The following is a 72089-nucleotide window of genomic DNA, read 5'->3' on the forward strand; positions in this document are numbered from 1 at the left end:
ATGGCGTGATGGTTGGCTGGGAGTTGTTGGTTGATCCTAGGTTTGCCAGGAATTCCTCTGTGGCTGAGAGTGGTTGTTCTATTGCAGGCCCACCACCAGTGGCAGCACAATCCCTGGGAACAGCAGCTGCCCTTTAAAGTGTGGCATTGACCATATCTGTGGCCCAGTGTTGGACTGCTCGTAGGTCCTTTCCTGTTGGCCAATATGATTAACAGCCCTTACAAGGTTGGCCCACCATGCTGCCTGCAGTTCATGATTGTGGTGACACCTTGACAGCAGGATGTGATGGTTGAGTCTGAGGGGATACAGCCATTTTCTGCAGATGAAAACGGAGGATGTCTCCATTCGTACTTTGTTCCTGCAAGACAACAAGAGGGGAACACATTACAGGACCAGATACATGGTTGCCCACTATGTACAGATCCTACACAACCATAATGGCCTGCACTATCCAATGCTCCCTCACATGTCATACCCCACAGCTTGGCAACACACTACATGTGTAGTTATCACCAAGATAGTAGCAATACTGGGTAATGTCCCTGTGTGCTGTAAAAGATTCTGCTGTATGTCTCTACAGCCATCGCTGCAGTGTACTGTGAAGTGCCCCATGGACAAATCCCCATTGATATGTGATACGGCCATTGTCAGACAAATAGCAGTGTGCTATTCCAACAACTATATGGGGACAGTCCAGCAACACCAGTGTGCCACAATGACAGACAACAATGTAAACCTGCTATAGTATATGTTCCTTGTAGGCATCAAACCTCTCAACTATGCAGATGTTTGCAGAATGTCACCATGTTTGCATCATAGATACTCCTTGCACAAACTTGTGGATGTCTGACAAATGGTTGTCCACTGATTGATAGTTGCTGTCAGAAAACTGACACAGAATCTAACTGTCACCCATTAGACCCCACAGACAACACTTATGCTACAGTAATATATGTTACCCTAATCACACTCTTACTTTCTATGGCCAATATGTATACACTGTCACCGAGTTTGGGCCTTTGTGTCCACATTAAATATGACTTTGTTATGCTTTTTTATTGTAGGAGGTTGAGAAGTATATTAGGCATAGCTCTCAACCAGACAGGGATGAATGTCCATGAAACAGGAACTTAGCAAGAATACATGAGGGACACTTTTACAATGTTAGTACTATTTATATATGACATTGACAGACTGAGAGGAGGTGAATTACAGTACATTGTTTGATGTTACAGGAGTGTACACCTTTACTTAGTGTCACAATGTCTTACATGTAATCCACTATCTTTACTACAACAGTTGACTGTTGTATGTGGGATAGACAGGGACAAAGCAGAGATGTGATTCAAAGCAGGGACAATTGAGATACATGCCTGTAGGTGCTGGACAGCAGAGTATCACTGACATGTCATGATCATTGATCTAATACAAGCCTACTGTTTTAATCCCTATTCCCCATACGTCCATTTTCCCATCTGCATCCTGTTTTATGGCAAAATGTAGTACATACCTGGTAGAGTGATGTATTCCTTTTTTTGAAGCATTCCTCTGCAAATCATTTTGCACATACGCTGTCTGTATGAATAAAATCACATACAGACCTGTTCCCACAAGCAGTTGCTTGCCTTTTGTAGGTAATGCTCATTAACAGGCAATTGCCTCTGTACCAATCTGTGGCTCAAAATTCCTAATTGCATCCAAAACAGCTGCATTGCACTGTCATTAGCCAATGACATGGCATCACAGTGCAATATATAAGGCCTTCATGTCTGCCTTGGCCCCATTTTTAGCTTTTGAGATGGACATAACTGAGGTGTGGAGATTACAGCATTGGAGAGGGTAAGTGTAAATACTGTCCACTGTAGAGATGTATGACGTATGTCCACAGTTTTGCCTCATATGTTTGGTCAATGTCCCATGACAGTGTGGTCAGCTGGCAGTTCACTGGCAAACATTGTTGGTTGAGGTCAGAAAGGGGAGAGACATGTGAGTGTCACACTTCATACCCATCAGAATATACATGCTACTGCACTAGCTGCTATTCTATCAACTTACTATCTTTCTAAGGGCAAACTGTGAAATATGCACATATCTCTAGGCCTTTGCCCCTCCTTTTATGTCTGGTTGTGTCCAGATCTCCTGTTATAGGGGGTTGGGACGTATGGTTTGTCTGTAGCAGCTACCTTAACATACAATCGTGTATGTTCCAGGCTGCAGCTGCTGCTGCAGCCTAGGACACAATGGGGTGGGGGGTGAACACTTTGGAGGCCTTCAAGCTATATGTGCAACTGCAGCAACTGTGTCAGCCTTGTCATTACAGCAGAGCTAGGGTAAGGGTACCCATTACCGTACAATCAAGGCATGAGCTTAAGGTACATCTGTTTGCAACAGTGCCAATAGCAGAGAAGTAGGTGACGTATAGTTAAACTATATGAATATGTGCAGTGTGTCCCTACCTGCAAGCCTATGACTTGCAAAACTGGGTAGCTGATAATTCAGTAACAGTAACCTATGGGGATTAAAATTGCATGACTCAGTCATTACTTGCTGTGTTCACAGCAATGTAATTGAAGTGCAACACACTGGATTCAAATCCATGATTGTTTGAGGCAAAATGTTCTGTATGAATCATGTAACAGACTGAGCTACTGAGTCAGTACTACATCTGGTGTATTTACCAGATATATGTGCTGACATACAGACTGTGACACACATCTTCATCCAGCTGTATATGCATAGCTTTCAAAGGCAATTGTGCTGAGCAGGGTCCCATGGGAACATATGTACTATACCACTGAAGCCTTAACAGGTGTGTTTAAAGATGTTGCAGGTAAATGGGAACATTTACCTGCTATCACAGGCCTCACATACTGCCATTATTTATTTGGCTGTATACTGGTGTATTTTTGCATCAGAGTCCCAGGTACACTCGAATTTGTCACATTAGGTTTGATTTCAGTTTGTCAGCGGCAATCAGTAGATATTGCTGGAAACACCTGTTTTAGTGAAGATCTGTGTGGTCTAGTGGGTTATTGCAGTAGGCTGCAGTTTACAGGGGCCTGGGTTTGAAACATGACAGGCTGATTATTTTATACATGTACCTAACAGTGTGAGAAGTGCATAGGATCATTAAGTTACATTAGAGCTAATTTAAGCGGGTTTGTGCGGTGCTGGGCAACACAGCGCTCAGCTTAGCTCCATGCAAACCTGCTCTAAAAAATTAAAAAGAAAAGAAAAAAGGGGTGATAAGACAGTGGTGAAATGGGGTCAATCAGGGGGAAAAACATAGTGAAAAGCAGGTAGGGATGTGCAGGACGGGTGTATGGAAGAAGCATAGCTTTCCATTTCATGTACAGCAACAACTGTGCAGTTTGACAGATTTTGTGGATTAATTTGGACTCTCAAACCCCAGAGAGAGAGATGATAACATAAATGTCTTGTCAAGCCAGTTGGACCAAATTAGTTGTCTCCAGTGGATACATGTGCGAAATGGAGAGTTATGTATGGGACAATATTTTTTTTTTTTTTTTTGTGAGACAGGTGTCCTTTTTTTTTATTTCTTTTTTTTTTATAAGGAGTGAGTGGAATGTTAGGGAAGGGATATAGGTATGTGTGTGGAGCTAAGTTGGGCATGAGAGGATGCAATTGCAGAGAGACAAGACAGTCAAGACAGTAAACGGGTGGTGTGTGACACATGAGGGGGTAAACACCATGGATGGGAAGGGTGTTGTGGAATCTGAAGTGAATGTGTCTCCAGATGGCAGCAGCATGACTAAAGCCCCCACCCATGGGCATTCCACACTGCTCCTTCGTGCTCAATGGTGGCTGTGCTGGAGGCTGGGAGAAGGGGCCACCAGTCCCATCAGGTTGTCGAGTCTGCCCTCAACCTGGTGCAGGTGATGTTCATAGCTCCTATGAACAATCCTGTGCACCATGGCTGGTAGTCGATCCTGGGTGACTACCGCCCCTCCACCACTGCTCCCAGGGGGACAGGACCCATCTCCTGAGGTGGTTCCACCTGAATGTGGTGCACAGCAAGTCAAGGCAAGTGGAGGGTGCACCACTGGCTTGGGTCCCAGATGTGCTGGCACCTGCTGCCACAGCCGGCTGAGGTAGGGTAGGCGGATCAGCAGGACCCAGCCTACCCTGATGTACTGTAGTTATGGAGGTGAAGAAATGCAGCATGCCAGTAACAGTTACGGCATATGGCCAACAAAATAGATAATTCAATAAGATATGTTAACATGCAACCATTGTAATACATAACAATAATAAAACACAAGACCCCAAATAAAGTTTATGGAATAACATGTGTTAATAGTAAACCATAACCAATGTATAACAATAATAAATATTTGAAGTTAAGGGGTGAAGAGAGAGAGAGTGAGAAATAGAGTCCATTAATACCATTATATGCTATATAGTTGACAACAGTATGGCTATCTACTCTACAGGTCTGTCCTTTATTTATGTGTAAAAGTGCCCTATAGCTGCTATAGAACATACATACCCCTCTCAAGCCATCTGCATGTGACAGCATGGGCCATGCAGTAACAACTACACAGAACACTTATACATCAGTTGGACCTATATAACTACCAAGGTGTACTGTGGGCTGATGTAGTGTTACTTTGCTATTGACATAATCATGTCAATGATACATCTGTGACAGAGGGATTACACAACAGTAATTACATTCCATGACAGCATGACACTTGAGCAAGACATGTATGTGTACAGTACAGACAGTAAACAATTATTACTGTATTATTATTATTATTATTATTATTATTGTTATTATTATTACTATATTGGCAGGCATGGGGATAGAACCCAATAGCAGTGACTGCAGAGGAAATCTGCATCAAATATATTAATTGACTGCAGCAACCTTTAACACACACTCCAGGCATGCAGCCATACCAACAGTTACACATTTTATTTCTCTTATTTTATTTTATTATTAGTACATTTATTTCCTGGGTTCATAGGTTCATGGATTGGTACTAGGCTATTGGCCCTAGGGCCTATACAAGCCTAGCCATAACAATTCCCTGGCTATTTCTTCCCAGAATATTTACTTCATTATTTATTTCCTGTATTTTATGCTATATTTGCACATTCCTGGTAATGAATTTAATACTCTGTGACATGTAAACACACAATAATGTACTCATAATATGGGATACCTCACTCATTTACCTGTAGTTCCTGTGGAGAGAATATCTGTAAACATTACGTGACTGATACTGTAATATTTAGATTTACATAGCACTGGATTTGAACCCTGGTCTGTGAGTAGCCAAAATGTACTTCATATACAGTATTTAGTAAAGTGAGCTACTGAGTCAGTGCTAATTACTGACTGACTGATATTTGCCTAGAGCTCACCTGGCACCAAAATATGGACTGCTAATAATGGTACAGTAAAAATACTTGACTGCAGTGACAATTGAACACACATGCATGACATTCAAGCATGACAGAGATATGAGATAAAGTATATATTACTACATAGAATTCAGATGTACACAATACATTCTTAGTGAGTTGCAATATCAGTGAAGTCAACAAACAATATCTGATTATGGGTTATTATTTGCAGTCTACAACTAGTACACTGTTATACCTGGCTGCAGCACTGTATCTCACAGCCTGAATGCTTATAACTGACATGCACTAGTGAAAACAAGACAATCCTGCTGTACACGATTTACCCTGGTGTTATTGCTATTGGTCCATGTGTCATTGCAGACCAGTTGTCATATGTCATTTCTTACGAAACAACTCTGAATCTATACTTATTACACAATGGCCTTTATTAGATATAACTTCATGCAAGTACTGATATTATTTCGTGTTTTTATTGCAGAACAGTTGTAATACTTGATTTTTTACAAAACAACCCTATTGCACAACAGACTTTATTACATATACCTTCATGCAGGTACTGATATTATTTCATGATTTTATTACAGAGCAATTGTAATACTTGATTTCATGCAAAACCACCCTATTGCACAACAGACTTTATTAGGTATACCTTCATGCAGGTACTGATACTATTTTGTGTTTTTATTGCAGAACGGTTTTAATAATGTATTTCTTGCAAAACAGCCCTTCTTCCACAGTTATAGCACATCAGACTTTATTAGAGAAACCTTCAATCAATTACTGGTATAATGTCATGTTCTTAGTGCACAACAGTTGTCATTATGCAGGTGTTGCAACACAGCTGTAATTCCTCAGTTATTGCACTACAAACTTTATTGCATATACTTTATTACAGTTAATGCTTCAGTCTTCCCTGCTTATGATACTACAGTTGGTGGTATACTCTACTTGCAGTACGGGTGTAAGGACATATTCATTGCAATACAATTTTTACTGTATATACCTAATCACAGTTAATGCTTTACTTTTTTGTGCTTATTTGACTATAGATAGCAAAATACAACTATACTTACCACACTTCCGGTGCAACCTGGCCAAGCACCCGGTATGCACCTCAATATTGCAAACCCTCTCCTCTGTAGCTGTTGGGAGAGAAGCACACCATTATGCATACCAGTTTAGCAGACATTCAAGATTAGACATTGGTGGAACACAGGTAATGGCGCTTACATTCATGTGGGACATTCCCAGCCTGGAATTCTTGGACCCAGGTGTCCAATAGAGCCACCTTCCATCTTTTCAGGTCATCATTGTGGTGACAACATTGCTCACCTTTGCGGGGGATACCAGTTGCAGTGGTGAGGTACCTTGCCTGCCAATCCCAAACCTTCACCTTGCACTCTGAGCCATGGTAACCTCCGTGCATCAGTTGGCCCTCATGGTTTTTGACAAGGAGTCTGACCATGACTCTGGACTCCTGAATGCCCCACTGCTGCACCTGAAAGCACAAACCCTGTCCAACACCTGCCATTGTATCCTTCAGAGACAGAACTCCAATGGATTATGGTACATTCCCACATATCGGGCTTAATATAGCCTGTTTTCCTGCCCTTACATGCCATTGGGCAATATCTAAAAATGTGGCACATCACTTAGCACCTTGCAAACCAGCACAGCTCAGCTGAGCAGTGCTAAAACCTATATGCTTAGCAGTGCCTAGTGTGCAAACCAGCCAAGTGATGCCAAGCCATGCATAAACATTAGCTGCAGTTATTGTGTTTATGCAGTGCTTAGCAGGTCTTAGTTGGTCTTGGCAGAGCCTAGCTGAGTGCAGCAGGCCCATATTTAAAAACAATTTGTATAATTTGTATTTCAACCAAAAATGATAACTTGCTCTTCCATGTATTCAAACCCTGCACCTACTGCATATGAGGCTGTAACTCTAACCATTAAGCTACGTGGATACATGAAATGTTGCTATACCTTTGCATATACCTCTGAGCAACCTTTAAGCAGTGCTGAGCACCAAGGCCACCATGCAAACATCCTCAGCTATGCTTAAACTTGATCAGTACAGACTAATTCTGTATATCCAGTTTCTATTTTTAGATATCTGGTAGGTGTCTCAGCACAGCTTAGCACTGCTGTGCTCCACGCCCTGCTGCACAAACATGTTTTTTAAAAAATAAAATAAAAAAAATTACATTGCTCTAATACAATTGGACAGTGCAGAGAGTGTGTTACTCATATGCGGACACAGCACCACACTGCTGACACTGATTCAATAACAGTGTTCCATGGCTCTCCCTCGGCAATGTGCCATGATTAATAAGCATGGTGTGCTGCTGAGGGGGAACTGTGTACATGGACATGGTAACATTCAGTGTAGTCTCTACACTATGCCCATATGGATGTTATTAAATCTAGGGGCATATCTTTCTTCATTAGTTTACATACATATCTATATTTATATTTTAGATTATTTGTAAATGTCACCAGGGATTGGATCACCAAATTTAATGTGTGTATGTGTGCATGTAGTCAGGAGTCCATTGTACAATGCACCAAAGTGCAAAAGTACAGCGGCAAGATTTGGGAATGTTGAATTCCATTGTTGCGAATTTGGCATTCCGGGTGCAGATCACACTATAGTGGGGATTGGGACATGTACCCTTTCCTTCACTGTAGGGCAATCTCGAAGTTAGTATATTAAAGTAGCAGGAGGTGTGGTGGGTGTAGGGTGGATTGCCCTGCATAATGATATTTGGTGACATTAGGAAATGTCTTCTAACTGTCACTGTTGTGCTGCAGTTTGAAAATGGTCGAATTTGGGTTTCCAATAAATCATTTTCGACATTTAGAATTGGACACATTTTGGATTTCATCATTTACAGTCGCACAATAGAGGGATCGCACATTACATTTTCAACTAAATTAAGGTAAACCATATATATATATATATATGTATGGGTCTACCTGAGATGGTCGACAAGCCGTTTGATCGACTTTCATTTGGTCGACAATCATTTGGTCGACAGGCAGATTTGCCCCCCTCCCCAATGTTGTGCGACCCTGGAGTTGATATATATAGTTAGGGGGTGTGTGGGGGGCACAGCCCCCCACATTGGGGTGTGTGGGGGTGAAGCCCCCCATATAACATGCTTGTCGACCAAATGAATTGTCGACCAAATGAAAGTCGATCAAATGGCTTGTCGACCATCTCAGGTAGACTCATACATATTTTAGATTACATGATAAAGAAGCATTTTCATATTATATCAAATTTTATTTGTTGTTATTATCCTCTAAGAGCAGTGTAAATTTATAACTGTTAAGAAAATTAATGATGTAAACTCATTAAAAAGAAATGCAGTACAAATTAAAAAAAAAAACAGACAAAAGGCTTAAGAAAGAAAGATTCACAATTATTAAACAAGTTATGTGGAACGAAAAGTTTTTAGGAACATTTTAAAGCAGCCTATAAAGGGATTTGATTAAAGCTTGCCAGACAGTGAATTAGATTGGGCCTTTACCCTAGAATCAGAAAGGAATAATGTCCTAATGTTTTCAAATAATCACCAGGATCCATCAGCCATGCCTCATCACTTAAATGTATATGGAACAGTCTTTAAGAGCTAAAGAATGATTTAAAGTTGAAGGGAAACAAACCATGCATAGTAAAGTACAGAAGTCTCAAGATCTTATATCAGTTGCAACAGGTGATATGTGGTCCATAAGAACACCATAAAATTGGGATAACATGGCTGAAATGAAAGGCTCACCCAGACAATGCTACGGTTTGCTGTAAGGGAAAGGTTAGTTTGCTTTTTATTTGTTGTATTTTGTATTAAATTACTGCCTTTTTCTATTTTGCATACTGTGAAGAGACAACAGCTCTGTCTCTTGTGAGTCAGATAGAAATTAAAAGAGGTAAATTAAGGAGTTACACATAAGTTACAACAGGTCAGCTAAGGTTAATCATCTGTGAACTGAGGGGATGGAGCTAGGAACTAAACCTTCTATTTAAGGGGTAAAATAAAACATTTCAGAGCTTTACTGGAAAGGCTCACTGAGACTCTGCTACAGTTTGCTGTGAGGGAAAGGTTAGTTTGCTTTTTATTTGTATTTTGTATGCCTTTATTGCCTTTTTCTATTTTGTATACTGTGATTTGTTTTCTTTACACTGTGTTTTACTTGTATTCTGCTTTTAACTACATATTAAAACTTGAAGAGTCCACAGCTTGGTCTCTTGAGAGTCAGACAGAAATTAGAAGAGGTCAATTAAGGAGTTAAGCAAGTTACAACAGGTCAGCTAAGGTTAATCATCTGTGAACTGAGGGGGTAGTGCTAGGAACTAAACCTTCTAGTTAAGGGTTAAAATGAAACATTTCAGAGGTTTACTGGAAGGGCTCACCCAGACTGATTTGTTTTCTTTACACTGTGCTTTACTTGTATTTTGCTTTTAACTGCATACTAAGACTTGAAAAGAGACCACAGCTCTGTCTCTTGTTAGTCAAACAGAAATTAGAAGAGGTCAATTAAGGAGTTGCACATAAGTTACAACAGGCCAGCTAAGGTTAATCATCTATGAACTGAGTGGGTTGGGCTAGGAACTAAACCTTCGATTTCAGGGGTAAAATAAAACATTTCATAGCTTTACTGGAAGGGCTCACCCAGACTCTGCTACAGTTTGCTGTGAGGGAAAGGTTAGTTTGCTTTTTATTTGTTGTATTTTGTATTACTTTATTACCCTTTTCTATTTTTTATAATGTGATTTGTTTTCTTTACACTTTGTTTTACTTGTATTCTGCTTTTAACTGCATACTAAAACTTGAAAAGAGACCACAGCTCTGTCTCTTGTGAGTCAAACAGAAATTAGAAGAGGTCAGTTAAGGAGATACACATAAGTTACAACAGGTCAGCTAAGGTTAATCATCTGTGAACGGAGGGGATAGAGCTAGGAACTAAACCTTCTATTTAAGGGGTAAAATAAAACATTTCAGAGCTTTACTGGATAAGGTTTCCCAGACTCTGCTGAAGTTTGCTGTGAGGGAAATGTTAGTTTGATTTTTATTTGTTGCATTTTGTATTACTTTATTGCCTTTTTCTATTTTGTATACTGCGATTTGTTTTATTTACACTGTGTTTTACTTGTATTCTGCTTTTAACTACATACTAAAACTTGAAAAGAGACCACAGCTCTGCCTCTTATGAGTCTTTCTAGTTCCCTGCCCCTTATGTTAATTTGACCATATATCTAATTTCTTGTCTGCTTTTACTGGCTGGTGTGAGTAATCACCAAATCAATATTTTGTGAAATCACTCCCCTTGTGTGGAAACATGCTTGAATGGGCGTACCTTCATTGAAAGTTGTGTGTCAGAGCTGGCAACTCAGCATGTAAAAATATACTGCCAATCATTAGCGGACCAGAGTTCCACTGTGGTGACCCCTAACCGGGAAAAGCCAAAAGACACAACAACAACCCCCCTTCAACTATGCAAATTTATTGGCCATCTTACTATATTCTATAGTACCAGAATACAAAAGTCACCACCCCCTTTCACTCTATCTTGCTGTTTTAAAAATAGTGACTCTCCACTAAAACTTAACTTTTTAGACAGGTAAAACTGAAGTTAACTACTTTCACATCTAATTCCTCTAGTGCATACTGCAATGTTTAGGATAAACCATTTTTTTTCATCTTACTTTTAAGCATCTATTCCAAGATCACCAGTTATTGGAGAGCCCACATTCTGTCTCTCAGTAGTCATCTTGAGATTAGTGCTTCTGTTTTCTCCTGGTGAGAGAAGGAGTGCAGTTACATTATTTCCTGGAGACTGCTGATCACCAGAAAGCTTAATAACTTCTATATAGACAGCTTGGAATATGTGCTTATATTCTGATCCTGGTGAGAGTAGGAGCAGAGTGCATTGATTCCTAACTCTTTCTGGTTGGAGAGTGAGTGTCTGTGCTTAATGTACCTGATTGGTCTAGTTGCTATTCAAGGCATCTACCCAAAAAAAGGCTACAAGCCTGCAGACCCTTGCATCATCTGGGACTAGACTGTGGATCACTAAACAGGCGGTGGCCTGCTTCTCTACTTGGGATTGGTGCTAACATTTTGCTTCTGGTGTGAGAAGAAACAAAGGAGTATTGTATCCCAACAGAGTGAAGCTGTGCTGAGACCAGCATTAGTAGTAGCCAGGCAGTAGCCATTCATGTGACTACCCTCTTGTCATCATTCATGACAAGCTAATTCTTCATTTTTCAGTAAGTACTGCTTGATTTTTTTCTACCTTCAGAATATCTGCTTAAATACTTCATCCTTAAATTTTCAGGGTCTATGTATTAGTTTCACCTCAAGTGCTTGACAGTTCTCTGTACAGACTCAGACACCTTGAGTGACATTTTTCCTGTAAAAGAACTAAATAAGGAAACAGCTTCAGTACTTAGTAATAATGACCATCCCTCCTTGCATGTCTAAAAGTCCGTTCCCTGTGCTTTCTCCTATTAACCTGGTGAGCTTGGGCATTCTTAAGCAATATAGCAGCTGCCTCATGTACACAGACAACCCTCTCCTCTTACCTCCCAACACTCAGACTTGTGAGAGATGCACTTATATATCCAAATTGGAAGCCATGCACTCTCAAGCCAAGACTGGAATAGCTGGTCAGAAGGAGGAGGTCAACACCTGCACCACATGACATGCAACACATAGCCCTCCAGAACACCCATCATCACAGCTCTCACATAAAAACACAAACCACACACCCACATTCCCGGAGGTTCTCAATAGAAATCTACCCAAACAGCAGAGGCCTCCAAGGCAGAAATGCACTCATCCACCACAACACAGCACAGATTACAAGACACATAGCTCACCTACACAGTGTGCCCCTCAACCTAAGCCCCTAAGGCAAAACAGCTTGTCCAATACACTAATCATAGGTGACTCGATAGTGAGGTACACTGATGTCCCACACACTAGGTTGAATAAGGAGAAGGTAAGAGTCAGCTGTCTATCAGGTAACAGAATTCGACACATAACACATGCACTCAGGTCACTCCACAGCAAGGACAAGTATGACTCTGTCACTGTCCATGTGGGTGTGAATGACCTGAGATGCACCTCCCTGGACTACATGAAAAGAGACATGGAGGAGCACTTGGATTATGTGGCCCAGGCAGGTATGACTTTAGCCCTGAGCAGCATCCTACCATCACCCAGAATGATACCGCAGTACAAGCAGAAAATAACTGACTTCAACAATTGACTGTTTCTGGTGTCATTCCAAGGGGATCCAGTATCTGTCTGCTTGGGATGACATGATTGACAGACCTCGATGCTTTGCCAGAGATGGCCTGCATCTGTCACTCCCAGATTTCCAGGTACTGGCTAAGGCTCTTGCCACTCCTATAGTGCCTTTTTAGGTGATGTTCCAAAGACCAAATTACCACTGTAACAGCTATAAATAAATGCAATCTGAGGGTCATACTGCTCAACACTAGAAGTTTAAATCTCAAGATCCACTTGCTCGAAGCACTCCTCAAAATGGAGAACATCAACATTTGTGCTGTAACAGAGATCTGGTTTAAAGCAGCAGAAAGCACCCCTGTGCTTCCAGGCTATAACTCATTCCACACCTTTCAGACCCAGAACATGGACCGAAGCTCCAAAGGTGGTGGTGTCACCATATTCATAAAGGATATGAACACCTCCATACTAGTAGCCCAGAATAATGCATCTGAGATACTTCAGGTACAACTAACATTGAATAAGATGGTGATTAAGGTCATAGCCTGCTTTAGGTCCCCAAACATGTCCCAAGACTTTCACTTCACATTCCTAAGCACCCTGGAAACTATTAGGGCCCAACCCAAGACGCTCATATTAGGTGACTTCAACTACCCCTCCATCAACTGGGGAAAACTACTCATGCACCAATACACTGGCCCAATGCTTCCTAGAATTCATCAGTTCCAATACCTTGGACATGCTCATTCTTACCCCCACTACAGGAAGCAATATCCTTGACCTGATTATTACTAACATAGGCAACCGTTGTTGTACACCAATAGTCAATTCCTCCCTGGTTAGATCTGACCACAAACTAATCAGCATGGAAATCCACATCTCACCCACACCCCCTGCAAAGGTAACCACCATGAAAAACATCACCAAAGCTGACTTTGGTCTCTTAAAAACAGAGGTGGCTAACTTCACGGCGGCCATGTCAATAGAAAATAGATGCATGACTGCTGAATCATACACCAATGCACTGTACGAACACGTACATAAATGCATGGAACTATCCATACCCAACAGAACCAAGATGCTCTTCTCCAAAAAAAGGAAGCCAATCTGGTGGTCCTCTGCCATTAATAAACTCTACAAGAGAAGGAAGAAACTGTTGCAGAAAAAGGTGACGTCCAAGACTGGAAAAACTCCCTTATGAGCCTTAACACAAAGTTGAGATTCCTCACCAAAACCTCTAAACCCAGCTATGAAGGCAAATTGCAGCAGACACTAAAAACAACCCCAAAGCCTTCTATAGTTATATCAAGAATCTACATGGCAATACCCAGGTTTGCTCTGAGTTACTGCACAATGGTACCTCCTATACTGAGCCAACAGATATTGCCAACTTACTGGCTGACAGATTCAGTGCAAACTTTACCCCTCTCCCTCCACCAAAGGACCAATCACAATACCGGAGCAATGCCAGGCACCCAGCGTTACTGCAGCATAGGTTAAAGCTGCATTGTCCAAGGCCTGTAATACAGATTCCATGGGACCTGACCATATCCCTGGATGTGTTCTACATGAACTACAAAGTGAACTGGCACCATATCTTTGTGCCCTGTTCAATCACATCCTCACCTCAGGCTTTATCCCTACTGAATGGCACACTGCTACAGTCATCCCTCTCCATAAAGGGGAGTGACTACAGACCATGGGAATTATTGGGCCATTAGCCTGACGAGTCTGATATTTAAGGCTATAGAGCACATCATCATGGACCTAATTAACAAGGATATAGGGAATCTCCAAACTTTAGATCCCAATCAATTTGGTTTTGTGAAAGGTAGATCACGCCTGCTCAACCTGGTTGACTTCTGTGAGTCAGTCACCAGATCTGTGGATGAGGGCAAGGCAGTTCATACAGCCTACCTCGAGCTGGCAAAGGCCTTTAATACCATTCCCCACTAAGGAGTTATTGATAAACTTACCAAACTCGGCATCAGCTCCTATATCACTAGGTGGGTTGCAAAATGGCTCACAGATCCCACAGTGTGAAAGTAGCAGACTCCAAGTTAGAATGCTGACCAGTCATGAGTGGAGTCCCACAGGGGTTGGTCCTGGGTCCTCTACTGTTTGTCATCAACTTCTCAGAAGTCCAGGCCAACACAAAGGGACTCTGGCTGACCAAGTTTGCAGATGACTCCAAGCTTGAGCCATTATTAACTTCCCAAGTGATGTAGACATCCTATAGAAAGGCCTCACTGAGACCAATGACTGGTGTCAAAGCCATGGCCATAAGCTTAATGCCAAAAAGTGCGTCATAATTCCCTTTGGGAAAAACTCAGTTCCCACTAATTAGCACATCGATGGGAGCCCACTGAACACTGAAGGGTTTATAAGAGATCTAGGGACACAGGCTGACAACAAGCTCTCCTTTGACCACCACATTGTCACTGTGGTCAGAAAGTCTTTCTATATGGCACATCTCATTACCAAGGGTTTTGCATCCAGGAAGAAAGACGTCATCGTCTTCCTCTACTCTTCCCTCATTAGACCAATCATCGAGTATAAGGCCCCATTTGGCATGTATCTCACTAAACACATGCAACAGCTGGAAAGGTCACAAAAGTACCTCATGAAGAGGATCCTAGGCCTTAAACACCTGTCCTACATGGACAAACTCAAAAAAACTCCAGCTGTTTTCTGCCTCATATCATCTACTAAGAGGAGATCTCTGCTTGACTTACAAAGGCATGTCTGACCGAGCTCTGTTAGAAATGCTACATCTAAAGAAATTCCAATCCCTCCACACCACACTCTCCAGAGACCTCAACCTCATTAGCAAAATCAACAGAACATGCTGGAAGGGCAAGTTCATAACCGAGAGACTGCCCATGCTCTGGAATAGACTTCCCATACAGGTCAAGCAGAGCACCTTACTGGTCCTCTTCAGGAGAAATCTTGATGAGTGGATGGGAAATAGAAGGTTCACCCCAGGGATCACTCCAGTGGTTTTACTTTATAGAGGCACTGGGAACTAATGTCGGGCCAGGGCACTTTTATAGACTAGGCTTGTAAAGGCTCCAGGGCCATTAGCCTAGTAAACACCTAATTACCTATGAACTTATAAACTTATTTTCAGTTAAAAACTAGGTAGTTGTGGAGTTCTGCATCAAAAAGTGTTACTCAAGATCTGTATCTAGTAACTATAATTAATGTCCTTTGCAACAGTCATGTAAGTTGATATTACTCCACAAAGTCATACCTCTCAGCTCTCCAGATTTTCACAAAATGTCCAGATTTTTGCCTGCTATTTATGGTCTGTTTCTCTAAAAATTATGGTTTTCTGACAAATCATCAAAGACTGAAGTCAGAAAATATTGACAAACATTTGAGTTTTAGACTTCATATCCCTCATAAAATTCATGCTAATGCAAAACTTGTCATTCTATCAACTTGCTAAGCTGTAAGAGTAATATTTAAAAACTATCCATATTTTTGGACCTTTGTCCCACTTTTATTTATGGTTTTGTCTAGATTTCTTTCTGTATGAGGTTGGGAAGTATGCATGAAGTGCATTTACAAAATATATTTTTGCACAAGGTATTTATTATGGTTAATAGGTCCCATGAAAATATATTTTAAAGATTACTGGTACTTGGTTCTTAGATATCAGATGATTATTGAGAACAACACCAACATTTTTGCCAGCATGTTTATCAACAACAACTTGTTACCCCTTAGTACTGAAAAGAAGCACAGGATAAGAAAGGTTTAGTAGTGGAGCTCCATGCAACAGAATCTCTTTTGCTTACAAGAGTTCAAATCTTACCTAGCTTTTCCCATATGAAAATGGACTCTGATTGTCATAGCAATTGTAGTGCAATCACTTGCTCCAGACAGAAAGAGAGACAAAACACAAAATAATCAGAGCATGATCCCATGGATCAGATGGATAAAGCCATGACTGTGATCCAGAAGACCCATGTTTGATTAGATTTGTTAGAGATGTTGGAGGGAGCAGGGCATGGAAGATGTAGGTGAGTGGCCTTTGTCTGTTCACTCATCCTGGGCAGGTGTTGTGGCTCTGGTTCACAAACCCTGTGACAGTAGGTTTTGTGAATGTACAAACAGCCCATTAGAGTGGGATTCAAGGCTGCATTATATGCCAGATCGGCGATCGCCTCTCAAAAGTCTGTAGGAAACTGAGTATAGAGATAGGGCTTTGAAGAAATCTGCATGGGACAAGGTGTTCTTTCTAAGAGGACCCTCTGTGGACATTCCAGTGGCTGCATGTGCCTGGTCACCAAAGGGGATATTGGACTCAATGACGTCATGCCCAAAGGTTCCTAGAATTTATAAACTCAAATGCTATGGAACAACTTGTTACCACTCCCACAAGATGGGAAAACATACTGGACCTGATCATCACCAACATGGGGGCTCTATGCTCCAGACCAGAAGTGTATCCCTCACACTGGTAAGATCAGACCATAAACTAATCTCACTGGATATTCACATCCCAACCCCACCCCCTGCCCAGAAAACCACAGTGAAAAACTTCTCTAAAGCAAATTTCACACTCCTCAAAACCGAGGTGGAATCCTTCAATGCCCCCGGGCCTGTGGAAAATACGGCCCAGACTGCAGAATCCTTTATAAATGCATTCTATGAACACCTTCAGGAATGCATGGATCATGCAATCCCAAATAAAACCAAGACCCAATCCTCCAAAGGCAGGCGTCCTGTCTGGTGGACCCCAGCCATAAACAAACTATACAATAGAAGGAGGAAGCTACTACATGATAGAGCAAAATCCCAAAAAGGGAAGGCATCTCTGATCAGTATTAGCAAAAAACTACGGGCACTCATAAAATCGACTAAGGCCAGCTTCGAAAGAAAAATTGCACAGGAAACTAAGGATAATCACAAGGCTTTCTTTAGTTATGTTAGGAACCTGGGTGGGAATTCCCATATATGCTCAGAATTAGTCCAAAATGACAAAAAATACACCGAACCCACAGACATTGGCAACACCCTAGCTGACAGGTTCAGCGCAAATCCCCCCCACCACCAAAAGGGCAAATATCTATCCCAGCAGAGTGCTGCCCCCCTGACATCTCAGATGCTCAGGTAAGAGCCGCCCTCTCAAAAGCAAAAAACACAGCATCAATGGGACTAGAAGGTGTCCCGGGCTGCGTCCTACATGAACTCCAAGAAGAGCTAAACCCAAACATAAAACTACCATTCAATCTCAGCCTTACTACAGGATATGTACCCAAAGAGTGGCATACAGCAACAGTGGTCCCTCTTCACAAAGGTGGTGCCTCAACGGATCCTGGAAACTATCACCCCATAAGCCAGACTAGCTTGGTCTGCAAAGCTATGGAAAGGATCATCATGGACCTCATAAATAAAGATATTGGGGACCTACAGACACTGGATCCGACCCAGTTCAGCTTTGTTAAGGGCAGATCCTGCCTCTTAAACCTGGTTGATTTCTTTGAAACAGTCACCAAGGCCATTGACGAGGGGAAGGTGGTCCACACAGCCTACCTGGACCTCGCAAAAGCCTTCAATACAATACCCCACTCGGGCATTATAGATAAGCTCACCAGCTTAAATATAAACCCCTATGTCACTAGATGGGTTGCAAACTGGCTCAAGGACAGAACCCACATGGTTAGAATTGCTGGAGCCATGCCAGACTCCAAACCAGTTACAAGTGGTGTCCCACAAGGCTCAGTCCTGGGACCTCTCTTGTTCAGTATATATTTCTCGGAGGTACAGGTCAACATGGAAGGACTGTGGCTGACCAAGTTCGCAGATGACTGCAAACGAGGTGTCATAATCGACTCTCCAGCCGACACAAGCATCCTACAAATGGGCCTCATAGAAACAGACAACTGGTGCCAGAGCCATGGCCTCAAGCTAAATGCCAAAAAGTGTATAGTCATCCACTTTGGCAAAAACAAAGTGCCCACAAATTACCACATAGGTGGTAATCCATTAAGTACGGAATAAGTAATTAGGGACCTGGGGACCCAAGCTGATAGCAATCTCTCATTTGAAAACCACGTGGCCAAAGTGGTTAGAAAAACATTTTATATAGCCCACCTAATCATGAAGGGATTCACATCTAGATCAGGGGAGGTCATCGTGCCTCTTTACTCATCCCTCATCAGGCCCATAATTGAGTACAATGCCCCTTTTGGGATGTACCTTACCAGACACCTGCAGCAACTGGAAAGACCCCAAAAGTACCTCACCAAGATGATCAAAGGGCTCAAACAGATGCCATATGCTGCCCGGTTAAAGAAACTCCAGCTCTACTCAGTGGCATACCACCTGCTCAGAGGCGATCTGTGCCTGATGTATAAAGCCATGTCCAACCCGGAATTAATGGACATGCTGCACCTCAGAAAATCCAAATCCCATCGAGCTACGCGCTCGAGAGACTTGAACCTCAGCAATGAAATAAATAGGACATGCTGGAGGGACAGATTCATAACCCAGAGGCTCCCTTCACTCTGGAATAAAATCCCAGTCCAGGTTAGGCAGAGTCCCTCATTGACTCTATTCAAGAAGAATCTTGATGAGTGGATGGGAAATCTTAGGTTTACCCCGGGTATCACTTCTGTGTCACTGTTAGACAGAGGCACAGTATACTAACCTCGAAAAAATTCATTTAAAATGGGTGGTGAAAGCCAAACACACTCTGGCTAGGTTTATAAATGCCCTAGGGCAGATAGCCTAGTATGAACCTATGAACCTATGAACCTATGAACGTGTCAGATGAGCACTGAATACAAAGGAACAATGACCTCCTTGGACATAGATGCGATGCCTTTGCTTATAAGCTGAGCAACAGAATAATGTCCTTACTTCCTTAGGCACCTATTACATGTTTGAAGCCAGATTACTATCTACATACATCCCCAACAGTCATTTGTCTGTATTAGTCCTTCCTGAAGGAGGATGTAAGTGTGCTGGGGAAAGTCTATGACTGCACCTAGTCTGCAATCATCTGCAAACTTGGTCAGGCAAAGGCCTTTGACATTGGCTTTAACTTCTGAGAAGTAAATGCCAAAAAGGAGCAGGCACAGCACATATCACTGAGGAACTCAGCTAATGACTGGCCTCTTTGTGGAGGTGGTGGTCTCCCCTATCCCAGCTTCCTGGGTCCTCTCTGAAAGCATGCTGGCTTTAAAGTGCATAACATTGGGGTTAATGCCTAATCCCATGACTTTATATGCGATGCTCGAGTGGGACATTGTATCAACTACATTAGCCAGGTCAAGGTCTGCTCTACCTGGCAGACTTCTTTGAATGTTAGGGTTGGGGTTACCACCCATTATTAAAGAGGGCAGGGGGTTCTGCCCCTCTATACTGCCTTAGCAATGGGTGCTAACCCTAACCCTAATGCTGCCCCTTCTCCCAACCCTAACCCTACACTGCAATGTCATTAAAACCTTTCCTAATACTGCCACTACACAAGGCAGAGTCAGACACACTAGAATTCACAAACACACACAAACAGCACTAGATCTATCCCTTAACCTAACTCTTACCCTTACCCTAAAATACACAAACTCACACACAAACACACAACAGTCATCCTTCAATCCCTGACCCTAACCCTAACTCACATCACACATGCACTCACCCCCACCTCATTTACCTGAATTGACATTCCATACCATCAACATATCCACCATTTTGTCATCTGTATTGCAGACATTAAATCATAACGCCTGCATTTGTTGAACAAATGCACATTCAGTCAAACACAGGGAAACTGTTTGATGGTACGTCTTGGGTGGGGCAGCTGGGGAGGTTAAATTGGTCCTGAAATGGTTAGCCAGCAGATTTACTATATCTTTTGGTTCTTTGTAAGTGACTATATTAACAATCAGCTCTGTGCATGGTTGTGTACTGCCTTTGAGGTTTCAGACATAGCTAATGAAAGCCTTGTGGTTGTCATTGGCCTGGGAGACTATCTTCACCTCAAATGTGGCTTTGGTAGACTTAATTTTCCATCTTAGTTTTCAGTTTTTATTCTGATGAGACCATTTTTATCCTGCTGTCCAGTTCTGATTTTAGCTATGACTTTTTTTCCTTGTGTTGTGCATTCTATCTGTGGATTTCACCAGGGTGGCTTGTTTTTTTGAGTAGCTCTGAGCTTTTTTCTGGTAGGCACAGCTTTCTCTATGCATTTATTTAGATGATTGTGCAGAGCTTCCATGTAATTCTGCACAGGCAGATGTGTTCTCTGGGTTTGGAGGAGCTTGAAATTATGTCAGGTAATCACTTAATAATAGGTAGTTTGCCTTAGAGCAGCTCCTAACTGTTACAGGGTATGATGGGGTCACAACAATGACTTTTATTTCAAAGGAGACAACTTTATGGTCTGGTCTTACCAGAGACAACACTGTACTGGGATGGGGTGGGGGTGAGGGGGTGGGGGTGGCAGCATTCTGACATATATCTGCGAGTACCAGAGCAAGTATGTTTGCACCCCTAGTGGTTGTATGGAATAACTTTGTGCTTGCAAAGTCCAGAAATCTCTGGTCATGCAAGTTTGGGGTAGAGTAGGATTCTCGGTTTATAGAGGGTAGTTAAAGACCTCCATTAATATGGTATTTGCTGAAATGGTAAATGTCTCCAGTTGGTCTAAGTATGAGTTATGGGTTTCATGAGCCATTAAGGGTCATCTAGCTTGCAATGATATGATATGGGACTTCACCTATAGTGATTTAGACATGGAGAAACTCAAGTGTATCATCCTATTTGACCAGCCTGTGCAGTAGCTAGTCTAAATTTGTGTAAGGGATTGTATCTCTGTACTGCCAGGGTTATCTCCATGGCTTTAAGCCATGCCTCAGTAACTGCACAGATGTCTACATTCTCCAAGGTGAGGGGAGCTTTGAAGGAGTGCAGTCTCTTGTTTAGTCTCATAGCACTGAGCAGTAACACATTTAGATGCCCTTGGGTTGATTTTACTAAGATGGAAGGTTTGTCAGTTTGGCATTGCCTAATAAGGCAGTATGGGGAGGCCAATATTTTAGCCAATATTCAAAAGTCAAGAAGCCACAGGTGCAGGCCATCCTTGGTAAAGCAATATGATCTGTTGACCATATCCTTTCAAGCTGATAAATACTGTTCCCACTTAGACTGACACCAGAAGCTAAGCCAATTGTTAAAGTTAATCATCTTCTGTTCACATTGTGGCATCATCCTTGGTGAAGGCAGAATGCTGCTCAGGACTATGCTCATATCAGCCTGGGACACATGGTCAGAGAGAGTTCCATAATGTGTCTCTTCATATAATCTAGGGAGGTACATCTCAGGTCATTTGCACCCACATGGACTATGGCTGAGTCATGCTGGTATTTGTGGTTCAGTGACCTGAGTGCATGTATCTTGCCAGATCCTGGCACCTGACTTGCAACTGACCATGATTTTCTCCTTGTTTAGCCTGGGTGAACGAGGTACCTGTATGTCTCACAATGGAGTTTCTTGTGGTTAAAGTACTGAGTGGTGTGCTGGCTTACCTTATGGGCTTTCTAGTTGAGGCTCCATGGGCTGTGGTTGAATGCATTTATGGTATTGGGTGTTGTTTTGGTAGAGTGCTTTTGGGTTTCCTGAGGAAAAATGATTCATGTCAATTGTCTTGGAGATCAGAAAGATTGTTTTTTGATCTCTCATCATATGATGGTCTATGACTCAGGTGCATACTACATGTGGTGGGTGTAGTGTGTGTGTGTGTGTGTGTGTGTGTGTGTGTGTGTGTGTGTGTGTGTGTGTGTTACTGACAACCTGATTGTTATTTTGAATATTTGTGTGCAAGACTTTTGCCTCCAGTGACACTGTGTAATTACATCTCTGGTATGCTGTATTGATAGGATTAGTTAGTTGTCAGTGAACATAAGGCAATTGTTACATTGTCTCAGGATGCCCATATCCACCAAACTGTTGACAGAGAAATTGGAAAAGTGGATTTCCATGATATCATGTCCTTCTAGGAGAATTATAAGGCTGTGGTACAAGATGGGTTAACAGTATACCTGTTTGGGTGCTTTTAGACTAGAAGCAAAAACTAGGTTATGGAGGAGTAGATTTATAGGACAGTACTCCTCCGTGCATACATTAGCTGCTTTTTGCACAACCAAGTTACTACAGTTTCAGAGGTAGTCTTATATGGAAAATTTGTTTCTAAACACCTACATCTATAAAAGGTTGTGGTACATACCAACAGCCCTCTGGCCAATCAGACAGCCTCACTTTAAGCATTCCTGTGTGTGTCCCAATTTGAACAGGCCAGGTGGTCCACTATGCCACTAGATAAGTAATCCTAACTCATGTTAATGTAAAAATACACAAAATTAGCTACAAGTGAAAAGTTATCAGAAACAAATTCAACAACTAGCAAATATAACACTTGTACATTCATATTCAAGCAATTAATCCAGCAACAAGGACACTTGAAAACAACTGTACTACAGTCTTGAAACACTGAAAAATGCAAAAAACAATTATATAAAACAGCAATTTAACACAGTTGATGTGACATGACACTAATGGAGACAGAACCCTTTCAGGATGACCACAATACTGCTAGTGCCTTACTAAACCTCAAGACTTCAGGTTCCTTGCCAGTTAGATACTGTTAAAAAGCAAATATTTCCTCTAAAAGCTAGTCCACAGTATAAAAATGGATATAATGTGTTATAAGTCCATCACTCCCACAGCTGAGTCTCTAGGCACTATATTTTTGCATCGAGTACACTAAAAATGCAGAGCAACAACTTTTTTTTATGAAAAATGATAATGAATGAAGAGAGAAAATGCATAGAATTTGCTATAAGCTCAACATGTTTACTGCTGGGACTGTAGGTACAAGACTGTACCTACAATTAAGTTAAAGAGAAAGAGGAAAACACTTTTTTACGAAAATAGACAAATCAGAAAGCAAAAAACCCATATAAATGTACAGGTTACAACTATTGCTGACAGACAACGCAATAAAGTAAAAAAAAAAGCTTGTTTCCTTCAGTTTGAAGAAAGGTTGACTTGAAGTTTGGCAGTCTAATGGGAGGAACCTTCCAGTTAAATCTACTAGTTCCCAACAGCCAAGGAGATGAGAAACAACTTACAATGAGGGAGGTTACTTAAGAACAATAGTTGTTGGCTTGGTGGTCACTCAGTATTATAGACCTATGGAAAGCAGTTGAAGGGAAGATGTACTTAAATATCTGCTGCAACTGACAATAGCAATGAAAGAGGAGAGAAAGGGACTTAGGTAGTCTGATTACGGTAAGTGGTGGGAAACGGTGACGCTGGCTGTTTAAAATCACAACAACCACAGGGAGGACAGGATACAAACTAGGCATGCAGGCTTGTAAATCACAAGCCACAATCTTGCTGAAGTTGTTTTTGATCCTGATGACCATTCATTAGTTTTAAGAAATTTATCTAACGAAACAACATATTTATCTGCAAAACACCAGATAATTTTCTTAAAATAATTTACTTACAAGCCAGAAATTAATCAGGGGCAATACAGTTCTTACTTTTCTGGTAAAGCGATATTCAGGAGCTAGATTTCTTAGTTTACATATGTGAGCATTAAGTGTTCCCACTCCAAGTCTTAAAGGTCACAATAAATCCAAGGCACAGTGATATACAGAATTACGGTAGCAACTGTAATACACTCAGTAACAAAATCAGTAAAGACAGGTCTTACTTGGCACCAAGGCCTGTAAAGTGCTAGCCGCACTCTCACTGAAACTGTTTTTCATCCTGAGGCCTATTATCTAGTTTTAACAAAGCTGATTTATATAAAGAAACAATCTATTTACTTACAAAATGCCAAATAATTTACATAAAATAATTTATTTACAAGCCAGAGGTCTAATCAAGTGCAACATAGTCATAGCCAGCCTTAGGCATAGGCCAACTAGGCAGCTGCCTAGGACACCACCCTAGCCGTGGCACTTTTCAAGTATTTATTTGATGTAGGTAGACCAGGATGGGGGCACCGGATGATGTGGTGGTAGGTGCCATGGAGCCCTTTTGCCTAGGGCACCAGTTGACCTAAGGCTGCTCCTGAACATTGTTCTTACTTTTCTCATGTAGAGATGTTCAGAAACTAGATTTCTTTGCCGACATATATAAGTAGGAAGTTCTCCCATTCCTATCAAGGCCTGCAGGTGGCTTTTTAGAATGTGGCTCAATGTCACACCATAATCCAATAGCATCAGCTGCATCTCAGAAATGATCCCATAAATTGGAAAAAAAATATGTAATCCAGAATTTTTACATAAGATCTTTATAATCTTAAAAGGCTGTGTCCAGAGCATAGGCTGAGGGTTTTCAAACATCTATTTAAGTCTATGAACTTAAAAAACTCAGCTAGTAGAAACACATCTCAAAGACAGTCTTGCTAAATAAATATAATGCATAGTGAGAAAATTATCGGCAAAACATACGAAAAAAAGGCATCATAAGGCAAAAATTGCATTTCAGCACTTTGGCTATCAGGCAAAGTTTCATGGTGTGTCCCCAACACTGAAAAGTATACCAAGTCACATATGTTAACCTCTTCTAGGACCTTCCACCTGTTAAATCAAACACACCTCCAATCTAAATCTATGTTCAAACAAATGAGTTAATCTCTAACATTTCTCATCCTCTCTTCCTCTACTCTGAGATCAGAGGACTCTTTGCCATACTATAGATCATGTTTTCTAGTACAATGCAGCATGTTGAATTTATATTTGTTTGAGAATAGTCAGAAACAAATGTCACAACATCATGCTGGAAATTAGTAACTATACCTTTATTTTAAAAAACTGACTTGCAAGAATAAATCATTACATAAACCACTTCAAGTTCTTTGGACTCAAACTTAAGAATGCTCATGAAAGTACTCAATGCAATTAGCAGTGTAATGTAATCTTGTGAATGTTTACTTAATGATAGTCTAGTCTGCATCATATCAGGACACCCTAGTCTGCACCATATCAGTGATACCTTTATTACTTTCCCAAAATACAGTTCCGTAGTTTAAGTAATTTCTACTTGTCAGAACTTTACTTACTACTACTGCTAGCCTTCATATAGCTGATGGACACCCCTTGTCCCTCAGTGAAATCAGGAAATATAACACAATGTGCCAGTCAAGATACTCACCCAGGCTGATATCCATACCTATCACTTCAAATATTTTATACTGTATTGTAAATCATGGTAAAATTACAGTTTCTGAGAACTTGGAAACTAAAATGCTTACACACTTTGCAGCTAGAGTACTCAAACTCAGTTTGCAAGGAACAATGTTATGATTTTACATTCTAATAACAATCTCTAGGTTGCGTAAATTACTACAGCTGCATAGAAATTATATTGTTTGTACTAAATTATCTTGCCTCATGTCCAGTTATTAGCTATACCACCACCTTAGCTGCTCTGTCAAAAATATTGTTTCTAATTAACCAGCTTGTATCAGCAAGCTACATTATCATCATGTTAAATCCTTACATTAATGGATCTTACTAAGGTAACCTCCTTATATTAATCAGTGTTTTTTTTTTCATTAATAACTATATAGAGATAGTATAGATGATACATGTGAAACGGACAGTTGCTTCATCAGTCTCCCTAATATAATTGATTAGGAGAAAATCAGGATCTTCAGTACTTGAATCTTTTAGGTGCTGATTAAGCTCAGATGTGAATTCAACAAGATCTGCTGTATATTATTCAAATTTCTGCACAAGATCTTCTTAGAAATGTGGGATCTATAAGCTTTGTAGGCAACCGAAGATCCTCAAAGTCATCTCAGTTAAGTCACCTGTAAGAAGAAGGCTCATAGAGACCAGTTCTACACTGAAAGGATAGTAGTGAAAGTGGGAAAACAGGAATAAAGGTCATCACATGAAACATAACAAAGGATTGAAAACACTGGTACTGGGATCACAAAGCTGGTGTATGAGGATGGAAGTCCTATTTATGAAAGGCCAGCAAGTAATCATAGAGGAGGTGAGGAGTGCAAAAAGTAGGCAAATCATTTAGCAAGGACTGATAGAAATATGAATATACATATAGGAATATATACGAAATGAACATGGATGATAATGAATAGTTTGTGCAGTTCTTGGAGAAAAGTAAACAGATTATCAGGGTAGAGATGGAAATTGTAGGAGGGAATTTTAATGTCATAGTAGATCCGAAGATGTGACAAGCTGCATGGAGAGAACCTGAATAAAACATGTTAGAGGAAGGACCTGAAGGCCCTATAGAGCATGAGACACAGACAAAAGTGAATGCATGTTTGTGTTGAATAGTCTTTCCCAGATGTACAGGTTAGACAAATTGATGGAGAGATGTTTGAAAGGATGAAGGAGGCAGACATATTGGACAGACATCTGTCAGATCATACAGCATTTTGACCACACAGCAAGAAACATTCTGGGGGTGGGGTCAGGTGGCACTCAGTCAGCTATAACTGGAAGGATCTAGATGAAAAGACTGCAAAAGAATGGACTGGATGGCGAGCAGCTAGAAGAGAGGTAGGGGATGGAATGAAAGCAGCAGTGAGAGGGGTTATAATGAGGTAGAAAGGGATTCAAAGTTAAATACCACTAAAGAAAGATTAGAATGACTCCTAAGTGAGTTTTAGAGAGAAGTATGATTGAAACAAGATGAAAGGACAACAGACTACTTCAGAGGGAGCTGGCATTGCAAAAAAATTCAGAAATTAAATTTTATGAAAATTATAATTAAGACAGACGTTTGCACTGAAAGATAAAACGGATGTACTTTTTAATGAGTGCCCGTAGGACTATTTGGTACTTCAAGCAAAGTTAAAAAAAGTCAGGCATATTTTATTCCCCCATTTATGGATAATCAGCATTGTTTTATTATAATGTGGTAAAAGACGAGTTTGTTAAATATTATAATAAACATTCAAGATATGTAGTTAGTTACAACTTAAATTAGCAGGGACAGCAAATCTTGAAGCAGTTACAGGGGGCTTGAAAATGTAATTATTAAATCTGCAGACAAAAGGGGTACTATTGTTTTAATGACTAAGCAATGTTATTTAACAATGAGTTATGAACTATTAAATAATGAACAGGAGTATGTTAAGTAGAATTCAATCCACAGAGTGTAATGCAAGAGGGGGTTATGAGCACTAATAGAAGGCATTGTGAAATTAAATGTTACTATTGAATAAATGTGGAAGCATTTGATTCTACCTCAACCAAAGTTACCCTATTTTATGCCTTGCCAAAAGTGTATAAAGGTCTTATTTTTCACTTAGTAGGCCTACTGTCCCCAGGTGGGTGGTCCAATGGAGAGGGTAGGAATTGTTTTAGATTTGTAGTTACAACTTTAATTGAAGGCATTGAATTCATGTGTGAAGGACTCTGTTCATTTTTTTACAAGGGCTATGTTTTTGTAACTACTGATGTCTGTAGTTTATACTTTCCAATTCAACATAACTATACAGATATTTTCTATAGAATGAAGTGATGAAGAGAGTAGTGTTTTTGATAGAATTTTGTTGATATAATAATTGTTTCCATTTTGGCAAGGAATATGTTAAACACATACTTAACATAGCCATGGAGGAATATGTTCTCCCATGCATTTGCTAATTTATTCATGGGATAATATGAGGAGGAAATGCTATCTAGGGATCCATACTTCTTGAATTTAATAGTATTTTACAACAGATACACAGATGCTGCAAAATGGATCCTAGCACCAAGAGTGGGAATAGAACCTAGTGCTCTATCAGTACCCAAGGTGAGAGTCCTACTTATCAAATCACTGACAATGCAGGAGCAGTATACACTATGGAAAGACTACCCAAAGAGAGCTGTGTGGGCAAAGGGATTATGGTAACATATTGTGAGGAATTATGAGGAGATATAGTGGAAACTTTGAATGAGGCTGACAAAGGAAGCATTTTGGAATACACAAGAAGGACAGACTACAATAAAGGTACTGATAGAGGTGGAACTGCAGTACAATGTACCTAAAGAGGACCAGTGAAGATACCCAATAATAAAAGTCAACTGGAAAAGAGGGTTAGTAAAGAAGGAAAGGTTGTAAAAGAAGACACAAAGAAAGAGAGGCAGCAAGATGGTATGTGAATGTAAGGAGAAAAATAGAGAAGCAGAAGTGTAGAAAAGTATACACAGATCTGAAGGAGCCGGAAGGCAGGTGGACAGTGTTGGTGATGATACTGACAAGGAAAAGGGAGGAAGAATGCAAAAACAAAAACATACATGACGGAGGAGGATTAAAACACATGGATGGTGATACTTGAGATTGAGGGGCTTAAGAATTACTGGCATCAACAGCTACATATATTCCACAGGTGTTTACTTGTAAAGACTGGTAAAAAAGGGCTGGTGGGTGAGGTAAATTTGAAAGAAGACACAGACTTGGAAGAGAATACAAAGGAGGTGAAAGAGCAGTGACTGGAGGTTTTGCATGTAGGGTCAGCCTGTTGGAATACAAATTGGGAAGAGATGGAGCAGAAGACCCTATTTGCCCTGAAGACCAAAGCAAAAGCTAAAATGTGGAAATGCAAATGGAACTTTGTAGGTGGATTTATATATAGCAGAATCTTAATGGCAGCCAAAAGAGTCTTCAGGGCTGTAACATTGTGGTGGCCAACCAGATGGGAAGAAGTGCTGAAGATCTATATAAGTGGGGTGACCAGAAGGAACATCATTTGAGCCCTTATAGGGGTGAGCAGAGGATGGAGTGAAATGTAGCTGATGGCAAAAGGTTTTGGGAAAAGTAAGGAGGCAAACAGAAGGAGGTTGATAGGCTGGTTGATAAGACTAGCCACTGGTGTATAGTTGGTGCACTTATCAAAAAATCAACATGAGTATATGATATGGTGATTCTAAATATAGACTTAAAAATATTTTGGAGGTGTACTTGTATTCTACCTGGTGAAACTCAGACACAGGCTCCATGGTTAGGTTTTACAGCTAGGACAGATTACATAAAACGTCAAAATAGCAGCAACTGGATGCTATGCCAGTCATTCAATTAAAAGAGAATCAGAACACGATCCACTCAGACAATATTCAAGGTAATTGAAAAGCATTCACAGTAGCAGAATTCTTTCCTTTAAAAAGCATACATAAATGAGAAAACACTCATCAGGTGCTGTTCATTATGGTAGAAATAAAGGCTTATACATAATAACATTAACAAAATACTGTGTAACACTGATAGCCACCAAAGAAAGCAATCCGCTGATAAAACATAAAACAAACAAAAACATGACTCAAGCAGTCAAATATGCCAATATCTTGCCTGTGTGCGTGAATGTGTGTGTGCACACATGCACATGTGTGTATCGGAGTTTACTTAGTGTAATCTGCCTTCATGTTATTTACAGACAAAGCAATTATAAGAAAATGCCTGCATATTCATTATACTTTTTCCAAGTGGCCACTGATTTAAAAAACAAATATGACTTGCTTAGATTCACAAGTTTAGATAAATGTAGGTTGAAGGAATCAAACCCTGCACTACAAAGGCAGCCGATTAACAGCTCAGTGCTCCACCTGCTGCACATATTGTGTGGTATATGAACTCTGTGCATGGTATTATGGACACTCCATCAACTATCATGTGGTTAGCAGTGCACATAGTATCATATACAATGTGTTTGTGCGACACATAGACAGTTTCCATGATTCCCACATCAGGCACAAGTGTAACCTATATCAGTGCTTCATGTGGGGTGACTTCAAAGAGGCATCTAGTTGTTAAGTGCACACATTGCCATCTGTAGAGGACAGGAAGTCCTACGAATGTAGGTAGCAGATCACTCAAAATGTTGTATACTGCAGATTATGCTAATTATGTTTTGGAGCTGTGTATAAGGACCTTAAAGCCTTCTCCTCCAGACCATGGCAGATATTTTGTACAACACTTTACTGTTTACAAACATGTAACATCATCATATGTCTGCTTAGATTGCCAAAGGCCCACTTCTATTGATTGGATTCATCAAGTGGCACACTGCAGTATGGTCTGGAGAATTGCTACAATATCTTGGTGGTCTGTAGCATGAATATAACATAATGCTATGAAAACCGCTACAGGAAAGGGAGCCTATAGTACTGGCTAGCCTACCTGTGGCAGCAGAAGTAGATGAGCTGGGTAAGGAGTCATCAGAGGAAATGGCTGTAGAAGGCCCTCATATGAGTTAGAAGAAGGTGCCATGTGTCATGGCAGGGGCAAAGTAGTAGCACCTGGTACAAAACTTTGGGCTGTGACTTGACAAGCACAGAACAAAATCGATACATACATTAATACACCCAGGCTTTGCATTAGAATGAAATGACTGGTCAGATTGTGCATCAGATATTACCATATCTACCTATAACTAGAGTAGTGGGCATTGTGCAGTCATTGTCATTTGCATAATGTGGGGCAAAGCTAAAGGGGATAACGGTGCTAGAATATGTGGAAAGGTCATGGGTAATGTCTGTGGTAACCATGCACATGACTAGGGAGATGTAGAGTGGCAAGGTTCACTTCCTCCAGTGATATGGTGGAGCTTCCAGAGATGAAATGCTAGCTGAGTGTACCATGTGGCCCTGCAATGTTTCATTTAGGGGAAATTGGGGCAGGGGATGGCACTGTATGTCGAACATGTGTGCAGGTATGTTCTTGTGGCTCCCACTTTGGTACTGTATGAAAATGATTGATGGCATCCATTTTGCTTTGTTTGTGCATAGGCAGGTGTTATTCATAGTATGGTTAATGAGAATTGGGCTGGTGGTAGGCTGCTGAACTCTGTGTGAGTTTCCAGTGGGATTTGCCTATGGAACAAGCTTCAGCCATGTCCATAAGACTTATACAATGCACTGCATGCTTTCTTAATACTAGAGGTCCAAGGTTCCTTATCATTTGACATGCATGATATCATCTGTCAGATTTAAATCCTGTAGTGCAAAACTATAACCATGACAGACTATCAGCTGTAGCATTATTATTTTTGGCAATATATGCAAGAAAATGACATGTTAATATTCAAACTCTTCAACAGTGCTTGCACATTTGGATTTTGATGATCTGTTCCTCAGTACAAACACCAGTTCTAGGTTGTCAGTGCAAACACTATTCACTTTTTGGCTAGCTTCTGTGCCCAAACCTCCAAAGCCATATCTATGAACAAAGCACTACAAATAATATAATTAATTATGCTTGACTGCACCCACACTCTAGGCCAGGATTCCAGAAACAATTGCCCCAAAAGATATCCCCCATGTCTATTACCTCTGATTCATCAGTGTACGGCTTGGGGTCTTGGATGCTTAACACCTCATCCTTCCAAAGGGATATCCCATTGTTGTGCAGGAAAGACTAGCCATCATCTCTTCCCTTGCTCCCCTATCCTGCTAGTGATTCATCAACAGAATGGGCAATGGTATGGCAATCACCCCTCATGCAAAGTTCAGGAGAACCAACAGTGACATCTCACCAACTCTGGCCTTCTTCTAACCTGTACATCGATAGATGTTTGGTACTCAAACCTTACAACTTCATCATGAACAGTTTGAATATCTAAGCCTGTGAATGATTCTCAAGAGCCATAAAAGAAAAGGTTTCTACTGGGCCCTCCAATTTATTTACTGACAGTGGAATGCCCAGCTCCTGGCTCAACTGTTAGAGCACTCCTACAGTCTTTCTAATTTTATCATTCCTTTCCTGAATGACCAGAAAGATATCCAATCAGTGCAATGCCCACAGCTCTATTCTCTCATACCCTCTATATGGCCATACAGAGTTTGCCAGAACAGTACTGTATATTCAGTTACACAAAAAATAGATGTGTGTTTCTCAAAGAATAAAGTGTCTCAGACTCACACACCTAAAAGCCACCATCCCTGTGGTCACATAGGATGATGAGAAAAGTAGCCTCAAAGTCCAGTTTCCTAACTATGGGCCTCTCTTTCTTTCCCATAATGATTTTGATTGCACCATTTAAAGATGCATACTGCACATTGTTTGCCTTCTTGTCAATCCCAACATTCTCTGATTCACCTTTAAGTCATGACAAATTATGGATCAACAAAAACTCCCCAGACATTTCTTAAGTGCCAGCCTCAGTGGGGATACCTTGAAATGCCAAAAGGTGGTAACACAAATGGTCTGCTATTCTACCTGACTAACTGTGTTTGTTCAATAAATTATAAGTTACAGCGACTCTACCCTGACTAAATTCAGATTTTTTTCCTGGTGCCTTTTGCATTGGAGAGAAAGCACTCCCCCCAAAGGGAACACATTCTAAAACCTTTCCACTAGAAAGTGCACTGACTGTGGGTTACAACGCTGGATTACAAAATTAATTATTTGTTGCAGTCTCATTAAATTCAATAATTATAATAAAAAGAGTATTTCAGTCTCAGTGAGCCCTTTTTCTTAAGGATAGGGGACCTGTATTTATGGCTATATAAGCTAAGGGGTGTAGAAGACACAACCTCCCCAACATCCAAGGTTAACTTTATATATTAAAAAAAAGTATTTTCATATGTCTTTGGAATGATGAGTTTTCACTCAGTAATTGGTTAGAAAGGTATGATATCATTTTAATTGCTTACGAAGACCTGCCTTTTCAGTACCATGGGTATTCTTTGTGGAATATCACCATCACATGCCACATGCATATTCTCTCATCCTACAAAGTACACCTACCTCTGCCATGAGTCTTGACCAGTGACCCTGAGAAACTCCATTCATTCTGACCCTGTATCCATCTCTTCTGGGGGGGGGGGGGTCAAAGTCCCTTTTTTGAAGCACCTGGTGACTGAGTCTGATCCACTAGAATGAGAGCATATGTGTCCGAAATGAAAAAAAAAAGTGTGTGTGTGTGTCTGTGTGTGTGTGTGTGTGTGTGTGTGTGTGTGTGTGTGTATGTGTGTGTGTGTGTGTGTGTGTGTGCGAGTGTGTGTGTGCGAGTGTGTGTGTGCGAGTGTGTGTGTGTGTGTGTGAGTGTGTGTGTGTGAGTGTGTGTGTGTGTGTGTGTGTGTGTGTGTGTGTGTGTGTGTGTGTGTGTGTGTGTGTGTGTGTGTGTGTGTGTGTGTGTGTGTGCACCTGTAAGTGTTAAATGCCTATCATGGCTTGGACATCATCCTCAGTGCCTATGCAGATGAAGATTCATATGCCTCATGTCCCATTTTAAAGTATTTATCTGCTGCTTTAGGCTATTTAAATATCTGATCATATGGCACTCATGTCTGCACTCCATGTTGTTAGTACACTTCTCTAGTAAAGCAATAATAGGATATTAGATGTCATACTTACTATGGGTGTTTTTTCTCGTATATGGCCATGTAACACATAAATCCAAAGAACAATTTTTCCTGGTCTTTAATTTAAAGCTGCAGGTATAATACTTTCCCAAGGTTGTCAGATTAGCGACCGGATGTTGTGGTCTCTCTGGTTCTTTTCTGTGATCCTCTGAACACTATCCTAGTCAAAAAGATCAGAGATCCATATAATGCCCTCATCAGACTTCCTCTCTGTCTCTCTTACAGTTTGTCGGATATGGATAGAAGTGCTACAGCTGCCAGGACTGTATGCCCCAACAACCCATTTCCTTCTTGCATGCCATCTGAATATCCTGTACAAGTCTTGGGAGTTCCCCTGGGTCACGTCCTCTACCCACAGTGGCTGTGTCCCAGTAAAGAAGAGGGAAAGACATCCTTGTTCTAATTTTTTGCCTGTTTCTAACAGTCCCTCTTCCGTGTCTCTTGATCCTGCTTGGGGCTAATACCCCTTTGCTACTTTTAACCTTCTTATAGTCTCAATGTCCAACAAATCAATGAATGAGTTGACATATTCATCTATACCTAAAAAGCGAATTGTGTCTGAGTAGCAAATACTATGTTTGTACAATTTAAGTGTGTGATTGAGTGTGTGTGTGCAATTTTTTCCTCATCAAGTGAGGCGCTAGCATCTTTTGTTCTTTTATTTGTCCTTTCTGCCTGACATTCCTTTCAGTACCTAGCAGTACAACTTCAAGGAACCTCACTTTACTGTTTAGGTGACCACTAGAGTAAGTAGAGACCTTACTAGTAGGAGAATTGTGTCTGAGCAGCAAATACTGTATTTCTACATTTTAAGTGCTTGATTGTGTGTGTGTCAGTTTCATTCTCAACAAGTGAGGTACTACCATCTCTGTTTCTTTTATTTTTCTTTTCTGTGTGACATCTCATTCAGGCTCTAAGAAGACAAATTCAGGGGAGGAAGGCTTGTTTTGATATTTATACAACTACTTGTGCAAGGAAAAGTCTTAAAAGAGTGAATTGTGTTTGAGTAGTAACTTCTGTTTCTACGTTGACAATGTGCTTGTGTTTTCCCTTAGAAGCGAGGCATTAGCTTTTTGTGTTCTTTTATTTTTTTTTAATGCTTGACATTTCTTTCAGTCCCTAGTAGAACAACTATGGGGGTGGCTTTTTTCTATTTAGGTTAAAACAAAATGAAGAGGACAAACCTTCCCGTGCACCCCCACACATCCTTCTAATAATATATATAATTTCCAAGATCACACAAGTGTAGAAAAGGCAAATTCCCAAATTGTGCTGTTCTACAATCTTGTACACAAAAGAGCATACGCTCTTCAGATGGCTGGCTCATACAGTCATCAACCTATATGGTATATAATAATATAATGGAATATTAGCATATTATTCCATTTCCCAATGCTCCAACTTTCTTTTTAATTATGTATTTCTTACTTTTCCCTTCACATTGCCCAGCATGTTTATTTGTCCAGCTTGTTATCCTGACTATTCTTGCTATTTCATGCAATTTGCCAAAATGTTTTGTCTACCTGTGCATAGGTACAGCAGTGGCCTTAGGTCAGCTGGTGCCCTAGGCAAAAGTGCTCCACAGCGCCCCCCCCCCCCCACACCATGCAGGTGCCCCCAACCTGGTCTACCTACACCAAATAAATACTGGAAAAGCACCCCTGCTACAGCGGTGCCCTAGGCGGCCACCTAGTTGGCCTATGCCTATGGCCGGCCATATGTACTATAAAGGACCACCAGTACACTTTATTTCTTATTCTTCTCCATAGCTTTTAGACATAACAGTTAAAACAATCTGACATCGTTCATTTGGAAAAGAAGAGCAGCAAAGAAAATGTGGATTAAATGCTCAAGCATTCCGTTTTGTAAGCAAACTCACATCTGTAAGCATTCCCATACCCAAACGTGCACATTTAATACCGCAAACATCACAAAATACACCGAAAAGTCATTCTAGAATAACGAATATCAGTATTTGATCAAACAAGAGTATTATAAGTGATAAAGCACAACCATACATAAGTGTTCCACTCCCATATAAATTATTACCACAACCAACAACAGTGAACTTCTTGACTGTTAATAATTTGCCTATACATAGCATAACTACAGTTTCGATTGCTAGAAATTGTAGTGCCTCTACCAAGCCCTATAAATAGTCCAGACAATGCAGGATTATGCAGGACTGGCATCTGAATAAAACCACAAGCCTGCTTTGTGCTGCTACATTCAGAACCCAGTACTCCACCAAGCCTGGTAAGGTACTCTCTCTTTATTTTCATCTCTTCTTTCTTTTCATATCATTAACTTCAGACATCATCAAACAGCATCAGATATCCACTTATGCGCCAGAGTAGGTTTGATTTTCCCTGCCTTACCACTGAGCAATAAAAATATACACAATATTCTGTGATCAGTATATTAAGCTGTACAGTGTGAGGAAAAGAATTCCAGTAATAAAGAAATGTTTGGATAAAGACATGCAATACAGAGCGGATAATTATTTTGAAAATAAATAATCCCTGTGAGCAACAAATAAGATAATAAATATTCACATCTTGTAGTTTTCGAACACATGCCAGGGCAGTCCTCAGAGAGATGCATATCAGTCATGCACACCCAGAAATACTGGTCTATATCACATCTTCGAACTCACAGGAGGTCAAACGATGTAATATCGAATCATTAAGCTTGAAACCCAAGAATTACGAAAGCACAGAACAGTGATTTGTTTCCCAGGGAAAAAAATCACTGTTCCGGTACAAAAAAAAAAAAAACGCACACTTTAAACTTAAACTAATGTGGGGGCTTCACCCCCCCACACCCCCTAACATGGGAGGGTTGTGCCCTCCACACACACCCTACTTAAATATACCAACTCAGAGATTGCACAACAGTGGAAGAAACAGCAAAGTCGCGAAAATGGCCAACCAATTTTTTTCTCTGGGAAAAAAAAATCGGTGTTCCGTGGCTTCACTATTTTCGTATTTCGAACATTTGGGTTCGATATTACAACATTCGGACTCTTGTGAGTTTGACATTGTAATATCGACCCCAGAAATACACATATCAATTGTGTCATGAAGAACACCCTTAAAGGGTGATGGATACCCTACCTTGTAAGACAAGGCCTAAAAAAGGTGGCAATCTGACTGTGCCATAATTATTTTGTGTGTGTAAGCCACTGTTGTCTCATAGACAGATATTAACCCCTTTTAAATACATGCCTATGAGAGAAATGAAAATGTACTACATAAGAGGCTACAGAATATAGATCATAGGAGGTTATTAGCTCCAGGGCTCTTACAAGTCTAGCCAAAAAAAAAAAAAGAAAAGACAATAAACAGCACAAAAGGAACTCCAAAAGAACTGAAAAAAGCACCAAACCAGTAGCAAAGTGAAAAAAACTCCTTTATTCATAGTGAAGTTCAATAAAATTGAATGCTTTCATGAGAGCATAACAAACACTTCTTCAGAATGTTAAAATGCTCCACACATTCAGTTTAAATAACCCTCCCTTGAAAATCACGACTCAAAGTTAAATCCCCCTAAACATTGCCCCCTAATGTTGTCAGTGTACAGTTAACAATACAACACATATATTTTTTGCGCAGATATATTTGTAAACATTTTAAAACTAAAATCTAAAAAATACTTAAACATAGTATGACATAAGCCTAAGCACACTAGCTATAGTAATAGAGTCATTTAAACCTGAGGGTGAAGTGGTGTTCAGTTTTAATTGCCAATGCAGTTCCTTACATTCTATCAAATCAAGCCACGGACCCTCCCAGTGAACTTTAATGAATGGTGTCAATGGCAAAGAATAAAAACCCATGATCAGGATTCGTCTCTAAATAACAATCTAAAGCATTGGTACTTTTTTAGATTTTAGTTTTAACATTTTAACAAATATATCTGTGCAATACGCATATGTGTTGTATTGCTAATTGTATTTTTACACTGACAACATTAGGAGGCAACATTTAGGAGGATTTAACTTTGAGTCATGTGATTTTCAAGGGAGGGTTATTTAAACTGAATGTGTGGAGCATTTCAGCATTCTGAGGAAGTGTTTGTTATACTCTCACGAAAGCGCTCAATTTTATTGAACTTCACTGTGAATAAAGGAGTTTTTGACTTGCTACTGGTTTGGTGCTTTTTGCAGTTCTTTTGCAGTTTATTGTGCCCTTACAAGCCTACCCATGTTCAGCCTGTATTCCCAAGGGTGTCGGGTTTAAACAGACACTAAAATCAGTACCTATTGACCCTGTCCAAGAGGGACATAGGTGGAATACCAAGGCAAATTTCCTGTTAACCATCCAATCGTCCAAATTGTGTTTAAATATGGCCAACAAGGAGCTTTGTTTAACATGAATAAAAAGCTTGTTCCAAAGTTGTGGCAACCTCTGTGAGACAAATCTGTCTCTCCAGCAAGTTCTGTTAATGTCACATACCAGGTTAAGGTCATTTGAGCTAGTGACCTATGTGCCATTTGACTTGCATATGTGCAGCATTTCCATCAAAGCTGGGTCAGACATTGCTCTATATACAAGATACATGTCACCTCTGAGCAGTCTGTATGACACAAAGTAAAGTGACAATGATTTCAGTCTGCCTGCATAAGACAGAACTTGAAGACCCTGAATTTTCTTTGTAAGGAACCTTTGTGGTCTCACCAATTGCTGCAGGTGTTTGCAAAGGGAGCACTATACTCTCTTATTAGCCTGATGAGGGAAGAGTGCAGGGGGGACTATAATTTCTTTTTTTTTGGGAGGCAATGCCCTTACTTATGAGACGAGCAATACTGAGACATGGTGATTGAACTTAAGGTTGCTGTCAACCTGTGTGCCTAATTCTCTCACCACTGAGTGTGTGCTTAGGGTATTGCTATTGATATGGTAATTTGCAGGAACAGAACCCTTGCCAAAGGGGATGATGTATTTTTTGCATTAAGTTTAAGACCATGACTTTGACACCAGACATTAGTCTGTGTAAGATCTTCTTGCATGATGTTGACATCACTAGGGGTTTTAATGATCATTCCCAGTTTGTAGTCATTAGCAAACTTTGTCAGCCACAGTCATTTAGTTTTAGCCTGTACTTTAGAGAAATAAATTCTGAACAGTAGTGGTCCAAGAACTGATCCTTGTGGAACAAAACTGGTTATGGGTCTGCTGGAGGAGGTGCAGTCCCCTATTTTGACCATATGAGTTCCATCAGTGATCCAGTTTGCAACCCACCTGACAATATATATATATATATATATATATATATATATATATATATATATATAAATAATTCCCAGGTGGGTGAGTTTATCAATGATGCCTGAGTGGGGAATTGTGTCAAAGTCCTTGGCTAAGTCTAGGCAGGTCATGTGCACAGATTTGCTCTTGTCTAGGGCTTTGGTGACTGTCTCAAAGAAGTCCACCAAGTTTAACAGGCATGATCTCCCCTTGACAAAGCCAAACTGGGTGCAGTCAAGTATTTGGAGATTTCCTATACTGTATCTTTGTTAATAAGGTCCATGATGACTCATTCCATGGCCTTGCAGATAAGGCTGGTCAGGCTAGTCAGTCTATAGTTCTCAGCATCCTTGGATGCACCCCCTTTATGCAAAGGGATGACGGTAGCTGTTTTCCATTCCGGTGGGATGAAACCAGTGCTTAGGCTGTGATTGAAATGCGTGCTCAATAATGATGCTAATTCCTGTCATAACCCATGTAGAACACAGCCTGGGATGTTGTCTGGTCATCCATAGAGGCTGTGTTTTTGGCCTTGGAGAGGGTATTTAAGACCTGCTCCTCAGAGATACTAGGCAGGGACAGGTGTTTAGGATGCTTTGCGATATATGTGGTGGGGACAGGAGACTGAAGTTTTCACCAAACTTGTCAGCCAGCAGGTTTGCTATATCCACAGGTTTTGTAGATGTAGTGCCATTAACTACAAGTTCAGCTCAAATCTGGGCCTTAACTTTGAGGTTATGGATGTAACTAAAGAATGTTTTGGGGTTATCCTTAGTTACGGAAGCTAATTTGGATTCATAGTTAGCATTGGAGGACTTCACTAGGAATCTTATTTGCTTGTTTAAGTTGAGGAGGGAGTGTTTCCAGTTTTGAGACTGTTCATTCCAGCTCTTAGACAGCAATTTCTTTCTCCTATTGTATAGCCTATTAATGGCAGTTTTCCACCAGGCAGGTTTGTTTTTCCTTGAAGATCTTGCGTTGGTTCCAACAGGTACAGTAGAGTCATTACAATTTCACAGGTGCTAGTATAAAGCTTTGGTGTATAACTCAGTATTTCCATCAGTGGAAGGAGGGGATATGAAGCTATTTATGTCATCATGTACGAGGTTGTAACTGGCCTTGGAGATTTTTTTTGTGTAGTTGTTGCTTGTGTTATAGTTACTTCTAGCAAGATTGATTTGTGGTAAGATCTCACCAGGGATGGCCACACATTGGAGGTCATGCAGCAGTCTCCCATATTAGTGAGCACCAGGTCCAGAATGTTTGAGCTCCTTGTAGGTGTGTCAACCAGTCACTTGTATTAATTGTGTATAGTGCTGTTCTTTGAGCAAAGGTCGTGACTGAAAAGAGTCAACAAACCTGCTCACTCACCTGGTTAACATACAGAAAATAAATTAATAAATAATGCTTGGTTATTGCATTTGGTATTAAGAGAATGATTCAGCAAGGATTCAGCACAGGATAAAACATTTGCACGGGCTTAGAAAACATTTCATACTACTTTAATGAATGTGTTGCTTTTACATTACACTGTTGTTCTTAGCCAGATCTGATGAAGTTCAAATATTACTTGGACGAAAAGCACTTAATAAAGACATTTTAGTACAGCAGACTATTGTTTGGGGTTTGTGCCTTCAATAGCTGTTATTGTTTTATTAGTTTGCCGTATTTTTACTGTTAGCATGACATAAACAGCTATGCTGCTCAAACAACACAAAGTAGATGAACTGTCACACCTACAGATGACTCTGTATAGAAATAATTACTGAGAAAATTCCTAGAGTGAGTCAACTTGAGTAGAAAGCAGCTTTCCGAAAGCAAAGGTCAGACAACTCATACAAATTATTTGCATCTTTCCAGTGATTAGTGTACTAAGGATGTTTCCTACAACTAAAATTTAAGCAAAGGTAGGACTACCATTCTCTAGCTAATTAAATGTTTTATTGATATTCCTTTACAAACAGCTGTCAATCATGGTGGTTGACCAGCTAGGATTAGGAGATATTTTCTGCATGCTTTTAACTTCGTCCTGTTGTCCAGAAAGAATGGTGACACTACTCTGAACCCTAGTTAAAGTGTATTGGTCATGTTCTGAGGCAACTTTGTTTTACAATTAATTTAATTTTCAGTTATACTCCTCAAGTTAATGTTGCAAGTGATTACAGAAAAAACTGAAGATTACAATTCGTAAATAGCTTTTTTTTCAGATTCACTGTTTAATTAGCCTTTCTTTACAACCACATCCACACAATGATGACACAAAAGGTATTGGATAACAATGACATACATAAACTGCAAAGCATTATCAGTAAAAAAAAATCTTACTTCTTTAGAAGACTATTTTCTTACTTACATTGTTGTGTCAATGCAACATCATCATCATCATGTATTATTTCTCAGGGGAAGGTTTTCCACCTCCAGGTATTAATTGGTAACTTCTCTTTCTGGGAAGCAAGAAACTCCTATTGATGCATTTAACATGGAAATATAGTAGTCCATATGTTAATTTAGATAGTGAGGCATTGTGGGTTCTGGCTTACTGACAACTACCTACTACTTAAACAAAATGACACAGTGTGTGAGAGATGTAGTTATAAAATGCTACTGGAGGCAAAGCTCTAAAATAAAGCCACTACAAATAACAAACAGGCTGTCACTAACACACAATACCATGCTATAGCTATCAATATATAGACCTACATATGCTGAGGCTCTTAAAAGCAACTCACATAAATTACAAAGGCCTATTAAATGTAACCTAAGAAACAATTACCCTTAGCAACATCACAAACATTCATCTCATGCAGCACCAAATGTCCTTAAGGAAAACCTCCACACAATCCAACATCCTAGTAATAAATGACTCCATAGTGTAGTGAGATATACTGATGCACCACTCACCAGGATGTGTAAGGAAAGGGTCACAGTTAGCTGCTGATTGGATGCCAGGATTCCCATCATATTTGCTCTCAAGTCCTTGCACGACAAGTATACATATGAGACAGTCTTAGTATACATGACAGTAAACAACTTGAGACATATCTCCCAGAACTATTTGAAGATAGATATGATGGAGCTAACTGTACACTGGAATTGATGCCGACAGAGTTTATAGTCACTTAGAAGAGAGAGAAAAAGATAAAGTACTTTTGTCCCTCCTAATGTACTGAATGAAGATCTGAAACGTTAGACAGGTATGAACCTAGCTTTGAGCAATTTACCATCACTGAGAATGATGCCACAATAAAAATAAAACATTATTGCCTTCAATAATTGGTTTATCTTCTGGTGTCATTAAATGGGGGTCCAATATATATCAGCCAGGGAGAAGATGGTAGACAGTCCTAATAGTTTAGCCAGGGATGGATTGTACCTATCTCCACAAGACTTTTTATACTGGTTATAACCTTGTCCACCCCATAGTGACTTTTTAGCCACTGTCTGTCAGTCTTCAAAAGATTTCAACTTAACAAAACAAAATCAAAATAACATGAAAGTCTCACTGCTGAAAGCTAGGAGCCTCAACAAAAAACTTCACTCCCTACAAGCATTGCTTCCCCTGAATTGCATCAGTATATGCTTTATCATGGAGAACAGGTTCAAGATGCTCGGCAGCACCCCATCAGTGCAAGTTTTAAATACCTACAACACTTTCAGGCTCACAGCACTAGAAAAAGGCACTAAAGGTAGCATGGTCTGTATATTCATAAAACAAAATATCACCTCCAGGCTATTAAGAGAGGTTTATGACTTGGAACTTCTCCATATACAACTCAACATTAACAAAACTCCTTTTCACATCATAGCTAACTATATCCTCACCCCTTCCTATAGCCCCTACCTGACTTGAATAGAGTATCTATGCACTGGGCCACACACCCTTCTCCTAGGAGACTTCAAGTACCACTCCATCAACTGAGAGACTTATGTCTCCTCTAACATGCATGCCCAGAGATTTCACAACTTCATAAATATAGACTCTCTGGCCCAGTTAGTCCATTCCCAACTAAAGGAGATAAAATCCTGGACTTAGTCCTCATAGGTTCATAGGTTCATAGGTAGGTACTAGGCTATTGGCCCTAGGGCTTATATAAGCCTAGCCAAAAGGTACCCTGGCTTTCGCAACCCATGAAAATTATTTTCCTGTGCCACTGTCAAGCAGAGCCACAGAAGTGATCCCTGGGGTGAATTTCCCATCTCCCATCCAATCATCAAGATTTTTCTTGAAGAGTGCTAATGAGGAGCTTTGTTTGATATAAATAAGTAGTTTGTTCCAGAGTTTGGGATGTCTCTGGGACAGGAATCTATCCCTCCAGCATATTCTGTTTATTGTGGTGACAAGGTTTAGGTCCCTAGAGCGTGTAGCTGGGAGGGATTGCGATTTCTTTAAGTGGAGCATGCCCAAAAGCTCTAGGTTAGACATAGCTTTATGTGTTAGGCAGAGATCGCCTCTGAGTAGGCGATATGCAATGGAGTAAAGTTGCAGGTTTTTTGAGACGGTCTGTGTAGGGCATCTGTTTGAGGCTGGTAATCCTCTTTGCGAGGTATTTCTGCAGCCTTTCCATTTGTTGTAGATGTCTTGTGAGATACATACCAAAAGGGGCATTGTACTCTATAATGGGTCTAATGAGTGACGAGTAGAGGGGAACAATGACCTCTTTTTTTCCTGGATGATACACCTTTTGTGATGAGGTGTGCCATGTAGAAGGATTTTCTGACTACTGTGCGATGTGATTATCAAAGGAGAGACTACTGTCCACCTGTGTCCCAAGGTCTCTTATCACACTTTTGGTGTTAAGTAGACTACCGCCTATGTGGTAGTTCATGGGTACAGAGTTTTTACCAAAAGGGATGACAATGCATTTTTGCCTAGGGCATGAGGCCATGGCTTTGACACCAGGCGTCTGTCTCAGCGAGGCCCTTTTGTAGGATGTCCACATCTTGTGGAGTTTTGATTATGGCTCCTAGTCTGCAGTCATCTGCAAACTTTGTTAGCCAAATACCTTCTCTGTTAGCCTGCTCTTCAGAGAAGTAGATACCAAACAGGAGAGGACCCAGGACTGAACCCTGTGGTACTACACTTATCATTGGTCTGAAGTTGGATTTGGAGTCTGCTACTTTCACAGTGTGGGTTCTGTCAGTGAGCCAGTTGGCAACCCATCTTGTGACATAGGGATTTATACCTAGTTTAGTGAGTTTATCTATAATTCCAGAGTGGGGGATGGTCTCGAAAGCCTTGGTAACATCCAGATAGGCTGTGTGAACCACCTTACCCTCATCTACGGCTTTGGTGACCGCTTCAAAGAAGTCTATCCAGTTTAGGAGACATGATCTGCCTTTTACAAACCCGAACTGGGTGGGGTCCAGAGTTTGGAGATTACCAATGTCATTGTTTATAAGTTCCGTGATGATACGTTCCATAGCCTTGCAGACCAGGCTCGTCAGGCTAATGGGGCGGTAGTTTCCGGGGTCTGTGGTGGCTCCCCCTTTGTGGAGTAGGATAACCGTCACTGTGCACCATTCAGTGGACACATAGCCTGAGGTGAGGCTATGATTGAACATGGTACTTAGGTGAGGTGCCAGTTCGTTCTGTAGTTCATGTAGAACGCAGCCTGGGATGTTATCAGGTCCCATGGATGCTGTGTTCTTGGCTTTGGAGAGTGTGTTCTTTACCTGTACAGCCATAATTACAGGAACTTTGCATTCTTCCGATATAGAGATGGGCCCTTTAGGGGATGAGGGGGGGTAAAGTTAGCACTGAACCTATCTGCCAGGATGTTGGCAATATCAGTTGGTTCTGTATATTTAGTGCCATTGTGTTGTAACTCAGAGCAGATCTGAGTGTTGCCATTGAGATTCTTGACATAGCTATAGAATGCTTTGTGGTTGTCTTTAGAGTCAGTGGCGATTTTGTTTTCGTAATTAGCTTTGGAGGATTTTATGAGGGATCTCAGCTTCTTACTGAGGCTGACCAGGGAGTTCCTCCAATCATGGGATTTTACTATTTTTTGCAACAGTTTCTTTCTTCTGTTGTAGAGTGTGTTTATGGCAGGGGACCAGCAGATTGGCTTGCTTTTTTTAGAGGATAGCATCTTGGTTCTATTAGGGATTGCATGATCCATGCACTCGTGTAAGTGCTTATAAAGTGCATTTGTGTAGGATTCAGCAGTCATACCTCTATTGTCCATCAGCACGGGTGTCGTGAAGTTTGCCACTTCTGTCTTAAGAAGAGTGAAGTTGGCTGTGGAGAAATTGTTTACGGTGGTTTCCCTAATGGGGGGTGGGGGAGGGATGTGGATGTCTAGGGTGATTAGCTTGTGGTTGGATCTGACCAACAAGGAATTGGCCTCTGGTGTGGAGCACCGGCTGCCCACGTTGGTAATAACCAGGTCTAGGATATTGCTGCCCCTGGTGGGGGTGTGGATAAGTTGATCCAAGGCATTGGAATTTATGAATTCCAGAAAACGTTAAGCACAAGAGTTGATACATGAGTAGTTTTCCCAGTTAATGGTGGGGTAGTTGAAATTGCCCATTATTAGGGTGTTAGGTTGTACCCTAATAGTTTCCAGTATACCAAGAAATGAGGAGTGGGAATCCTGGGGCATGGTGGGGGATCTGTAGCAAGCTACAATTTGGATTGCGTTCTTGCCCAGAGTTAGTTGCACTTGGATAATCTCGGATGCATTATGCTGAGCAACTAGCCTGGAGGTGTGGATATCCTTAATGAATATGTACAAGCCTCCGCCTTTAGTGTTTCGGTCCAGGTTAGATGGCCGAAAGGTGTGGTATGAATTATAGCCTGGTAATGCAGGGGTACTCTCTGGAGCCTTGAACCAGGTCTCTGTCACTGCACAGATGTTGATGTTCTCCATTTTAAGGAGTGTCTCGAGTGAGTGCATTTTGAGGTTTAGACTTCTAGCATTGAGTAGCAATACCCTCAGATTCTGCTTGCTTGTACCTGTTACAGTGGTGAATTTGTCATTTGAACCTTGCCTAAAAAAGGCATTATAGGGGTGGCTGGAGCCTTAGCCAGTATCCGGAATCCCAGGGGTGACAGGTGCAGGCCATCTCTGGCAAAACATTGTGGTTTGTCGATCACGTCATCCCTGGCAGACAGATACTGGATCCCCTTAGAATGACACCAGAAGCTTAGCCAATTGTAAAAGTCAATCATTTTGTCCTTATACTGTGCTATCATTCTGGGTGATGGCAGGATGCTACTCAGGGCTAGGGTCATACCTGCCTGGGCTACAAGATCGGACAGCTCCTCCATGTCCATTTTCATGTAGTCCAGGGAGGTACATCTCAGGTCATTCACACCAACATGGACAATGGCAGAGTCATATTTGTACTTGTTATGGAGTGACCTGAGTGCATGCGTTATGTGGCAGACCCTGGCACCCAACAGGCAGCTGACAGTAACTTTCTTCTTGTTTAGCCTGTTGAGTGGAACATCAGTGTGCCTGACTATAGAGTCACTTATGACTAGAGTGTTGGGTACGTTGTTATGCCTTATGGGCTGTGCTTGACTGGCACACTGAGTTTGTGGGCTATGTGTCATTTGGGTTGTGTTGGGGGGTGGAGGTTGCTTGTGTTTCTGCTTTGGAGTTCCCTGTTGCTTGGGCAGGCTTTTATTGAGAGCCTCCGCAAATGTAGGTGTGTGTTTTGTGTTTCTATGTGTGTGTTTTGGTGGTGTAGGTTTTGAGGCACTATGTGATGAGTGTGGTGTGGTGCAAGTGCTTACCTTCTCCTCTTGACTGTCTAGACCAGTCTTGGGTGAAGAGAGCTTTTCTTCCAGTTTGGCTATATAAGTGCATCTCTCACAGGTTGTAGTATTGGGTGGTAGGAAGAGAGGGTTGTCTGTGTACATGAGGCAATTGCTGCATTGTCTCAAGATGCCCAGATTCATCAGGTAGACAGGAGAAAACACCAGGAGCTGATCCATAGACATACCTGGATGGGTGCTTATTTGTTAAGTACTAGAAATTGTTTTCCTCTAGACAAGTGAGGAAAATTGAGTGCTGTGGTAATTTGTAGCTTATTTAGTGCTTATGAGTTCTGAACAAGTTCTGAGCTCAAAGAAGCAGACTTGAGTGCTGAAACTAAAAAAAAACTGTCTAGTTCTAAGAAACAAAATTAACCTAGAAGGCTTCCCTCCAACACAGAAAGTATTGGGGGCTCAGAAGCCCACAAACAGTCCTAGACACAGCAAATCTGTATCCAGACTAGACTACCCACAGGAAAGGCAGGAAGCAAGCTTAGACATTTTTTTAAGTGGAAAGAGAGAAAGGAGGAGAAGAAACTAAGGTGATTGGCCTTCTCAAATGTTCTCCCTGTATTAGGTAGAATGAGGTAATAACACTAGACTGGGAGGAGTGTCCCAGATCAAAGTTACAGTAGGGGCGGGCAACTGCAAAGCCACCAACTATAAAAACAGCATACAAATAGGGAGTGAGGGTGGGAAACAAACTGCAGAAATGTTTTTCACAGCAGAAAAGCAGCAGTGAGCCTTTAAATTAAAGTTTTAAACATATAAAGGAGCCTCTAGAGAAAGTTTTTAACTGCCAACAAGTTATATGACACTCTCCTTAGCAGGAGATCAGAATCAAAGAACCCAAACAGATGCTTGATAAAAGTGGACAATTTCTAGTTAATACCTCACACACAGTAAAACTAGATAGAAAAGTATGCAGTAGACAAAGTGTTATAAATAACTCGAAAAAATAAGCAAAAAACAGGATACTTAATGTTATATATTATAGATCCGAGTTTGCTCAGTGTCCTTCCTTTGATTAGCTTAGTGTGAAAAAACATGGAACAGCCCTGTTCCCTACCAGTTGTAACTCCTTCCTCATCAAACTAGACCACAAATCATTCACATTCACCATAATACTAAAACTGGTAGCATCCTCCAATACCACTGTATTCAGAGATCATGTGAAGTTTACTCTATGAATAATGAGTGATGACACGTCTAAATTCAACATCCCTTTACTGTCAGATTCTAAGCACGTGAATAGCTGCACAGATGCATATAACACCTCCAAAGCAAACACAATGTCAAATTATTAAAAAAATAAACCCATATGCTGAAGAGCAATTATAAACAGACTATAATAAAAGAAAAAAATGCAATGCATGCAATCAAAAATATCTAACTATCAGTATGTCAAAGATGCTCTTGCTAAACTTAACATGGAACTCTATATCTTGACAAAACTAACCAAAGCTAGATGTGATGTGAAAGAAGTAACCACACAGGCAAATGGCAACCAGAAACCCTCCTTTAGCTACAGTAGAAACCTCAGAAGCAATGCCCAGTATTGAAGAGAGCTAATAATATGTCATATCTTATACACAGACTCTGAAGACATAGCAAGTCTAATAGTAGATACATTTGGTTCTAAATTCACCTGGTTCTCCCCTACATTCCCAGAATACATACCTAACTACTCCCCACAAATCTCCTAAGAACAAGTCCTCAAATCACATTTCAAGGCCAAGAACATTGCTTCTATGGGTTGGATAACATAACCAGTTGCCTACAAATCAGCTTTTAAAAGGACATGCCAAGCCCTCTACAGAGACTATGAAATATCAGTCTCCAAACAGACTTTGCGCCACATAAATGGAGAACAGCAACAGTCATCCCTCTGCACAAAGGTGGGGTATCAACAGACCCAGGTAATTATAGACCCATACGTCTGACCAGCCTCATCTGTATAGCTATGGAGAGGATCATTATGCATTCAGTAAATAAGGACATAGGTGACCTACAAACTCTTGACCCAAATCAGTTTGGTCTTGGCAAGGGTAGATATTGTCTACTTAATCTGGTTAAATTCTTTGAAAGGTTTACTGAAGTAATGGATGAGGGGAAAAGGCAGTACACACAACATATCTATACTTTGTGGAAGCATTCAGCAGAATCCCATATTCAGGTATTGTTAATAAAGTGTTCTAAATGAATAATAATCCATATGTTACTCATTGGATAGCAATCTGGCTCACAAATGAGACCCAGGAAATTAAATTGAGCAGCTGGACCTCTTCCAAAAGAACTGTTACTAGTGGTGGACCCAAGGGTTCAGTCCTTCAGCCACTCACCTTTAACATTTACTTCTCCCAGGTCAAAGATAATGCAAAGAGTATTTGCAGCTGACCAAGTTAGCAGATGACTGTAAACTTGGTGCCATTATAAACTTTCCAGAGGACACCATGCCCCTCAACCTCTTAGAGCATGAAATCTGGACAAAGCCATAAATAAAAGTGGGATGAAGGCCCAAAAATAAGGACAATTTTTAAATATTGATCTTACAAACTTAGAATGTTGATAGAGTAAGAGGTTTTGCATTAGCATGGCTTTTCCTAAGGATATGAAATCTGAAACTTAAATATCTGTAATTATTTTCTAGATATGTATTACAGAGAATACTTCTTATTTGGAAGTTACTTCATCTTCACATAAAGCAAGGTATTCCATTACCCTATTCAAATGTAGTCTGGATAAAGGGATGGGAAAATGTAAATTCACCCTTGTTTAGTCCCCTTGTCCCTTATGGGTAGGGGTAAAATTCAGATGTTCTCCCTGGTTCTGGGTTATTTGTTCTTAATTTACAAGAGCTAAAAGCATCATGGAAATGCAGGGCTAGGCTTCTAAAGAGTCTAATGGATCAACAGTCTAGTAAGTATGTATTAAGCTATGAGCTTATGATGTCATAGAAGGTATTTTCAGGTCCAGTAAATTGTCAGGATGCCATCCTTACTAACAAAATAAAATATTGTTTTGCATCAAAAACTGCTTGATTTGGCTTTGAGTATGGTAAGGACATTATACCCAACTAAAAGTGTTTGTTACTTTCACTTCTTAGCAGCCATGCACTGTCTGAAGTGACTAGATGCAGGTGTTACAGCTTTAGGCCATTTTCCAGCCAAAGCCCTTGTAACTGGACTCTAGCAACATCTCCCCAAACAAATTGAGAATAGTTGACACTGCCTCTTCACTGCTATCCCTTCCCAGTCAATTCTATTATCACCTGGAATTCTAGTTAAACCCATGTCATTCCAGTATAGGCAAGACCTTCGCTCATATGGTTTGCAGCTGGCTTTATCTTCATGGCTTTTTCATTGCTGTTTTTTTTTTCTTGATATTGTAGAAAAACAGATAATGAAGTAGGCAGCCAACAATATCACAGATCTGGATAAAAGGAAAACTCTTCTTCATTCAATTAAGTGCTTTTGTCAGACTCCACTGACTTCATCAGAATACAAATTACATTTAATGCCAGTAAAAAACCTGGGCTTAATGACAGGGTCAGTATCCTGGCTCTACTGAAACTGAAGTCTTAGTATTTTTTATGAGTGACTACCAACTAACAATGAGTGGTTTTGTGTTGTGGTTCCTTTAAAATGTGTTTTATCTTGTCATGTCATTCATTGTTAATTTCTTGGGGGGAAATGATGTAACTAATTTGTAGGGTGGGATGGGTTACTTAAGCAGTGTTTTGCACTTTGTATTCTGATGAAGTCAGTGGAGTCTGACGAAAGCGCTTAATTGAATAAAGAAGAGTTTTTCTTTTATCCGGATCTGTGGTATTGTTGGCTGCTTACTTCATTATCTGTTTTTCTTGATATTGTGTTGTATGTCACACCAGGTGGACACTATGGAAAATGTATTTATTTTTATTGTGATAACCTGCCATAACTAATGATAATGATGCTGGTTTCAGACAGTTTATCTTTTCTCCATTGCTGAGCATCCAAATAGAGGCATCTCCACAAAATTGTTTTGAATTTGACTTATTCAGTGCTAACTTTACATTCTTATTTTCTTTTGGAGATCTAAAAAAGAAAATCACTATACTTGGGAATATAATTGTTGTATAAATGAGTTGTTTTGAGTGTGCAATGTGTATTATTTGGTAGTTGTGTTCCAATGTGCAGGTATACTTTATGAGACAGCTTTACAAACAATATGCAAACAATTGTTCACATTACTAGAAGTATTGGAAAATCTGAATGTGTATTGTCATTTTAAAGATGTGCATGGTATATCACACAACATTTCTTATTAATGTATTTAGTGTAGTTGATATATTTGTGAACAATTACTGAGAGACCAGGGATGCAGTGCATGGGGGAGGTAACACATGGTTGCATTGTAAATATGTGACATATTTTTTGATAGGACTTAAATTTTTTATGTTTCAACATGTAGTTTCATGGCATGAAGACTAAATGTACAGTAAACAAAACTAATACATGTTATTGTTTACTTTGCATAGTGCAACAGCCAGCAGTAGGTTTGTGTAATGGTCAGCAGAGAATGTGTGTATGCGGGATACACATTTCTTCTGCTTTCCCTGTTTGCATGTAGTTAAGCAGTGCATAAACAAGGATAATTGCTAAAATTATGAGAATTAGTACTGAGTGTATGAAACACACCTACTGCAACGCTGACTCTGTGGCAGCAGGTGTAAATGCATTGATGCGTTCCTTTTTAACCCAAATGATAGAGGGTTTAAATCCATGTGTATGTAATGGTTTTAAATAAGTATTTATAATGCAATGACATTTAGCATTACTCTACACTCACCATGTGTTATTGTATTATGACATAAAATAGCATGTTTAAACAGCCTTGCATGAAAGTAACACACCACAAAAGAGCCACTCTCCACTTTTTGGCATTGGTGCACAATGCCAAACTCAGTGCAAACATAGAAGCCAAAAAGTGAAGGGTTCCATTTTTTTTTTTTTTTTTTTTTTGGTACTTATCTGTGTTGCGTGTGTTGGTAGCCATGGTGGTGCAGTGGTTAGCATTGTCACCTCACAGCAAGAGGTTCTCCGGTTCAATCCTTGGCTGGGGTGCTTTCTGTGCGGAGTCTGCATGTCCTCCCTGTGGTCGTGTGGGTTTCCTCCTGGTGCTCCGGTTTCCTCCCACATCCCAAAGACATGCAGTAGGTGGATTGGACACTCTAAATTGGCCCTAGGTATGAGTGCTCGTGTGTGTGTGCCTTCTGTGAAAGGTTGGGCAACGGGCTGGCAACTCGACACTGTAAAACTCCACTGCCAATCATGAGTGGACAGGTGATCTGCTGTGGCGACCCCTAACCAGGAAAAGCTGAAAGAAGAAGAAGATGTGTGTTGTGTGTGTTATGTTTTGACCAGATTATAGATGTTACAATGGGGTAGATAGGAAAGTAGCACATCGAGTGATGTGAATATATGCTGTAATATAATAAAGAAGAATTAGAATATTCTGTACACCAGCCATGACTTAAGAGGTATTGTTGGTGATAAACCCAATTTTTCTTTTAAGAATAATAGGACAGTCAAACAGCAACTGTGCTACAGGAAAGGGAGTAGCTTGACATTGGAGTCCCAGAGGTTTGGCAGTTATCCATGTAGACACTGTGAGGCATGCAAACATATTTTTAGTGCGTCTAGCTTTGTGCACCCAACACTTTGTTGCTCTATTGAGTTTCCCTTTTATGCGGACTGTAGTAGCAAGAATATTGTGTATTACTCTAAGTGTGTAGCATGTGATGCCTACTATATGGGAAAATGAACCGTCCCTTCAGGGACAGGATTTTAGAACATCTACGTGACATCAGGAATTGTAAGAGTACCAGTGCTTTGGCTAGACATGTAATTGAAGTATGGGGAGATCATTATTTTAAGTTTTTTGTTTTAACAGTAGTACCAGAGAGGAATAGGGGTGATGATTTGAAATGTAAGACAGAAGCATGCGAATAGAAATGGATTTTATTTTTTAAGGCTGACACCCACCCCGGGATTAATGATATGGTTTCACTAAAACCATTTTTAAAACAGAGACCACTTAAACATTAATACCATATGAGCATTTTTAATGTTATGATTGTATATGTTCATTATGCTTCCTACTTGGATCAGTTTGCATTAGGGACTCTTTAGAGTATTTATTAGATACTAGCACTTTAAATGTAAATGTTTTTACTCATTAATTAAGCAGCATTTTTCATTGGCTAATACTGCTTTTTAAACTGTTTTGTGTTAACGTGCTGTTGTCTGATGAAGCAGTTATCAACCATGAAAGCGCTTAACTTGTTTGATTAAACTTTATTTTTTCATTTGGAGTTTTTATTTTCTGCTGCCTTGCTGGGACTGAACTTGTGTTTTCTATATCTTTAAATAATGACATTGTATTATCTTGTTTATCATAGTGTATAACTTGCCCCAGATTATTACTGCCTAAGATTATCCTTCCAGACTCTTTTCCTTGCTATTTATACATTACAGACAGTAAGACAATAGCTTCACCTCTTCTGTCATATTAAGAATTGCTTATTAACAATGGCACTCATAAATTCAGTTACTTTTGTCATGTTTTATAGCATAATCAAATCAACCTTATACCAACTATAATGGAGTAACAGACAATTTAAAATCTTATAATTTGCAGTATGTAAGAGTAGTACAGGATATGTATGAGGGTAGTGTGACAGCAGTGAGGTCTGCAGTGGGAGTGATGGATGCGTTTAAGGTGACAGTGGGATTACATCAAGGATCAGTTCTGTGCTCTTTCTTATTTGCAATGGTGATGGACAGGTTGACAGATGAGATCAGACAGGAGTCCCCGTGGACTATGATGTTTGCAGATGACATTGTGATCTGCAGCGAGAGTAGGGTACAGGTGGAGGAGACCCTGGAGAGGTGGAGATATGCTCTAGAGAGAAGAGGAATGAAGGTCAGCAGGACTAAGACAGAATATATGTGTGTGAATGAGAGGGAGGATAGAGGAATGGTGAGGATGCATGGAGTAGAGGTGGTGAAGGTGGATGAGTTTAAATACTTGGGATCAGTATTTCAGAGTAATGGTGAGTGTGGAAGAGAGGTGAAGAAGAGAGTACAGGCAGGATGGAGTGAGTGGAGAAGAGTGTCAGGAGGGATTTGTGACAGACGAGTACCAGTAAGAGTGAAAGGGAAGGTCTACAAGAGGATAGTGAGACCAGCTATGTTATATGGGTTGGAGACAGTGACACTGACAAAAAGGCAGGAGTTTGAGCTGGATGTGGCAGAGTTAAAGATATTAAGATTTGCATTGGGTGTGATGAGGGTGGACAGGATTAGGAATAATTATATTAGAGGGTCAACCCAGGTTGGGACGTTTGGAGACAAAGCCAGAGAGGCAAGATTACATTGGTTTGGGCATGTGCTGAGAAGCAATGCTGAGTATATTGGGAAAAAGATGCTAAGGATGAAGCCACCAGGTAACAGGAAAAGAGGAAGACCAAAGATAAGGTTTATGGATGTGGTGAGAGAGGACATGCAGGTGGTTGGTGTGACAGAGCAAGATGCAGAGGACAGGAAGAAATGGAAACAGATGATCCGCTGTGCCGACCCCTAACAGGAACAACCAAAAGAAGATGATGATAATGTGCAGTTCAAACAAATTCAGTATTCATTCAGTACACACCAGGGTTGCTGCAGCCATTATAATACACCAATGTAAGAGTTCATAATTGTCTTTTGATGTTGTCTCCTTACATTGGATGATGTTTCACCTCCTTGCAATTGGTAGTCTGTGCATTTGCTTGTTAAACATTAGGGAAACTGCCCAGCCAATAGCACAGTTCCTCCTAGTTTATGTGATTAATGTCACAGACAAGTCACATTCAGCTATGAAATGTGGTGGCCATTACCAATATCAGGCTAAGATACAGTCTTTATAGTATCACACATAATGTCCCTTTCCTTCGCCATATACATTTTAATGAATGTTACTTAACACTCAGTGCAGAGATGGATGCTGACCAGCTCATTGCCTCCCCACCAATAGCCAGAGATGTACCTACCAACACATTCCCTTTTCACATCACACTCCATGCAAAATATAGCATATCCTCTGTAAACATCTGCTTACAATATAAATATAGGATAACCCCTTGTTTGCAAGGAATTCATGGCTGTACAAACTACCTTCCATTTATAACACTAACATGAAAAAAGAAGGTATAAACCAGACAAATGATGATCACACTATTAGCTATTTTAATGCTATTATGCAACTCGGTATGTAAAAATCTACTGCCAATCATTAGCGGACCGGAGTTCCACTGTGGCGACCCCTAACCGGGAAAAGCCGAAAGACACAACAACAACATACCAGTTTCTGCTGTACACCTCCAACCTGTACATCAGAGTGTGTATATTCCTTTAAGAACTATTCCAGTCAGTGAACACGTGCATATAAGTACTGAGCACATGCAAGCAAGAGTGCCATTTTGTAGTGAGCGGCCAAGGTGTAAGTATGCATGTGTATAGTAGTCAGCAAGTTAGTCGATTTGTTTAAGTTTAATTTTACCGTTTTCCATCCTGATGTGTTTTTGTGTAATAAACTAATTAAATGAACACCCAGCCTTGTTGTCTTATTCAATATATACAAGATGAGCAACATGGTGTCAGAATGGGATGCAGTTTAAAACTTCTTCTTCAAGACTTCATGAGTCAGGCAGTTACACTTAGAGGAATATGCAGGAGTAGATCATCCCTACCCAAACGACTCGCAATCAGGTCAGAAAGATAAATCCAGGTACTAAAACTCATTTAAATGATGTTTTACTCAATTAATATAAAACAAAGCATTAAAACCATTCAAAATGACTTTCTAGTTAAAAGAAACGCTCAAAATGATGATGATAAAAATACTTGAAATGCTTACAAAAGTGCTTGAAATAACTTCCCAATCACATAAAATGTATGAAAAACAGAAAACAACTGTATTTTTTGCTATGTGCTTCTTTTTCATATTAACTAAAGCTATCTGAGATATCCAAAGTGTTTGCAAGTTTGTGCAGTATTACCGTACAGCTATTTCGCAGAATACAGTCATTTCAAAGAGTTTATGGTACAGCTGAATATTTTTTCGAGCACCTGGTATATCTATATATCTGTGTGTGTGTGCATTTGAATATAATTACAACGGCATTTGTTGGCATGGCAGAAAGACTTCACAGACCCACTCTATTTGTATTTGATAATAATGTTGCTGGAAACTGGAAAGTGCTTGAGCAAGACTATGATATTTTCATACATGCCGCTTTTTCTGACAAAGACACACATGCAAAGGTATTTATTCTGCTTAATTTAACTGGTTCAGAAGCCATTGAAAGGGAACATTCATTTCTGTATGCCCCAGCTCTGTATGCAGGGGAGGGGGAAAACTGCTATATAGTGGTACCGGCTGAAATCCAGGAAGACCCTGAGTGCTTAAAATGCAAATTTAGAGAAATGTGTAACCCCCAAATGAATATTACAATAGAAAGGCACATATTTTACACAAGAGATCTAAAGCTTGGTGAAAGTTTTGCAGCATGCAACCTTGTTGGCTAGGCTTACGTAGGCCCTCGGGCCGATAGCCTAGTACCTACCTATGAACCTATGTATAACTGACTTGAGAAACATGACAAAAACTTGCAGATTTGGTGATTAAAGAGAGAGTTAATAAAAATACAGGCTTGTGTGTGGTATTAAAGATAATGCAGTGAGAAAGATTTTGCTTCAAGACAGTCATTTAACTTTGAATAAGGCCATAGGTATTTGTCAGATATATAAGCTCACAGAAAAGCACATGGATATGCTTACAAATGAGAAATGCATCCTTCCATTGCCTTCTAATGCTAATGTTGATGGTATGCAGCACATGGTTAAAGGATACAGACCCAAGGGTGGGGCAGCTTCAGTGAAACCCAGAGCCTTTCTAGCAAGTTCTTGGGCAGCTCCAGTAAGGCTCAGAGCATGCTCAGTGAAGCACAGGGGTGATTCAGCAAAATTAAACAGTGTTGCCCACCTAGCTTTATAGATTAGGTTCATAGATTATTACTAGGCTAACTGTCCTTGTGGGTCATTTTAAGCCTAGCCAGCTATTCCACGTGAGAATCAAACCCTGCACCCTGTGTTTGTAATGTAAACACCTTAACCATTATGCCAACCTCCTAACCCATGGTCAACTGTTGTAATTATGGTGGAAATCATGAATCTAAAAGAGAAAAAATGCGTAGCTTTTGGTCAGCAATGCCACATATGTAAAAAGTGGAATCATTTCAAAAGGTTCTGCAAATCAAAAGAGCCCTATTCTTTAAAAAAAAAAAAACATGCAAAAAAGCAAGTTGATCAACTAGAAAACTGTGACCCTACTTTATCTGTTGATGGTGTGTCTGCACTTGTTAAAACAATCAATGTAGTAGAGTTGTGGGCAAACAATGAAATATTTTGTGCTGTTCTGATTAATGGGAGACCTGTAGAGCTTAAAGTTGATACTGCTTCAAAGTGGAATGATATGTCAGCAGAAATGTTTGCCAAAGTAAGAGCTGGTGAGAAGCTTCATCTGGCAAAGTACACAAAGCTTGTTGCTTATGGTGGTGAAGAAATTCAAACCAAAGACTCTGTAATGCTTTCATGTTACTCTGCTGGGAACAGCTATAACTTGCAATTTTATGTAGTCAAAAGTCACGTGCAGTTATTGTTAGGCCTCAAAGACAGCTTGAAAATGGGACTGCTTTCATTTAATGCAGAAATCCACCATGTAAGAATGTGTGACAACAACGATTTATCACAAACTATTTTTTTTTTACTATCCTGATCTTTTCAAAGACAAGTTAGCAGTTGTGTACTCCATGAAGTTAGACCCTGAAGTAAGCCCAGTTATCTGACCAGCATAGAAAGTTCCAGTAGCCCAGCAAGGTAGAGTCAAAGCTGAGCTAGACAGAATGGTAGGTCTAGGCTAATTTGTCCAGTGGAAGAACCAACTGAATGGGTATCCTCCATGGTGGCAGCTCATAAGAAAAGCTCAGATTATTATTTTAGTAATCCATAATTAAAAGCACAAATACAGCAGCACAGATTTAGCACTTTTGTTTCTTCAAACCAGAAACTTCATCAGAATAATGTATAATTACTACCATTTCCATTAAATAAATGCAACACCTTTCTAATTGTCATCCTAAATTGCATCACTAACATGACACATATCTAATTTTAAAGCTAAAAGACCTAATTAGCCTCTGTCTTTAAAAAAAACAGCTAAAATAGTTTAACATGTTTTTGGAAAAACAAAAAACAAAAAAAAACCCAGAAAATATTACTATAATACACACAGTTGCATTATTAGTTCATACTGAAATATTAATTTGCACTAAAATACTGTTTATACACATTTTGTCCTAATACAGTACAAAAAAGCATTCAAAAAACAATGGTAAAAATAAAAATATTCATTTTTATATCTACTTGCTCATTACCATTTTAATATCTGATTGCTCTTAATTTTAGAGCTGGTACTAAGGAAATATGGTCATACTTGCTCATTACCATTTTAATATCTGCTTGCTCTTAATTTTGGAGCTGGTATTAAGGAAATATGGTCATTTAATCCAGGTGGAACACAAACATCTAACTGCAATTGCCAAATAAGTTCTCTTTGTTCTAGCCTTTATTCCCAATCACCCCCCCTTTCTTGTTGCATCACCTTATTTGGCAATTGCAGTTAGATGCTTGTGTTCCACCTTGATTAAATGACCATATTTCCTTAGTACCAGCTCTACAATTAACAGCAAGCAGATATTAAAATGGTAATGAGCAAGTAGATATAAAAATGAATATTTTTATTTTTACCATTGTTTTTTCAATGCTTTTTTGTACTGTATTAAGACAAAAGATGTGTATAAACAATATTTTAGTATGAAATAATAATGTAACTGTGTGTATTATAGTAACATTTTCTGTTTTTGTTTTTTAAAAAAAACATGTTAAACTATTTTTAACTGTTTTTAATGACAGAGGCTAATTAGGTTTTCTAACTTTAAAATTATATATGTGTGTGCTAGTGATACAATTTAGGACAACCAATTAGAAAGGTGTTGGGTTTATTTAATAGAAATGGTAGTAATTATACATGGGTCTGATGAAGTTTCTGGTTTGAAGAAATGAAAGTGCTAAATCTGTGCTGCTATGCTGCTGTATTTGTGCTTTTAACTATGGATTATTAAAATAATTGTCAATTATTGGCTAGGAATCCTTTATTGGCACTGGGACTAGCAACTGGAGTGTTTTTTTGGTTTACAAGTTACGTTGTTTCACTTCAGTGTTTCACGTGGTTATTATTTTTTAAAACTCAGGTTATATTAGAATATGTATTAATCCAAGAGATTTGAACAAAGCACTAAAATTACCCCATCACCCAATGTGTACAGTCGATGAAGTTGATGCTCTTATGCCTAATGCTACTTTTTTTTCTGTCTTAGATGCCAAAAGTTAATTTTGGCAAATTTTGCTTGACTGCATATCTTCATTACTAACCACTTTCAGTACACCATTTGGAAAGTAGAGATATTTGAGAATGTCATTTGGGATAAATTTTGCCAGTGAAGTCTTTCAACTTGCAATGGAACAAAAGTTTTTCTGGCTATCCGTGTACTATTATAGTAGATGATATTCTTGCAGAAGGCAATGGTGAAGATGAACCTGATAGAAACCACAAGAAAGTTCTGGAACATGCTCTTGAAATGAAACTTAAGCTGAATCCTCAGAAATGCAAGTTCAGGCTACAAGAAGTTACTTATATGGGTCAATTTGTTTACTAATTCAGCTTTACGACCAGATCCTTCCAAGTAAGTTGCAATTCTTGAAATGCCAGCTCCAGACAATGTCACTTCCTTACAACGTTTTCTTGGTATGGTCACCTATTTGGGCAAGTTCTTTCCAGATTTGAGTGAGCTTTCAGCACTGCTCAGAGAGCTGATATGCAAAGATGGAAGTTGTTCCTGGTTAGAACAACACCAAAGAGAATTTGATGTTCTGAAACAGAGAATTTCCAGCCCATCCACTTTAATATATTATGATGTTCACAAACCAGTAACTCTTTGCTGTGATGCTTTGAAGGTTGGTCTTGGCACAGTCATTCTTCAAGAGGGTAGACCAGTAGCCTATGCATCCAGAACTTTAACCCAAACCAAGATGCAGTATGCTCAGATATAGAAAGAGCTCTTGGCAATTGCATTTGCATGTTCAAAGTTCCATGTTTATATTAATGGCCAACCTATTCAAATTGAGACAGACCACCATCTTTTGGTCACTATTTTGAAAAAACCTATGCACACAGCTCCTGTGAGATTGCAACACATGATGCTGAAGTTGCAAAAGTACAATTTTCACTTGGTCTACATAAAAGGCAATCTTCTTTATCTTGCTTATACTTTATCCAGATTGCCCAGAAAAATTAAATACAAAACAAAAAAAATCAGAATTCTCTGAAGATGTGATACTCAACTATACCTGACTATTTTCACCTACCATTCCTCATTCAGTCCTTTTGTTTTTTTGAATATCTTATTTCTTATTCAGGATAAACTTTGATCTGAAATAAAACTAGAAAATGATGAGTGCTAAAAGAATCATGGTTTATGCCCTATCTAAGTAAGCAAAAAAATAAGAGATGATGCATAGAGAGAGTGGAAAAAGAATCCTATTGATATGGAAAACATAATACATATACATCCCTATGAAGTACCATAAGCATCAGTACAAACATTGCTGAGTTGGACTACTATAGACAAATACATCAGTTCAATGTAGTCCATCCAAATTAATTCTGGAACACTGTTAAAGAATTCTCCAGTTAGAAGGCATTTCATATCAAGAATCTGAAAACATTAACACCAGAAATGTTTAATGCTATTCAGCATAACAATTGCAACCGACCTAAACTTTACTATAATACATATAGTACAGTAAACCTTAACATGCCATTCTAAACTACCTTCAATACTATTTCAAAACTGTTATCAAGAAAGAAATTAATGATCAACTCAGTAAACTATTAAATCACTACAACATCAATATTTAGATAATTAGGAAGATAAATAGATATTTATGAAAGGATAGAGAGTGATTCTGATTTTACGCTGAGGAAATATTTTAGTAGAGAGTAAGCATACAGGAAGTGAGTGACTATATGACTGAGGAAGCTCTGGAAGAGTATGCTAGATAATTTAAATAGTGTATTGTGCAGATTGGAACACACAGAAGTAAGGAATCTTTGAGATCTTAGGAGAGAGAAGAAGTCAGGGGGTGTGGTTATCCCTTGTGCAACTATAATAGCAATACATTGTTAATAAAGGAGACTGTTTTACAGTGGATTGATTAAGAAGGCTAAGAGGGTGAAAAAGGACAGGGAAGGTAATGAACCTATGAATTGGATGAGCTCAGAAGAATATTAAGGATGACTGAATGATAATGAAGAAAGGTAGATCCAGAAGGGCTCAGTTTAACAAATGAAGCCATGGGAAGATTGAAGAGTATTACAGTACTGAAGATGTTCTATGATGAAAAAGGCCTTATAAGAGGTTGTGCTGAAGATGGCTAGATAATGATCCAGGCTGGATAAATGGAAGATGAATAGTTGGCATGAGGTACCAATAAAGATGTCTAAGGAAAGCTGGAGAGTTTTGTCAGATTATTAGAGATATGTAGGCTATTCAGGCAGACCAGTTACAGACAGAGCTGTATCCCATAAGGAGCCAGCTGAGATGAATTTAGAGTACTTTTGTAACAAATCTTATCCTGAATGGTGAGTGTTTTGCTTGTATTATTTAGAAAAAGCAGGGAGAGAATGTGAATGGAACAGAAACTGGAATTACAATTGGAGGCAAGGGAGGTAAAAGTTAATTGCTGAATCTTGGAAAGGACTGGATGGGCAGTATATGAAGGACACACAGCTGGCAGTTGTTTTTTTTTTTTTTTTTTTTTTTTTTAACATTTGTTGTCCGGGAAAGCCTGACTAGGTTCGGTTCCATAGAGCCTATTTTCAGTGTAGGCCCAGGAAGAGATGCTCCAGACACATGTCTTTAGATGTTTGAGGGGAATATGGTAAGGGAACATGGACAGAATTCCAAGGAAAGTAAGGGTAATGGAGAAAATGTGGGAAACATTGAAAGTGAAAGGGGTGTTCAAGAGTACAGTTAAGCCTAGTAAAAATACTATACTTTTAAAATAGAAAATAGAGGGGAGAGTGAGATAGACTAGAAAAGTTGAAGAAATAAGATATAATGGAGTAGGATTATTCATAGATATTGGCACTGGTAGACCAAGGAAGTGGTTGGGATTCACATAAGTGAGTGATGGAATTCAGAGGAATAAAAGGAAGAAAGAAGATAAATACCATTCCACAGTAGGAAGTTGCAGCATTGGGCATTAATAAAGCTCAGGTAGTTTGCACTTCCAATGGGTGGAGCTTAAGCTTTTTTATTGAGTCAAATTATGTCTTCACATTTCAATCAAATGGTCATAACTCTGAACCATGGGGGCTACTAAAGAATCATAAATGATAAACTATTCAACACAAACTATTTTTATAATAGTAGTATTCTATATTTTCCAGGTCTTAAATTGAGTTTTATAAATCACAGTAAACATGTTGCTATTATCTTTGTAATATTTTGTAAACAACTTATAATATCTCAGCAACCACCGAAGTTGCACACATTCTATCAGCAGCATTTTGTTCATCCTGCTGGGTACTTTCATATTAGGCTAATCAATTCTGTCTGTGCTACATGGTTGTTGAGATATTTAGAAAAAACATGAAATGTATGATAATATAAATAACTGTTATATAAACAATACATATCTCTACCTGCACTAGACAGAGGTCAACTATCAATACAGTTGAGTTTGCCATTGTATAAACTTTAAGATGAAATATTTTAATGCTTTGTAAGTAGCATGGTTTTGGAATAATTTATGCAAATATGAACATCCAATATTTGATGTCTAGAGGTAAAAGATGGATATAACTGCAGGAGCAACTGGAGGCATCCCTCAGTTATAATGAGTAAACAAGTCATTCTAAGCTTCTCAGTAACTCAAGTTTCTAATATTTTTTTTTTCTTGAGTAGAAAACATATCACAGATCTTTCTTCCGTCTTCATCCAGCTCTAGCTTCACTCTGCAGTGATTCAACCAGACCCACTGCTCTAGGCACAAAGTTCCCTCGATGAAGGGTCAATGACTATGATCTGGCTGGTTTTAACCCCCCATTTTTATACACAACTGATTGGCTTTATTAACCATGGGACCTTTAAGAACTGACTGTATTTAATATAGCAAGGTTCTTGCCTTTCTTAAAGAAGTAGCTCTGCCACAATGTTTTTATGTAAAATATTTACAACAGCTGTATTTTTGGTTCATTTTATTTTGAAATATCAATACTATGCTATATTAACCACTCCACCAGGAAACCCTCAACTTCTGGCTCACAGGATGGACTCTGTGCCTTACCTACACCATCTGCACTGTGATGGCCTAAAGCCTGTTCTGTGTTATACTGTGAATTTAGCAGGTTGTAAGGGCAGAGCCTGCCTACATATTTTTGTGATTCTTTTGTGTTCCTGATTTAACCACCTCACTTGGGATGGTCTGTGACCAATACATACATCCAGCTAAGAAAATTATATTTTAGTGAAGGTAGTGCCCATTTTATCACCAACATTGTAATCACAAAAGTAGGATACTGAGTTTATATCCATCTTAATTTATGACTCAAAAACCTAAAGGATGTTCTTCTCCATTAAAGGCCTGTGATAACACTGACCATAGGCCTGCCTCTGATGCATCAGTACAAACTATAAACAATAAAAGGCTTATTAAAATCTAGTGATGCTATGACATACTCTGAGCACAATAATTCTTCAGCTTTAAAGTATGGTCCACCTATAGTGCCCACTTAACCTTAACAGAATACCTTTCCTTTTGTCACAGCTGTAAGAAAACACTCTATTGATGTATAATGGGGTACAAACTTTTGATTTCAACCAACTTACCCTAAGAATGCCCTTATTTTCTTTTTAATGCTTGGAGTAGGCCACTCTGCTATTCCTTGTAGTTTTTTTTTTCTTGGGGATAACAATACCACTACCTGTTGCATATCCTGAATATTTTGCCTCTGCCATGCCTAACTTGATCTTTGAGGCATTAAGAGATAACCTTGTTTGTCTCAGAAAGTCTTTTACAATCTGTACCTTAGTTAAACTGAAATCATAGTTTGCAGAATGTGTTGCAGCAATGTCTAGGTAAGTGGTAATATATTTGACATGAAACTTCATGGCTCTATCCGTTAATTATTGAAAGGTTACAGGGGCATCAAGTAGTCCAAAATGAAAGGCAGTTAACTGGAATTAAGTCCTCTGGTATTGAAAGGGGTGCTTTTGTCTGACTTCATCCATTAGATTGAGATCTGTCAGCATTTTATCAGATCTAAAATTGTCAAAAATCTTTCCTTCTCCAACTTTTTTAAATGTTCATCAAGCCTAAGTATTAGGCAGCTGTCAAATTTCAAAATGCTGTTTAGCTTCCTAAAATAACAGAACCCAATTGTTCATTCAGGATTTGGAACTAAAACTAAGGGTTTCTTTCACTTTGTTCCTCCTCTTTCACTCCCAGTTTATGCATTTTCTACTTCTTGCATAGCCTTTTTCTTTGATTCTGGTACTCAGTAGGGTTTAAGCTAACATTTTCTTATGGTATTTTCTCAGTATGATGTTGAATGATGCTTGTTCTACCAGGTGGTTCTGAAAACACTTCCTTGTTTCTTAACAGAAAATGCCTTCTCCCTTGTTTCTGTGATTTAGTGTTTCATCTATCAGTACTAGGCACATTGAGGACATATTACTTTCTTCAGTGAACTATCAGTTTCTACTATTATGCTAACTGCAGAGGTCTGCCTTTCCTCCCATGATTTCAGAATGTTGACATAGTATACATGTTCTAAACCTCTTTTAAATTCTATTTAACTGATAGTTTACCTCATTTCTTTTTTCTGCCATGTCAAATGAAGTGTGCTACTTAGACAACACTTTGTTTTCTGCACAGTGTCAAAAGCTGACATCTAATCTCTAGCTTTAAATTCTCTAGGCTTTGTGTATTCATTTTACACTTCTTTTTGCATGGTTCTATGTGCTCCCTTATAGTGAGCATTGTAACTTTCAGCATATCCTGCAAGTCTATATGGTGTTCTATGTCACTTTTTAAATGTTTTTCTTTGCTTCCCAAAATATCTATCAGTCCATGCTAGTGCCTGCCATATAATAACTCAAAAGGGCCGAATCCTATCAAGGCCTGCTTCACTTCTCTAATAACAAATAGGAAATATCGTATTAACTGAAACTGGCTTATTATCTTCCGTAATAACTTTTTTTTAGCATGAACTTTAACATACAGTTAAAACACTCTACTAACCAATCTGTCTGTGGGTGATATGTTAAGGTTTTTAATTGTTTGACCTTAAAACATCAGCACAGTTGTTGCATTATTCTGAATATTGAGCCCCACCTCCCCCAATTAATGAGTATTTCCGTAGGTATCCTTCCTTTGGAGATTAATAAGACTAGCTCTATAGCTGTAGATTTAGAATTTATTTACATATGGGGAGGTTCTGTATGATTAGCTACATGGTCCAAAATAGCGAAAACATATTGAAACTGATTGCTGGATTTTATCAAAGCTCAAGCAGTGACAGTAACAATAAATTTGAATGGTATGTCTGTAAAGGGCACGGGGTGCTATAAGAATTTTCAAACATGAGTGAGAGACTATTGTGTAATGTTGTTATCTATTGGAATGTAAAGTTACTTTTGCTATCTTTACCATTGTCTAGAGTAGCAACTTGAAAAGGTCTTATTCCTGTCCACCAACCCATTTATCAAATGAAAAATAAAATAAAATAAACAAATAGCTTTCAGCATAGACATTTTCAACTTCCTTCATTGTTCCTGCCTAGTAAAACTTTATGAAGATCATTGATTTAACTTAATCTATTCCTGGATCTCCTCCTAGAACATGACTATATGCTAACTTCAGTAATAGGTTTTTGAGTGCTTTGGGCACTAACAGCTGTCAACCCTTACATTGTATGATATGCCATTCTATAACTCGAAATATGGGTAGGAAGAGGGAACATTTTTTCAGATTCAGCCTGTACAACTCTGCCTATATTTTCTCTTTTACTCTTCAAAGTGTCATCTTCTCACTGTACCTTTTCAAAGTTTATGAAAGTCAGCCAGCTGCAGAGTTTCCTCATAGCCAGACTGTTGTGTAGTGGAAGACATTGCTTCCTTTTCTTCTAGAACAAGCAATGAGATCTTGGTGTCTAACTCATTTCCTAAGAAAGGCAGCTCATGCCATTCTTTTTAGTATCAGTTACTTTTTGCACTGTATGCATTTTGACTTGTTCTTATGCATTTTGACTTGTTCTTTTCCATTGTTATTCTGATTACTGTTTATGTACTTTGACTTAACAGGAATACTATTAGTTCTCTGCCCAAGATTATCTTATCTCTCATTATACACTATCTCTCATTTTTTTTTAGTTTGTGCCTCTGTCTCTGTGGAAGCATGTACCAACCCTGCATTTTATTCTTCTTCTTTAAAAAGGTTATCTCAAAATACTCTATATTCTTTAGTTTTATTTATTTCCTTTCTTATGTTGCTTCTTCCTTTACTTGTGCTGTCTTGTCTTACAGTGACAAATATTTATTTAGAACTCTAACAAGGTACTGTTTCTTCTTCTTTTACTACACTAATACAGTCCTTCTTATTGACATGTTTCTCTTCATCAGCACTCACCTGATGCTTAAAATTCTTTATTTTGGGAGGTTTGGCTTTAGTTCTAGTTTGACAGAAAGTATAGTAGTCTGCTCAGACTCTGAATTTTCCATGATTTCTAATGTCATTTCAGTGAAAAAAGCTCTTCCAGTGAAGGATTCTTTTCATTAGATCTGATAGTTATTTTTGCTCCTTACTTTGCAACACTTTTAAGATGCCATGTTTCACTATTTAGCTCCCTTCCTTCTACTGCCTTTGCTCATGCAGGCTGCTCTAACATATCTCTTTAAATAGTGCAGGTATAACTCTCTATCTCTTAGTCCAAGAAACCTGGGCATAGTCAAAAATAATGTCGGGGGGGGGCAAAAACCCCAAATCAGGAACAGATTTTAAATACGTTTCCTGAAAGCATAGAACGTTGATATAATAACAGGTGTTGCATTAGTGTGCATTTTCTGAAATATAGTCTGAAATTCAAATATCTGGCATTTATTTAGTGACTTAATTCCTCAATGAATTGCTGAAAAACATATTTTTGGGTGGGGGAATCAGACTAAATCGTATAAGAAAAAGTCTAGACATTCTGTGAAAATTGTGACAGTTGGGATGCATGAAACTGTACAAATAGCCATGTTGTTGTACCATAGGTGAACTTATCATATCCAGAATCTACTTTCACTCAGTAGAGCAATGAGAAGTAACTGAGAAATCTTTAAGGAAGCTGAAAATAGTTTGAGACAAAAGTCTGTCTCGTATATGCTAACACTACATAATTTATCAACAAAGGAAGTAAAAATGTTGACACTACTCAGATCAGAAACAATGTAGTCTTCTACTTTAAGGGAAAGAATAAGGTTACTGATGTTAGATTATAGCAAATAGTACTTAGGGGGTATTTTTGCTCATTCAGAAATTATTACGTTAGGTTGACTTCTGCAGAAGAGTGATATAAGAAGAGTGTTATTAACTTATTGTTCTTTCTAAAAATCAGAGCTCTGCTTTTCTGTGATGGTATACTGGAGTTAAAAAGCTCTTAATTTAGAAAATTTTACATTTTTTTAATTTCCTTTAAAAAAATAAGCTCCGATAACATGATAATGACCTCAAAGTTTACACTTTGGAAAATTCTGATTAATACCATTATACATTTGTGAAAATGATAGTTTATGTAGGATGTTATCTATCATTTATTTAACAAAATCAAGATCCTCAGAATTTTCAGAATCACTCATGTTAATGATCTAGTCCTAAACTGTGTGGTCTTGTAGTACTAAATCCATAAGGAGATTTACTGTGAGTGGTCTGAAATGAATATCGGAGGAATGAGACAATGTACTAAAGTTAAAAGAAGGGAATTGCAAATTAAGAAAAAATCGACATATGACCAGGATCTATGCAGTACATTAAACTGGTGTAAGTCAATTCCAGTGAGTACAAGTCTTTTGGAATCAGATACTGCCTGAAGCCTGCTTTATGCATTAGCCTTACACCTGGATAAGTCTCTTACACCGCCAGCATGCATTTTAGATTTAGGGCAAGCTTATACATGACTAAGTCATTTACGCTGAGAACAAGCCTTTTGGAATCAAGCTCAACATTTTTACCCCAATTTATTCTGATTATGTAGAAAATAATTTGAACATTCAGTCAAAAGAAACAACTTGAGTTCCATCCATTTATTACTGAAAAAATGAAGTCTAATTTTATACACCAGAATAAAAGCAAAAATAAAGTAACAATGTTTAAATTCCCTTTCATAAAAGTAATGATCCTAAAGAAAGTAAGACTCAAGGTGCACAAAGTATATAAGGAAATGAGGAGCCATTAAAATAGTCATAATACAAACAGCACGTATACGAGATGATCAACACATGCTTATATTTATGCCTGGTGCAATAACTACCATTCATTATTGCAAATAAGTAAGCGCAAGGGTAAACTCAGTCTTTTCACAGTAAAATAATGGATTTATTTCTACTACAAAGATTACTTTTGTGATTCCTTATCTGCAGTATTTGCAAATAAATTATGCCAGCATGAAAAGTAATGCATATTGGTTACAAGTAGTTGCTCTTGAGCCCACATTACTAAAAATACAATCATGGTTGCAGCTCTACTGGCATCATCACATGAGAGCTGTCATGGGCTGATGATGTGATGGTTGTCAACAAGCAAACTGTAGTCTAGAAGTCATAATGTAAAGGATCCTCTAAAAATTTCATTGGGCCCTGTTATTTTCCTTTTAAAAATTGGTATTGTCTAGCAAATAACATGCAGATTAGAAGTATGATACCCGATTAAATCAATGTATTTGTCTGCTCTTGTTGATCTCTGTGCATGTGTTTTTTTGCCTCCAATATGTCTTAAGGAATGTTTTAATGCTACATAATATGCACTTGTGGTTTACTCATATTCAGTCTGTTATGTGCTCAGTGTGTTTACAGCAGAGGTAGCAATATATATTTTGCTTTGCATTATGATGTTTGGCTGTATTTGATGAGACATGTTTGCTTGGCAAAGAAATTTGTCCATATAAACTGTTCCCATCTTGCTGTTATCACCTCTAGCTCAATAACATCTGCCTGTGAATGCTTCGTTTTTCCTCCCACCTTTACTTTCAAGAGAGTTTTACTGCTAAGTCATGTGCCCTTATGGTGATCCAACAAAAGCTGTACTTCTTTCTGTGCACTGAACCCTAGTGGACTGTTCTCACATCTCACTGTGTTTTGCACTAGTGTACTATATTCAGTGTTTTTGTGCTAGTGCAAATGATGCAGTTTCCTCTTGCTTTCTGATATCTGTGTGGTGTCTGATGAATCGTGATGGCCCAGGCAACATAGTCTTCAGTATGTGGTGAGTGGCATTCTGCTGAGGTTGTGTTTACCTTTGGAACATTGTTTTACTGTATGCATATATTTTCACTTCTTTGTTTAGTTAGCTTTTTTTTTAATTTAGGCATTTCTGTACAAACACAACCAGTTGTGTATGTAGTAGCCTATATAATAATACAGCATGTTTACTTTTCTGCTTGTATCATTAGGTTAAGGCCAATATTCTGAATTGTCAGAGCCGATGCAGTGATCAGTCTAGACTATTTGCTTTCTTCTTTGGGCTGCACTTATCTTGTCAATATATACACTAGTTTACTGTTGGCAGCTCATTGTGAAAGCAGTGCCTCTGTCCATGTGTGGCTTCAGTGTTAGTAGGTTGCTGATGGTGGTACAGGGTATGCTGGGTACAAAAGGAAGTTAGCAGAATTTCTTCATTACTGTTAAACTCCATTGTTTGGTTTTGCAATATGTGGGCCTGATTGTACTCATGTTAAACAACAGGATATTGCATGCTTATCTGCTATTATGCTAAGTGCAGTAATGTTAAACTTAGTCACAAGTGTCTTCTGAATCACACCCAAGGTCTCTAATAAATGGTACATTCATAATGGAGCATCATTCTGAGTGTGAAAAGAGTGATGCCTCTCTTGTGTTAAGATACATTAACATAGGATAAATCAGATAGAGAAGTCTAATGCCTAATTAGAACAATACAAGTGGCCATTTTAACTGAGCCAACAATTACAGAGTTCAATGATAAAATGAACTTAAACATATCAGGTGTGATGACAGAAAGGAAGCATCCTCATCAGTGTTCCTTGAGATACCCGTTTAGCTAATGGCTTCGAATTTCAAGCTGCATGCAAAAAAGTGGAACATCAAACTTATGGTGGCCACATCTCTTCAGTTCAGGGCACTTAGATTCTCCTTTTCTCTCTTTGATGCCTGTTGAAGGTCAGACATAGCTGTAAACCAATCAGGGACAAATCTCAATAGAATTAGGGACAAATCCAGAAAAAATCAGGGACAATCAGGGACACCTTTAAAATATTAGTTCTATTAAGTTGAGGCATTAACAGAATTAGAGAATGTGAATTCATATACATTTCTGAAGTAAAATAAGTATCAGCTCTTAATTATTGTCATTATATATTAAATATAATTCACTACCTTTTGTCTAAAAGGCACCAGTGTTAAGAGGGATTAAGAGGGACAGAGCTAAAATATGAGTCAAAATCAGAGATGTCCCTGAAAATCAGGGACAGTTGACAGGCATGTGAAAACTATTAATACTATCAGTTGTATCTAGTATTTTCTTGGAAGCCTATGCATTGTGTCTTGCATTTAATTGTTGCTAAGCCTATATTAGTAGGGTTTAGTAGATAAATGCGAGAACTGCATTTATAAAAAAAATGTCCTTGTCCTGTAGTGTAACAGCATTTAGAACTTCACTGGTCTTCTTTTTGCTTATGACAGGAAAGAATGAGCATATTCTGAGCAAGTTATATTGTCCTGCTCAGATCAACAAGGACAGGGTACCAGAACAATTAAACTGTTCTTGAACCTAATGAAATTGTTTGCTCATAAATACACAGCAGAAGTAAAATTCATTAGAATCTAGAACATGCAGGCGATATAATTTTAACATTTTGTCATTACTAAACTTTAATAAAGAATAGAAGAAAGCACATTGACCATACAGATTTACCATAGTTATATTTAGTGCAAGACTATAGTGATTACTAACTGCACTACACAGAAGTGTGTTCCCAGATCATCTTGTGTCTCTATCCCTAATCAAATAAGATGGGTTTTATGCTGTAATGGAGTGCAGTTCAGTGCAATACTGAAAACATGTTTATTTATATGCCATAACCTCAACAGGAGAAATTCATTTAATGCACTGTTTGCTCATTGTACTTAACCTCAATAACACGCTGTCAACTATACTGAATATCTGAAGATATATTTATGGGACAAAATGCAAAAGAAGTGAGGATGGTGAGATCTGAAAGCCCAAGTCATACATTTGGTCATAATTTGTGGTAGCAGTGACAGACAGCTGCAAGGGAAACTCTTCCTGACAACTGAAGCACTTCACTTAGATGAAAACAGATGGCTTGGTTATGAAAGTGATGTGGCAGTTGGTGGCAGAGAAAACCGCTGTGAATGTTTTGTAGTTTTAAATCTGCTCTGCTTGTCTTAACATATGGTTTGGCAGTCTCTAACTCTGACAGCGGGGTGAACAGTGAGAGAAAGTGGTCCGTGCTGCCTGCTTTTGCCAAAACACTGAAATCTCTCTAGGGTTGTAACAAGCCTAAAATTTCTGAAGACCATATGCTTAATTTTCTTTTTCTTATAATATAGAAT

The sequence above is a fragment of the Protopterus annectens genome, chromosome 2.part0 (assembly GCF_019279795.1).
Source record: "Protopterus annectens isolate FY-2018-M chromosome 2.part0, PAN1.0, whole genome shotgun sequence".
Taxonomy (NCBI): domain Eukaryota; kingdom Metazoa; phylum Chordata; order Ceratodontiformes; family Protopteridae; genus Protopterus; species Protopterus annectens.